The sequence below is a fragment of the Procambarus clarkii genome, chromosome 63 (assembly GCF_040958095.1).
Source record: "Procambarus clarkii isolate CNS0578487 chromosome 63, FALCON_Pclarkii_2.0, whole genome shotgun sequence".
In the NCBI taxonomy this organism is placed as follows: domain Eukaryota; kingdom Metazoa; phylum Arthropoda; class Malacostraca; order Decapoda; family Cambaridae; genus Procambarus; species Procambarus clarkii.
Window position 1 is genome coordinate 3,836,428 of NC_091212.1, and position 72,089 is coordinate 3,908,516.

Here is a 72,089-nt window from a genome sequence, read left to right on the forward strand (position 1 = left end):
AGAACATTATATACCACATATGTCAGACCAATCCTGGAGTATGCGGCTCCAGCATGGCGTCCATATCTAGTCAAGCATAAGACTAAACTGGAAAAGGTTCAAAGGTTTGCCACCAGACTAGTACCCGAGCGGAGTGGTATGAGCTACGAGGAGAGACTACGAGAATTAAACCTCACTTCGTTGGAAGACAGAAGAGTTAGGGAGGACATGATCACCACATTCAAGATTCTCAAGGGAATCGATAGGGTTGATAAAGACCGGTTATTTAACACTAGGGGCACAAGCACTAGGGGACACAAGTGGAAACTGATTGCCCAAATGAGCCACAGAGATATTAGAAAGAACTTTTTTAGTGTCAGAGTGGTTGACAAATGGAATGCATTAGGAAGTAATGTGGTGGAGGCTGACTCCATACACAGTTTCAAGTGTAGATATGATAGAGCCCAATAGTCTCAGGAACCTGTACACCTGATGATTGACGGTTGAGAGGCGAGACCAAAGAGCTAGAGCTCAACCTCCGCAAGCACAACTAGGTGAGTACAACTAGGTGAGTACACACACACACACACACACACAAAGAGGTGTGTGAAGAACTCAACAAGAGATTCCAGGAGGTCTTCACAACAGAACAAGGTGAGGTCACTGCGCTAGGAGAAAGGGAAGTAAACCAGGCGGCCTGTCGGAAAATCCGACACCATTTAATATCATACAGACAGATAATAGTTGCTGTATTGTATAAACAAGTTACCCATAGAAAATGTAACTGTAGTGGAATTTTCGTCTATAGAAAACGGGATATCATTACCACACACTATTATATATTCACCACCTATTATGGTGGGAATTATTCTTAAATACATTAGTCTTTGGACTTTACCATCATAAAAACATCTCATATAAATTAACTTAATTATCAATATTAAAATAGAGTAAATGTGACCCTTCTATCACTTTCTGTCATCTGGACAATGTTGGCCAGTAGCGTCAGGGTGAGGGAGGGACAGCCATTGTTTATACTAAGACCAGAGGCTCACGGGAGCAAATACGGCTCCTGTTAATTTTACTTGGACGAAGTGTTATGGAAACCAAAGGTGTACCATCATCAACACGCTGTCAACAAATTCAAGTTAAGTGTTCTACCGAAACCCATTTATCTATCATTAGTGGCCATTAATGTCATTGGATAGGGTGATCCGGTTAGAGCATAAGATCGCCTCATACTAAAGGTAATTAAGCCAGGTCTTCATTGTTCCATGTACAGTGTTTTCTCTGATATAGCTTGTCATATATTAGGATTCTGGCTTTATAGCTAGCGCCCTTTTGACAGGTCAAGACGAGGAAGCATGCTTTGTGCATCAGTTACCAGGGTGATGGAAGCTACCTCAAAGAGGGAAAATGTGGTGTCTACATCCTGGTTATACCTGGTGGACTAAGGCCTGCTGTACAAATAAGATAAGGAACCTCTTCAATGTATGTAGTCTAATACTGTAGTTTGATTGGCTGCATATATATAAATTTAATAAACCCCCCCTAATGTGTAGAGGATCGATTTGTGAGATTATGAGATTATTGCAGAAATACAGTCCACTTATCATTATACAAATTGCTATCGAAGTATATAAATTAACGTAAATATAAATTCTATATAAATTCATATAAATTAAAGAAATATAAATATCACAGGTCGGTTCCCACACGGCCTTGGAAGGGTTCAAAATTATGAGAGAGGAGATCAAGAGACACCTGCTGGATCTGAGACACCTGCTGGATCTGGATGTTAGAAAGGCTGTTGGTCCAGACGGGATCTCGCCATGGGTACTGAAAGAGTGTGCAGAGGCACTTTGCTTGCCACTCTTCATAGTGTATAGTACGTCACTGGAGATGGGAGATCTACCAGAAATACGGAAGATGGCGAATGTGGTTCCAATATTCAAAAAGGGCGACAGGCAAGAGGCACTGAACTACAGGCCAGTGTCCTTGACTTGTATACCATGCATGGTGATGGAGAAGATCGTGAGAAAAAACCCTGTGTCACATCTCGAGAGAAGGGACTGCGTGACAAATTGCCAACATGGGTTCAGGGAGTTTAGGGGGGGCCTCGTAGCCTGGTGGATAGCACGCAGGACTCGTAATTCTGCGGCGCGGGTTCGATTCCTGCACGAGGCAGAAACAAATGTGCAAAGTTTCTTTCACCCTGAATGCCCCTGTTACCTAGCAGCAAATAGGTACCTGGGAGTTAGTCAGCTGTCACGGGCTGCTTCCTGGGGGTGGAGGCCTGGTCGAGGACCGGGCCGCGGGGACACTAAAGCCCCGAAATCATCTCAAGATAATCTCAAGAAGGGAGGGTAAATCTTGCCTGACTGGCTTAATAGAATTCTATGACAAGGTGACAAAGATTAAGCAAAAAGAGAGGGCTGGGAGTACTGCATTTTGTCGGGTTGTCGGAAAGCCTTTGACACAGTACCGCATAAGAGGCTGGTACATAAGCTGGAGGGACAGGCAGGTGTAGCTGGTAAGGTGCTCCAGTGGATAAGGGAATACCTAAGCAATTGGAAGCAGAGAGTTACGGTGAGGGGTGAGACCTCCGATTAGCGTGAAGTCACCAGTGGAGTCCCACAGGGCTCTGTACTCTGTCCTATCTTGTTTCTGATGTATGTAAATGATCTCCCGGAGGGTATAGATTCATTTCTCTCAATTTTTGCGGACGATGCCAAAATTATGAGAAGGATTAAGACAGAAGATTACTGTTTGAGGCTTCAAGAAGACCTAGACAAGCTGAAGGAATGGTCGAATAAATGGTTGTTAGAGTTTAACCTAACCAAATGTAATGTAATGAAGATAAGTGTAGGTACCAGGAGGCCAGATACAAGGTATCATCTGTGAGAGGAAATTCTTCAGGAGTAAGAGAAAGAAAAAGACTTGGGGTTGATATCATGCCAGACCTGTCTCCTGCAGCCCATATCAAGAGTATAACATCAGCGGCATATGCCAGGGTGGCCAACATACGAACGGCATTCAGAAACTTGTGTAAAAAATCATTCAGAACTTTGTATACCACATATGTCAGGCCAATTCTGGAGTATGCGGCTCCAGCATGGAGTCCATATCTAGTCAAGGATAAGACTAAACTGGAAAAGATTCAAAGGTTTGCCACCAGACTAGTACCCGAGCTGAGAGGTATGAGCTACGAGGAGAGACTACGGGAATTAAACCTCACTTCGCTGGAAGACAGAAGTGTTAGGGGGGACATGATCACCACATTCAAGATCCTGAAGGGAATTGATAGGGTAGATAAAGACAGGCTATTTAACACAAGGGGCACACGCACAAGGGGTCAGAGGTGGAAACTGAGTGCCCAAATGAGCCACAGAGATATTAGAAAGAACTTTTTTAATATCAGAGTGGTTGACAAATGGAATGCATTAGGAAGTGATGTGGTGGAGGCTGACTCCATACACAGTTTCAAGTGTAGATATGATAGAGCCCAATAGGCTCAGGAATCTGTACACCTGTTGATTGACGGTTAAGAGGCGGGACCATAGAGCCAGAGCTCAACCCCCGCAAACACAACTAGGTGAGTACAACTGGGTGAGTACACACACAGGGAGAACAAGGAACCGCATGGAGGCGAGGATACATAGAGAGCCAAACTACTGGAGGTGGTGACTAGCAACTTCTTAACCCAGCATGTCAGAGAACCCACAAGGATGAGAGGAAATGATGAACCCGCGAGACTCGACCTGGTCTTCACCCTGAACGACTCCGACATAAAAGAAATCGGTTTTGAGGCTCCAGTAGGAATGAGCGACCACAGTGTATTGGTGTTTGAGTACCTGATTGAAGAAGGGTTATTGAACTCAAGGAGGGATACCGAAACCAAAAGGTTAGCATACCGAAAGGGAAACTATGAGGAGGTAAGAAAATTTCTAACAGAAATAGCATGGGACATGGAAGAAAATGCAGAATAGAACCAGTGAAGAACAGAGGTGCCATGGGCACAATCAGAGAACACCGTATGAACATCAGATTTCCACGGTTGTTCAACGTCCTACCAGCGAGCATCAGAAATATTACAGGAACAACCGTGAACATCTTCAAGAGGAAACTAGATTGTTTCCTTCAAGGAGTTCCGGATCAACCGGGCTGTGGTGGGTATGTAGGCCTGCGGGCCACTCCGAGCAACAGCCTGGTGGACCAAACTCTCACAAAGTCAAGTCTGGCCCCGGGCCGGGCTTGGGGAGTAGAAGAACTCTAGAACCCCATCAACCAGGTATCAACCTGGTATGGGAAACAGAGCTCAGGGGAAAGACGGTTCAAGATATGATGGACTACATCACGCAGAAGTGCAAGGACGCAGCAAACAAGTTTGTCCCAGTTCAAAAGGAAAACAGTGAAATGGAGATTAGAAACCCATGGTTTAATCAGAGATGTAGGCTAGCTAAGCAGCAAAGTAAAAGGGCGTGGAGAAACTATAGGAATAACAGGACACTGGAGAGCAGAGAAAGATACCAGAATGCCCAGAATGCCAGGAATGAATATGTCAGGATGAGAAGAGAGGCAGAAAGACAATACGAATATGACATCGCAAGCAAGGCAAAGACTCAGCCTAAATGGTTGCATAGCCACATCAGGAGAAAAACAGCAATAAAGGAACAGGTTATGAAATTAAGGATAGGGGCAGAAGGATTCACTACAAACGACAAGGAAGTGTGTCAGGAACTGAATAAGAAATTCCAGGAGGTCTTCCCCTTAGAGCAAGGAGAAATTCCAGAGATAAGAGAGGGAATAGCTAACCAGGAACCACTGGAAGAGTTTGAGATTACCAGCGGGGAAGTAAGGAAGTGTTTAATAGAGTTGGATGTGACAAAGACTATAGGCCCAGAAGGAATCTCCCCTTGGATACTAAACGAAGGAGCAGAAGAACTGTGCCTACCACTCTCCATAGTGTATAACAAATCACTGGCAACAGGGGAACTGCCAGAAATTTGGAAAGCAGGTAACATAGTCCCGATATACAAGAAAGGGGATAGACATGAGGCATTACAGGCCGGTGTCCCTAACCTGCATACCATGCAAGCTGATGGAGAAGATTGTGCGAATAAAGCTAGTGGAGCATCTGGAGCGAAAGAACTTTGTAACACAGCATCAACATGTGTTCAGGGATGGCAGGTCCTGCCTCACGCGGTTACTTGAATTCTACGACCAGGCAACAAAAATAAGGCAAGAAAGAGAAGGGTGGGCAGACTGCATATTTTTGGATTGTCAGAAAGCCTTTGATACAGTGCCACACAAGAGGCTTGTGAAAAAGCTGGAGATGCAGGCTGGAGTGAAAGGGAAGGTACTCCATTGGATAAAGGAGTACCTAAGCAACAGGAAACCAATGAGTCAGTGTGAGGGGTGAGATCTCAGATTGGCGAGACGTTACGAGTGGACTCCCGCAGGGGTCAGTCCTTGGACCTATACTGTTTCTGATGTATGTAAATGATCTCCCAGAGGGTATAGAATCGTTTCTCTCAATGTTTGCCGATGATGCAAAAATTATGAGGAGGAGGCTACAAGATGACCGAGACAGACTGAGAGAATGGTCCAACAAATGGCTGTTGAAGTTCAACCCGAGTAAATGCAAAGTAATGAAACTAGGCAGTGGAAACAGGAGGCCAGATACAGGATACAGAATAGGAGATTAAGTACTTAATGAAACGGACAGAGAGAAAGATCTAGGAGTTGATATCACACCAAACTTGTCACTTGAATCCCACATAAAAAGAAAAACGTCTGCGGCATATGCGAGGCTGGCTTAACATCAGAACAGCATTCAGGAACCTGTGTAAGGAATCATTCAGAATCTTGTGCACCACATATGGAAGACCAATGCTGGAGTATGCGGCCCCAGCATGGAGCCGCATACTAAGGACAGAGTGTATCGTGATCCGGCCTGTACTCCTCTTGACATACCAGAAAATATTCTAAGGAAACTACTCCAAGCTTGTACTAAAGAGGCACCCTTCTTGAGCCCGGATGGGCACATGTATAAGCAAGTAGATGGGGTCGCCATGGGTTCTCCCCTAGGTGTCTTATTTGCGAACTTCTACATGGGTACCATCGAACAAAAGGTCTTAGTCGACATGAACTTGAAACTGGTCATATACTGCAGGGACGTTGATGACATTTTTACGCAGGTACCTGATGTCAGATATCTGCAGGAGCTGAAGGAGGCCTTTGAGCGGAATTCTGTGTTGCGTTTCACTTACGAGATGGAGAAGGATGGGAAGCTGCCCTTTCTAAATGTAACAGTCTTGGAAAGGAGCGGAGGTTTCCACACTGAAGTCTACACTAAGGAAACAAACATAGGAATGTGCCTCAATGCCAACAGTGACTACCCAGACAGGTACAAGAGGAGTGTCGTTAACGCTTATGTCGACCGTGCTCTCAGCCACAGCTCAGGATGGAAGCAAGTCGATGAAGAACTCTCTAGGGTAAGGTAGGTCCTAGTCAACAACGGCTTCTCCAATGGTTTCGTTGAAGACATCATAAGAAGGAAGGTAAAATGCCATGCAACCTCTGAAGAGACAACTAACACAACACCTGTACCCCCTATTAGACTATTTTACAGGAACTTCTTTTCAACAGCTCATAAAACGGAGGAAAGGGTCCTGAAAGATATTGTTAATAGAAACGTTATCCCTACAGACAAAAATCAGAAGATATAATTGACGATCTACTATAAAACCAAGAAAACGGCCAACCTACTCATGAGAAACTCTCCAGACACAAAGCAGAACGCTTTAAAAGAGACCAATGTCGTCTATGCCTTCAAATGCCCACTTGGGGACTGTAAGCCTCAAAGAATTCAGTATATAGGCAAGACAACAACATCTCTTTCCAGGCGATTAACGATGCATAAGCAACAGGGCTCCATTAAGGAACATATAATCTCTTCCCACAACCAGACCATCACCAGAGAAGTCTTAACAAAAAACACAGAAATCATCGATAGATACAGCGATAGCAGGTTGCTAGATATCTGCGAGGCACTGCACATTAAGAAGTCGACACCAGCAATCAACAGCCAATTAATGCACATCTATATTCTACCCATTTCAAGACTCCGGACCAATGTAGAAGCATCAAGAAATATGGGCCAATAGGCCCTTTGCAGTTACTTCCATTCTTCCCTTTAACTTACAAAATATTATACCCATTGTTTCGTGTTCTGTCTTGTGTTGAAAGTTTGTTTTCACCTCATCCAAAACTGTTGTAACATATCACCTCACCCAAATGCAGGTATAAAATCGAAGATGTTTAAACTCTGTTTAAATCTCATCAACAGAGTATGGGTGACAAGAACCCGACCACTTTCTTGGAATAGTGCAATTATAGTTCCCATTCCAAAACCTAAAGACCCAGGAAATCCAAGACCCATCTCATTAACAAGCTGTCTGGCCAAAACTGTAGAAAGAATGGCCCTTAATCGAATTGAATGGAAAGCCAATCAATTACACCAAAATATATTTGCTTACAGAAAAGGTGTTGGAACCACAGAATGCCTTACCTCCCTCCTGGATAAAATCAATGACAAACCTGGCATCCTTATTTTTCTAGACCTTAAAAAAGCCTTCGAGTTAGCTAGTGCTCCAGCTACACTGTGCTGCCTTGTGGATAAGGAAATCAAAGGACACGCTCTTTCTTTTGCCCAAGGAAGCCTGCTTAACCGAGAAGCTAAAGTCAAATTCCAAGGAAAAACATCGACCTCAAAGAGGCTGGAAAATGGAACTCCGCAGGGAGGAATACTAAGCCCCTTCCTCTTCAACTGTCTCATGGAACAATTATGAAGCTCAAGCTACCAAAAGCCAAACTTCTTAACTATGCAGACGACTTTGTGGTCATCATCAATGGCAAAGGTGCAAGGAACTATGCACAAAAATGCCTAGATATTATCAGCAGGGAAGCGGAACGCATAGCAATGAAAATAAACAGCAATAAAACAAAAGCAATTGCCGTTAAAATGAGAACTCAAGACATCAGACTGGCAATACAAGGACAGGAAATTGAGTGGGTTACCTCTTTTCAATACCTAGGAGTCATAATAGACAACCAGTTGAAATTCACTCAAGAAATTGAATATCTACGGCAACGCTGTAAAGCCTGAAACTCAGCTTTGGGCTCTCTGACCAGTCTTAGAGAGGGTGCATCTCTACCAGTACTCAAAATGTACTACGTTCAAGCAGTTAGGTCACTCATCGACTATGCTGCTCTTGCTCTTACATCCCTCAGTGATAACCAATGGGAGAAACTGGAAGTGTCTCAAAATGATGCTCTGAGAACAATGCTGGGAGCACCTATATGGACGCGTAGAGAGAACCTTAGAATGGAAACAAATTTACCAGCATTAGAAAACAGGATGAAACAAAGGATAGCCACCATAATAGGAAAACTTACTGGAACAACCGCCAGACTGTCAATCAAAGACAGCATACAGAGATCCTTTCAGAAAAACCTACAGTATAGAACAAGCTCACGGATGGATAATGTGGTCAAGATTTTAGAGAAAATGGACATGAAATGGAACATTAAAAACAAAAGGGAAGACAGACCATATCAACACTTTCGACAGCCTCCTCCATGGGAAGAATCGAATCTAAAGATAATCATTGAAAGATTACTAGTTAAAAAATCAGCATGTGACCTGCAGAGGCTCAAGGAAGTAATAGAGCAACAAATGGAAACTATCTCTAGACCCACAACGACTCACATCTTCACAGACAGATCAGTTCATCAAGAAAAAGGTTCTGCTGGGGCAGCAGTTTACACTACCAACCATGAAGCTTACTGGAGCATGAATAGTGGGTGCTCAACATTACAAACAGAATTATATGCCCTGAAGGAGGCAATAAACTATACAATTGAGAATAATTTACATGATGTCATCATTCATACAGACTCTAAATCTTCGCTCCAGGCATTGTTATCCAGTCAGCACAGAGATAATATACAACTCCTCACAGAAATTCAACATATAGGAAAAGATGCCCATAATCGAGGGCTGTCAATCACCCTAAATTGGATACCAAGTCACATTGGCATAGATGGTAATGAAAAGGCAGACTCACTAGCAAAAACTGCCACTGCTCTACCTGTTGTACAGGTTCAAGTACCTCCAAGTTTCTCACAGATAAAGGAGCAAATCAAGAAGAAAATATTCTCAACTATCAAAAGTTGCCACAGAGCCAAAGTAGCGGAAGGAAGATCCACTGCGATATGGTACGAACAAGCCACTGGTTACTCCTCTTTCAAGCCTGGCAAAAAAATATCCAGAGACATTGCAGTAGCCATACACAGACTCAGACTTGGTTACAAATGCTGCGGGAGGTAATGAACCCAATAGTTAAAGAGTGTCACATCTGTGAAACTGAAGCAGAGGCGCCACTATTGCACTACTTACTGGAATGTGAAGCTACTGAACCCCTGCGCATCAAACTCAACATTAATCCAACGACAGCAGCTGCATTAGATGCACATTCCACCGCGACTACAATGATTAGAAAAGCTGTTGAGGAATGGGACTCATTAGTGAGCATTCTGCATCTACATCCGCCACCAAGATAATGTTAACAAAAAAAGATTAAAACCAGTGCACTAAAACAGAAGCGATAATTAAGCAGGGGAAAAAGGAGAAGTCCACTCCTCCATTTTAAACTTAGACCCAAATATCACAGGAAAAAGGTTATTATGTAAAACCAAACTCAATTACGGGCTCACCATAGCCCATGCTACATGGACACTTCGTCCTGAGTAGCTAAATCTTTAACAACAACAACAACAACAAACTCTGTTCAGTTATAGTTGTGTGTGTAAACTAAAGTCTTTGAAAATGTAATAAGTTTTACGAAACGCGCTCAAGTGTCGCATCAGACTAGAAAAAAAATGAATTTTGGAGAATTGATTTTTCAGTTACCATCAACAGTGAAAAAAATATAAGAAACATTGAGAAAATTCGTGTTAGAATTATTAATCTTACTTTTTCGGCCATATTTAATAATATATATATATAAATAAATAAATAAATATATATATATATATATATATATATATATATATATATATATATATATAAATATATATATATATATATATATATAAATATATATATATAAATATATATATATAAATATATATATATATATATATATATATAAATATATATATATATATATATATATATATATATATAAATATATATATATATATATATATATATATATATATATATATATATATATATATATATATATATATATATATATATATATATATATATATATATATATATATATATATATATATATATATTATTAAATATGACCGAAAAAGTAAGATTAATAATTCTAACACAAATTTTCTCAATCTTTCGTACATTACGCTTCACTGTTGGAGGTAAATAAAAAATCACTTCTCCAAAATTCATTTTTATTTCTAGTCTGACGCGACACGGGCGCGTTTCGTAAAACTTATTACATTTTCAAAGACTTCACAAATACACAACTGATTAGAACTTACGTATCTCTGATTTTATATCTACATTTGAGTGAGGTGGGAGGGGTGATGTGGCATTAACACAAGACAGAACAAGAGGGGATATTAATAGGGTATTAAAAGTATCAACACAAGACAGAACAGAAACAATGGGTATTGAATAGAAGTGTTTGTAGAAAGCCTATTGGTCCATATTTCTTGATGCTTCTATATTGGAGCGGAGTCTTGAGGTGGGTAGAATATAGTTGTGCAATAATTGGCTGTTGATTGCTGGTGTTGACTTCTTGATGTGTAGTGCCTCGCAAACGTCAAGCCGCCTGCTATCGCTGTATCTATCGATGATTTCTGTGTTGTTTACTAGGATTTCTCTGGCGATGGTTTGGTTATGGGAAGAGATTATATGTTCCTTAATGGAGCCCTGTTGCTTATGCATCGTTAAACGCCTAGAAAGAGATGTTGTTGTCTTGCCTATATACTGGGTTTTTTGGAGCTTACAGTCCCCAAGTGGGCATTTGAAGGCATAGACGACGTTAGTCTCTTTTAAAGCGTTCTGTTTTGTGTCTGGAGAGTTTCTCATGAGTAGGCTGGCCGTTTTTCTGGTTTTATAGTAAATCGTCAGTTGTATCCTCTGATTTTTGTCTGTAGGGATAACGTTTCTATTAACAATATCTTTCAGGACCCTTTCCTCCGTTTTATGAGCTGTGGAAAAGAAGTACCTCTTGTACCTGCCCTGACAGGTACAAGAGGAGTGTTGTTAACGCATACGTCGACCGTGCTCTCAGCCACAGCTCAGAATGGAAGCAAGTCGACGAAGAACTCTGTAGGGTAAGGCAGGTCCTAGTCAATAACGGCTTCTCCAATGGTTTCATCGAAGACATCATAAGAAGGAAAGTGAAAAGCCATGCAACCTCTGAAGAGACAACTAACACAACACCTATACCCCCTATTAGACTATTTTACAGGAACTTCTTTTCCACAGCTCATAAAACGGAGGAAAGGGTCCTGAAAGATATTGTTAATAGAAACGTTATCCCTACAGACAAAAATCAGAGGATACAACTGACGATTTACTATAAAACCAGAAAAACGGCCAGCCTACTCATGAGAAACTCTCCAGACACAAAACAGAACGCTTTAAAAGAGACTAACGTCGTCTATGCCTTCAAATGCCCACTTGGGGACTGTAAGCTCCAAAAAACCCAGTATATAGGCAAGACAACAACATCTCTTTCTAGGCGTTTAACGATGCATAAGCAATAGGGCTCCATTAAGGAACATATAATCTCTTCCCATAACCAAACCATCGCCAGAGAAATCCTAGTAAACAACACAGAAATCATCGATAGATACAGCGATAGCAGGCGGCTTGACGTTTGCGAGGCACTACACATCAAGAAGTCAACACCAGCAATCAACAGCCAATTATTGCACAACTATATTCTACCCACCTCAAGACTCCGCTCCAATATAGAAGCATCAAGAAATATGGACCAATAGGCTTTCTACAAACACTTCTATTCAATATCCATTGTTTCTGTTCTGTCTTGTGTTGATACTTTTAATACCCTATTAATATCCCCTCTTGTTCTGTCTTGTGTTAATGCCACATCACCCCTCCCACCTCACTCAAATGTAGATATAAAATCAGAGATACGTAAGTTCTAATCAGTTGTGTATTTGTGAAGTCTTTGAAAATGTAATAAGTTTTACGAAACGCGCCCGTGTCGCGTCAGACTAGAAATAAAAATGAATTTTGGAGAATTGATTTTTGATTTACCTCCAACAGTGAAGCGTAATGTACGAAACATTGAGAAAATTCGTGTTAGAATTATTAATCTTACTTTTTCGGTCATATTTAATAATATATGTCTACAGGAAAGACTGCTACCAAAATATACTAATATATATATATATATAAATATATATATATATACATATATATATATATATATATTTATATATATATATATATATATATATATACATATATATATATATATATATATATATATAAATATATATATATATATATATATATATATATATATATATAAAAATATATATATATATATATATATATATATATATATATATATATATATATATATATATATATATATATATATTATTAAATATGACCGAAAAAGTAAGATTAATAATTCTAACACAAATTTTCTCAATCTTTCGTACATTACGCTTCACTGTTGGAGGTAAATCAAAAATCACTTCTCCAAAATTCATTTTTATTTCTAGTCTGACGCGACACGGGCGCGTTTCGTTAAACTTACTACATTTTCAAAGACTTCACAAATACACAACTGATTAGAACTTACGTATCTCTGATTTTATATCTACATTTGAGTGAGGTGGGAGGGGTGATGTGGCATTAACACAAGACAGAACAAGAGGGGATATTAATAGGGTATTAAAAGTATCAACACAAGACAGAACAGAAACAATGGGTATTGAATAGAAGTGTTTGTAGAAAGCCTATTGGTCCATATTTCTTGATGCTTCTATATTGGAGCGGAGTCTTGAGGTGGGTAGAATATAGTTGTGCAATAATTGGCTGTTGATTGCTGGTGTTGACTTCTTGATGTGTAGTGCCTCGCAAACGTCAAGCCGCCTGCTATCGCTGTATCTATCGATGATTTCTGTGTTGTTTACTAGGATTTCTCTGGCGATGGTTTGGTTATGGGAAGAGATTATATGTTCCTTAATGGAGCCCTGTTGCTTATGCATCGTTAAACGCCTAGAAAGAGATGTTGTTGTCTTGCCTATATACTGGGTTTTTTGGAGCTTACAGTCCCCAAGTGGGCATTTGAAGGCATAGACGACGTTAGTCTCTTTTAAAGCGTTCTGTTTTGTGTCTGGAGAGTTTCTCATGAGTAGGCTGGCCGTTTTTCTGGTTTTATAGTAAATCGTCAGTTGTATCCTCTGATTTTTGTCTGTAGGGATAACGTTTCTATTAACAATATCTTTCAGGACCCTTTCCTCCGTTTTATGAGCTGTGGAAAAGAAGTACCTCTTGTACCTGCCCTGACAGGTACAAGAGGAGTGTTGTTAACGCATACGTCGACCGTGCTCTCAGCCACAGCTCAGAATGGAAGCAAGTCGACGAAGAACTCTGTAGGGTAAGGCAGGTCCTAGTCAATAACGGCTTCTCCAATGGTTTCATCGAAGACATCATAAGAAGGAAAGTGAAAAGCCATGCAACCTCTGAAGAGACAACTAACACAACACCTATACCCCCTATTAGACTATTTTACAGGAACTTCTTTTCCACAGCTCATAAAACGGAGGAAAGGGTCCTGAAAGATATTGTTAATAGAAACGTTATCCCTACAGACAAAAATCAGAGGATACAACTGACGATTTACTATAAAACCAGAAAAACGGCCAGCCTACTCATGAGAAACTCTCCAGACACAAAACAGAACGCTTTAAAAGAGACTAACGTCGTCTATGCCTTCAAATGCCCACTTGGGGACTGTAAGCTCCAAAAAACCCAGTATATAGGCAAGACAACAACATCTCTTTCTAGGCGTTTAACGATGCATAAGCAATAGGGCTCCATTAAGGAACATATAATCTCTTCCCATAACCAAACCATCGCCAGAGAAATCCTAGTAAACAACACAGAAATCATCGATAGATACAGCGATAGCAGGCGGCTTGACGTTTGCGAGGCACTACACATCAAGAAGTCAACACCAGCAATCAACAGCCAATTATTGCACAACTATATTCTACCCACCTCAAGACTCCGCTCCAATATAGAAGCATCAAGAAATATGGACCAATAGGCTTTCTACAAACACTTCTATTCAATACCCATTGTTTCTGTTCTGTCTTGTGTTGATACTTTTAATACCCTATTAATATCCCCTCTTGTTCTGTCTTGTGTTAATGCCACATCACCCCTCCCACCTCACTCAAATGTAGATATAAAATCAGAGATACGTAAGTTCTAATCAGTTGTGTATTTGTGAAGTCTTTGAAAATGTAATAAGTTTTACGAAACGCGCCCGTGTCGCGTCAGACTAGAAATAAAAATGAATTTTGGAGAATTGATTTTTGATTTACCTCCAACAGTGAAGCGTAATGTGCGAAAGATTGAGAAAATTCGTGTTAGAATTATTAATCTTACTTTTTCGGTCATATTTAATAATATATGTCTACAGGAAAGACTGCTACCAAAATATACTAATATATATATATATATAAATATATATATATATATACATATATATATATATATATATATATATATATATATATACATATATATATATATATATGTATATATATATATATATATATATATATATATATATATATATATATATATATATATATATATATATATATATATATATATATATATATATATATATGCAACAATGATCCCAAAAACACTGATCCAAGTATGCAGAATAACCACATATGAACATATGAAAAATAGAAAATGCTTAACGCGTTTTCGGCTAATTCGCCTTCATCAGAGCAAAGTCAGAGACTTTGCTCTGATGAAGGCGAATTAGCCGAAAACGCGTTACGCATTTTCTATTTTTCATATGTGGTTATTCTGCATATATATATATATATATATATATATATATATATATATATATATATATATATATATATATATATATATATATATATATATATATATATATATATATATATATATATATATATATATATATATATATATATATATATATATAAATATTGTGACGATAATCTCTTTCAAGAGAGATTGAGCCTGCTTTTCCCTACATAAAGTTGCTTATATACATACAACAATAAGATGCTTCCTTCAAGATACGTCTACCAGTAGCACAAAACGTTTTGACCAGGAGGCAAACGTCCACCCTACTCCACACTCCCTCCATGCTGGCTCGCCACCATCATCAACCAGCAAACTACCATTCCCAGCCTGCCTGCTTCTGATTGGTGACCCGCCGACTGCACACCTGCACCTCTGCACCTCAGCGCCCTCTACTTGGTCGATGTCTGGGCTTGAACATTGAATATCTTGTGCTCTCAAGCTGTGAACAACTAACTCATATACGCTCTGTCTATCAGGTGGATGTTTCTCAGCTAGCGCTTTATTCTCAGCGCCTGCTTATTTCATTTTGTCTTTATATTACAGAGTAATGTCATCCCTGTTCTTAATTTTTATGTTATATTTTTTGACTTGTTTGTTTGCACTGTACATAGCCAAGGAATTGTCTTTGTTTTTATTTTGCTTTCAGTTTAATTAAAATTTCATTGTTCATACTATGTGTTTTGCGTGTATTCCCTTACTTTACCACAGACAACAGCCAAGCAGTCGATCATTTTTTTCTTTAATGTGATAGGCATTGACACCAGTCATTAGGAAGACTGCCGAACATCTACACTCCTTCATTTTCCGGTCACATTAAATGGGGCCTGTTCTAGGAGCCTCACTCAGGTACTAGTACTAGAACACCAATTTGTGGTAAGTGTACTTGGCTTTGCTACAGTTGCTTTTCAATATTTTCATTAATTTTAATATTTATATGGTGCTGTGTGTATTGTGCATTCCGAGAGTAGCATATGGTGAGTGTTGGATAATTTTGGATTACGTGGTGACTGTAGGCCGCAGTCATTCTCTTAATTGGTCATCCCTCCCTCCGTGTTATTACTCGTGTTTTCCACATTTTGTCCCTAGGATATTTCTCAATCTCAGACAGATCATCATTGTGGTACCCTGGTACTTTGATTTGTCTTCGGGTCAAAGCACCCTATCTTCTGCAATCCGACCGAAGGAGGATAAGAGGGCCATAGTTCCTCTAGCACGGACTAAGTTGCTGAGTTGGGACCTCAACAGCAGTTCTCGTCACCAGTTGACACTCGCACCCTTACACGTTGGTCAGAGATGATGATATTTACTTAGGTAGGGAATTAGCTTTCTTTTTTCAGAGCACAAAGTTCGCTAATTCTGTAAGTATCATATTTCATTTAGTGGGAAAACCTTTGCTTATGTCCTATAGAGACTCGGCAAGGTATGCCTACATTCTTGGACTACCTTATTCACTTTTGGAACAATTAAATGTTTCATTTGTTTTAGAAACTATCAGTTTCATTTATTTAGTAAGGTTTTCTTGTCCTTATTCTCTTACTTTGAGTACCAGGTACAAGATTTCCTGCGATTTTGATTGACTAATCATTTATCATACTAAAATTAATGTAAATTGTTAAATATTAAATTCCACAGGATAGTTACCAGTTGGCACGTCATCTTGTTACTGACATTTACCATATCACAAAAATATTCGTTGTACATTTATTTGCTATTTTTCACCATGTTTCGTCTCCAAGCTTTCCGTAACGATCCAGCAGGTGAAATAGGGAACTTAATTCGTGCCAAGAACACCGAATTACAAACTCTTGCACACGAGTATCAACTAGATGTTCCCCATGGAGCCAACAAAAATGACTTGCATAATTTAATATTGGATCACCTCTTAGATGAAGGGAAGATTGACTCTGAAACTCACGAAAATTATTCTATTGCAGATAGACATGCTCTGGCAACCATGAAGTTGAAGCTCGAACTTGCAAAACTCGAGCGGGAACAAAGGAAGGAAGAGGTTGCCCTAAGGAAAGAAGAACAAGAACGCGAGGCGGCCCTGGCGAAAGAAGCTCTACAACGAAAAGAACGAGAGGCTGCCCTAAGGAAAGAAGAACAAGAACGCGAGGCGGCCCTGGTGAAAGAAGCTCTACAACGAAAAGAACAAGAGGCTGCCCTGAGGAAAGAAGAAAGGGAACGTGAGGCTGCCCTACTCCGTGAGCGTGAGTGAGAGCAGTTCGAAGCAAGAAAATGTGACCTGGAGATACAACGTGTTCACAGTAAACAGCTAGCTGATAGTATGCTCGAATATCGTTGACAAGAACTCGCTTTGGAAACTACACGCCACACTCAGCGTCAACAAGCTACCGCTAGTCTTCCCGTAAGTTTCAGTGTCTCCCATGCAAGTAAGTTAATGCCACCATTCGTTGAGACAGAGATCGATGTATTTTTCACCACTTTTGAGATCTTAGCTAAAAAACTTAGCTGGCCTGCAGATCAATGGTCTACCCTTCTCAGAGTGCATCTCACAGGTAGAGCTGCGGTTACTCTCAGTACCTTAGCGTCTGAGAATGACAACCAGACTTTGAAGCAAGCAGTTCTGGACGCCTACCTTCTCTCCACCGAAAGCTACAGACGAAAATTCCGTGATTATCTAAAGGCAAGTACCACCACCTTTCTAGAATTTGCCAATACAAAGAAAAGATATTTCATGAAATGGCTGGAAGCAGCACAAGTCTCTACATTTTCAGAACTCGTAAACCTCATGCTAGTTGAGGAATTCTTGAGACGTGTTCCCCCTTCCGTCTGTTTATATTTAGCAGACAAAGAATAAACCGACTACATCAGATGTGCGAAGTCAGCTAACACCAACAGCCTCATCCATCGGCTTACACCAGAACCACCTTCCAGTAAGACATCTTGGTATAGTTATGATAGAGTGAGTGCCGATCAAGCGAGCTCTCAATTGTATTATAAGTATTGCAAACTCTATGGACATACCATAGATAAATGTGGGAAGGCTCAATACAAAGGCAATGAAACTACTAAACCCAAACCGACTCCTCCTAAGTCCGGTAAGCCTGTAATGAATGTTGGTGTTCCTGTTAATGATCTTTCTCTCTTCAGCAAACACCTGTATCCTGGAACTGTCTCTACCAACGGTACAGATTCGGAGGGACGTTTCAAATTGAAGATCTTGAGGGACACAGCGGCTCTTCAGTCCATAATATTGAAATCAGTTGTGCCTAACATCACCTACACCGAGGAAACCGTCCTTATCACTGACCTCACTGCTACCACTCCGTATCCACTCGCCAGAGTCCACCTGGATTGTCCTTTCGTGACCGGAGAAGTCCAAGTCGCCATCAGGGAAAAGCCTTTTCCCATGCCTGGAGTGCAACTTCTCCTGGGTAACGACTTGGCAGAAGATCTGCAACCGTTCAACCTGATCATCATGGACAAACCCCAGGTGTGTAACTCTGTAGTAGACAATCCAATCTTTAAGTATTTTTCAGCAGAGGTCCAAGAAAGTGATGAAGTTTCTCCTCCAGTTTTGGTGACCACCCGTGCACAAGCCGCACGACCGCAACCAGGTGACTCTACTGCAACCGCTTCTCCTCAAGACCCTCAGAATCTACCACCGAATCTTACTAGTTTGGAGTTCCGTAAGTTAAAGAGGGAGGATCCTTCATTAACACCATTATTCTTCCAGGCTGAGACTCAACCTGACAGTATCCCTGGGTTCTTCCTAGAGAATCAGTTGCTCTACCGCAGGTACAGACCCAGTAAGCTGAAGGAGAACGACGATTGGGCAAATGCCGAACAACTAGTGGTTCCTACCAGCCTACGGCCCGATATTCTACACCTGGTCCACGGAGCACTTTTTCACTATGGTTTTAACAAAACCTACCACGGAATCAGACAAGACTACTACTTCCAAGGTATGGTTAAAGACGTCAAAAGTTACGTGCAACAGTGTCATACATGTCAGATGGCATGTAAACCTAACATCTCTATTCCTAAGGCACCGTTGAATCCTATCCCAGTGCCTGCGGAACCTTTCCACAGACTCATCATAGACTGTGTTGGTCCTTTACCCCGGACCAGTTCTGGCAACGCCTATATACTAACCATCCTGTGTCCTACCACCAGATTCCTCATAGCAGTTCCAGTAAAGAACATTACGGCTGCTACTGTGGTGAAACAACTATTGAAGATCTTCACCCAGTATGGATTTCCAAGAGAGGTTCAAAGTGACTGTGGCATCAACTTCACCAGTGATCTCTTCAAGAAGACACTGGAAGAGTTCAACATCACACAGGTATTGTCCAGCCCCTATCATCCTGCTTCACAGGGTTCTCTTGAACATCGTCATCAGACTATTAAAGCACTCCTAAAGAAAATTTGCAATGAAACCTTAAAAGACTGGGATAAACAACTTGGCCTCATCATGTGCATTTTCAGAAGCCTCCCCAATGAGTCTCTAGGAGTATCTCTTTATGAGATGCTCTACGGACGTAAGTGCCGTACTCCTCTCAAAGCTTTTAAAGACTCTCTACGTAACGCCACCTTCAGTGACCCTCAGAATGTGCCCCAGTTTCTTCAAAACTTAAAACACATTCTAGAGAGAGTACGTAAATTTGTTAATGTCAATCTATTGAAAGCTCAGGAGAGGATGAAGACTCAATTTGACCAAAGCAGCAAATTAAGGAAATTTAAACCACGAGACTTCGTGTTGGCATACTTTCCTATCCCAGGTTCTCCATTGCAAAACAAGTTTTCAGGACCTTTCCGCATCAAGGAGTGCCGAAACAACCACAACTACGTTCTTGAGACTCCAGATAGGCGGCGGAAGACCCAGTTGTGCCACGTCAACCTCCTGAAGCAGTATCAAGGTACTCCCCCCCCCCCTGTATTGGTATCATTATCCACATTTAAAGGTCCATACCTCCACAGTGAGACCTTCCCTGCTTCTCCTCCCGAAAGCACTAACACTGAGTCAGTGCCTTCCAACTCGAAAATCCTAACTGATCTTCATACCTATTTACAGGACAGTAATAGTGCTCCTCTCATCAGAAGCTTCAAGGAACATCAGAAGTTGTTCAGCGATGATCCACAGGAGTGTAAAGTGGTTCAGCACGACATCCAACTACTCCCTGACACCCGGCCGATTCGTCAACCTTTATACCGAATCAGCCCGAGCAAAAAGGAAGTCATGCGTGCTGAAGTACAGTACCTCCTGGATCATGGGCTGGCCACCCCTTGTGAGTCCCCTTGGGCCTCACCCTGCATCTTGGTGCTGAAACCGCACGGTAAAGTGAGGTTGTGTACCAATTATTGGAAATTGAATCTTGTGACTGTCAAGGATGCGTACCCATTACCTAGAATAGATGACATCCTTGACGCCATTGGTAATGCTCGGTATTTGTCCAAGCTAGACTTACTCAAAGGATACTACCAAGTATGTTTGACAGAGCGAGCTAAGGAAATATCTCCCTTCACCACTCCTTTTTGGCCTTTACAGATATGAACGCCTTCCATTTGGACTATGTAATGCCCCGGCCACCTTCCAGCAAGCTGTCAACCGCGTCACCCATGGCTTAGATAACACCTACGCCTACTTGGATGATATCGTTGTCGCAACTAACACCTGGGACGAACATCTGCTCCAACTGCAACGATTGCTTGCCAAGCTCCTGACAGCCGGCCTTACCATCAATTTGGGCAAGTCCACCTTTGCAAAAGGTAAAGTGCGTTATCTTGGTCACGTGATAGGGAGTGGCAGCCTAGCTCCGTTAAACGTACACACTCAAGCCATCCAGCATTACCCACAGCCTACCACCAGGATGCAGCTCCTGCGCTTCCTTGGTCTTGCCTCCTACTACCGTACGTTTGTGAAGAATTTTAGTACGGTAGCGACACCATTGATCACTTTAACCAGCCCCAAGCAACGGTATCATTGGACTATTCAGCAAACCATTGCTTTTGAACAACTTAAATCTCTGCTCTGTTCTAATCCCATTCTCGCCTCTCCAGATATCACGAAGCCTTTCATCCTCCATGTCGACGCCAGTGGTACCGGCATCGGGGGCGTCCTGATGCAACAACGAGGCGAGGAGGTACTACCTGCTAGCTACTACAGCTACAAGTTAAAACCACACCAGAAGAATTACAGCACTATCGAAAAGGAGCTACTTTCCATCGTCCTGAATTTACAGCACTTTGCATCGTACCTATAAGGTAATCGGTATACCACCATCTACTCGGACCACAATACCCTACGCTTCTTGCAGCAAGCCCAATTCAACAATCAACGACTTCTACGATAGGCTTTATATCTGCAGAATTTCAACCTGGAGATTTTCTACATCAAGGGTTCTGACGACATCATAGCAGATGCCTTCTCCAGAGTCTATGAGGTAGAGGCAGCTCCACCTACCACTACACCACCTGAAGACGTAACTTCACCTGTAAGCGCAGGTTCGGGGGAGAGTTGTGACAATAATCTCTTTCAAGACAGATTGAGCCTGCTCTTCCCTACATAAAGTTACTTACACATATACAAGAATAAGATGCTACCTTCAAGATATGTCTACCAGTAGCACAAAACGTTTTGACCAGGAGGCAAAACGTACCCTAAACCCCCACTCCACACTCCCTCCGTGCCGGCTCGCCCGTCGTCAACCGGCAAACTACCATTCCAGCCTGCCTGCTTGTGATTGGTGACCCGCCGTCTGCACACCTTCACCTCTGCACCTCAGTGCCCTCTACCTAAGTCGATGTCTGGGCTTGAACCAGCCGTTGAAGTCAGAACATCCTTGTGCTGTCAAGCTGTGACCAACCAACTGATACATTGTCCAGTTTATTGGTGGAGGTTCCCAGCTAGCGCTATATTCTCAGCACCTGTTTATGTCATTTTGTCTTTATATTATTTCTAGAGTAATTTATCCCTGTTCTTAATTTTTATGACTTGTTTGTTTGCACTGTACATAGCCAAGGGATTGTCTTTGTTTTTAAATTTGCTTTCCAGTTAGTTAAAGTTTCATTGTTCATACTATGTGTTTTGCGTGTCTTCCCTTACTCTACCACAGACAACAGCCAAGCAGTCTCTTTTTTTTTTTGTAAATGTGACAGGCATTGACACCAGCCATTAGGAGGACTGCCGAACATCTACACTCCTACACTTTCCCGTCACATGATATATATAGGGGACCCATAGCCTCGGAGAAGAAAATAAAAAGTATTCAGAGAAGACCTTGTGGATTCTCACTGAACACTAATATTATCTTCTCCTACCACCCCCCAATTCTTTTGTATGTACTTATATATATTTGTTTTATTTGAACTTTGTTACAATAAAGGAGTTACATATAGGGTACAATTATGGTTATCATAAGTTGTCGAGTTCCTCCAGCTCCTCAGATGGCGGGCAGGAACCCTGAATGCAGTGTGCATTTCCCCTCTGTATTGCAACGCTGAGGCACTGGAAAAGAAAGCTGGTAGTTCTAGAGTCCCTTGTTGTTTCAATGAGCTTAAAACCCAGTTCCTTCAAAAAACTGGTAGCACTTTTACCCTAGGCGCGGGGTGTATCAGAAGCAATGGGGACAAAACTGTAGTGGTGATCCAGTTCTCTGTACCTACGGGATTTAGCTGCTTCCCTGTGGGTGGCAGCGCCACCTGGTTGTGCAACACTGAGGTCAATGTAGGTGTTAGCCAAGGTTAATATGCACGTGTAGTCCCATACCAACTGCTTGCCGTTCTTCCAGGGGTTCATTGTGATACCATCGGGGCGACCAATAAGAGCATCAGAGTTACGGGGCATTAGGTAACGGGGCTTTCTTTCAGCTGGGCATCCAGATGTGGTGAGGCTGCTCTTGATGATGTCGTTAACTTCACTGTGCCTCGAGTGCCATCCCCCTGTGCTTTGGCAGAGTAGGCCATGGTGGCCGTACCTGTCGGCCACCACCTCGCCGCAAAAACATCTATATCTGGTGTGGATTGGGGCAGCAAGGCGGAGGGCCACAGAAATTCGGAGGGCGTGAGGTGTGAGACGTGTGCCAGTTGCCGACATTGGGGTTGCTAACAGGAAATCCCTTGCATGTAGGGCTGCTACTGCTGTGAGGCGAGCAATGTCGTGTTGTGTTGTTGCAGCACCCAGACACTCTGCAGCAACTTGGTCTACAATGGGGCCATCCCAGCTGGATTGCTTATGGGCTTTCGGGGATGGTGGTTGAAGTGATGGGCCTGCACGAGAGGCCCACTCTGTGGCACAGCGTGTAAAATTGGGATTATGTACACCTGCCAGGTGATGTAAGTGGGCAGGTAGAATTTCCTTCACAAGGTCGTCGGAAGCCGATATGGAGGACAGGAAGGCTGGAACAGCGATTTGCGTTGCTGTTCGAACTCCGAGGCCCCCAAGTCTTACAGGAAGAGAGGCTTGTTTCCACTGTAGGTCATCAAGAGAGAGGTTAAGGGCTTTTTCTAGCATTGATTTCAGTAACCGGTCATACTCAGCTAGTTTTTGGCTACTGTAAGATGGTGAACACCTCAGAAAGTAGGTTAACCTGGGGAGAGACAGACATCTGGTGATGAGGTAGAGTGCATCATGAGCATCAATATCCTCAATCCTCCCATCCATCCTCTTAAGGTCGGCGATTTTTTTATCAAGGACCTCATCGATGGCTTTCAACCCCAGGAGAGCTCCTAGGAGTGTGCTGTCTTCCGGTTTAATTTTATGGATATTTGGCAGACGACCGTCTATTCTCTCTACGATGCCCTGGTTGGAACATATTATTTCAAATTTAGAAGTCAAATTTAGAAATCATGGTATCCTAGCTAGTTCCCAAGACTCCCTCCTGGATGACATCAGAAAAATCCAGGAGCAAGATGCAGTTCAGAGTGAGGCCTAAAACTGCACGTTGCTCCTGGATTTTTCTGATGTCATCCAGGAGGGAGTCTAGGGAACCAGCTAGGATACAATGATCCAAGATCCAGATGTTAAGCTCGCTGGACAGGACAGGATATATATATATATATATATATATATATATATATATATATATATATATATATATATATATATATATATATATATATATATATATATATATATATATATATATATATATATATATATATATATATATATATATATATATATATATATATATATATATATATATATGTGGTACCTAGTAGCCAGAATGCACTTCTCGGCCTACTATGCAAGGCCCGATTTGCCTAGTAAGCCACGTTTTCCTAATGTAATATATTTTCTCTAATTTTTTTCTTATGAAATGATAAAGCTACCCATTTCATTATGTATGAAGACAATTTTTGTTTATGGGAGTTAAAATTAACGTAGATATATGACCGAACCTAACCAACCCTACCTAACCTAACCTAACCTATCTTTATAGGTTAGGTTAGGTTAGGTAGCCGAAAAAGTTAGGTTAGGTTAGGTTAGGTAGGTTAGATAGTTGAAAAACAATTAATTCATGAAAACTTGGCTTATTAGGCAAATTGGGCCTTGTATAGTAGGCTGAGAAGTGCGTTCCAGCAACTAGGTACGACATATATATATATATATATATATATATATAATATATATATAATATATATATATATATATATATATATATATATATATATATATATATATATATATATATATATATATATATATATATATATATATATATGTCGTACCTAGTAGCCAGAACGTACTTCTCAGCCTACTATGCATGGCCCGATTTGCCTAATAAGCCAAGTTTTCCTGAATTAATATATTTTCTCAAATTTTTTTCTTATGAAATGATAAAGCTACCCATTTCATTATGTATGAGGTTAATTTTTTTTTATTGGAGTTAAAATTAACGTAGATATATGACCGAACTTAACCAACCCTACCTAACCTAACCTAACCTATCTTTATAGGTTAGGTTAGGTTAGGTAACCAGAAAAGTTAGGTTAGGTTAGGTTAGATAAGGTAGGTTAGGTAGTCGAAAAACAACTAATTCATGAAAACTTGGCTTATTAGGCAAATCGGGCCTTGCATAGTAGGCTGAGAAGTGCGTTCTGGCTACTAGGTACGACATATATATATATATATATATGTCGTACCTAATAGCCAGAACGCACTTCTCAGCCTACTATTCAAGGCCCGATTTGCCTAATAAGCCAAGTTTTCATGAATTAATGTTTTTTCGTCTACCTAACCTACCTAACCTAACCTAACCTAGCTTTTTTTGGCTACCTAACCTAACCTTACCTATAAATATAGGTTAGGTTAGGTTAGGTAGGGTTGGTTAGGTTCGGTCATATATCTACGTTAATTTTAACTCCAATAAAAAAAAATTGACCTCATACATAGAGAAAAGGGTTGCTTTATCATTTCATAAGAAAAAAATTATAGTAAATATATTAATTCAGGAAAACTTGGCTTATTAGGCAAATCGGGCCTTGAATAGTAGGCCGAGAAGTGAGTTCTGGCTACTAGGTACGACATATATATATATATATATATATATATATATATATATATATATATATATATATATATATATATATATGTCGTACCTAGTAGCCAGAACGCCCTTCTGAGCCTACTATGCAAGGCCCGATTTGCCTAATAAGCCAAGTTTTCCTGAATTAATATATTTTCTCTAATTTTTTTCTTATGAAGTGATGAAGCTACCCATTTCATAATGTATGAGGTCAATTTTTTTTATTATAGTTATAATTAACGTAGATATATGACCGAACCTAACCAACCCTACCTAACCTAACCTAACCTATCTTTATAGGTTAGGTTGGGTTAGGTAGCAGAAAAAGTTAGGTTAGGTTAGGTTAGGTAGGTTAGGTGGTCGAAAAACAATTAATTCATGAAAACTTGGCTTATTAGGCAAATCGGGCCTTGCATAGTAGGCTGAGAAGTGCGTTCTGGCTACTAGGTACGACATATATATATATATATATATATATATATATATATATATATATATATATATATATATATATATATATATATATATATGTCGTACCTAGTAGCCAGAACGCACTTTTTGGCCTACTATTCAAGGCCCGATTTGCCTAATAAGCCAAGTTTTCCTGAATTAATATATTTTCTCTAATTTTTTTCTTATGAAATGATAAATCTTCCCTTTTCATTATGTATGAGGTCAATTTTTCTTTATTGCAGTTAAAATTAACGTAGATATATGACCGAACCTAACCAACCTTACCTAACCTAACCTAACCTATCTTTATAGGTTAGGTTAGGTTAGGTAGCTGAAAACGTTAGGTTAGGTTAGGTTAGGTAGGTTAGGTAGTTGAAAAACAATTAATTCATGAAAACTTGGCTTATTAGGCAAATCGGGCCTTTCTTAGTAGGCTGAAAAGTGCGTTCTGGCTACTAGGTACGACATATATATATATATATATATATATATATATATATATATATATATATATATATATATATATATATATATATATGTCGTACCTAGTAGCCAGAACTCACTTCTCAGCCTACTATGCAAGGCCCGATTTGCCTAATAAGCCAAGTTTTCATGAATTAATGTTTTTTCGTCTACCTAACCTACCTAACCTAACCTAACCTAGCTTTTTTTGGCTACCTAACCTAACCTTACCTATATATATAGGTTAGGTTAGGTTAGGTAGGGTTGGTTAGGTTCGGTCATATATCTACGTTAATTTTAACTCCAATAAAAAAAATTGACCTCATACATAGTGAAAAGGGTAGCTTTATCATTTCATAAGAAAAAAATTATAGTAAATATATTAATTCAGGAAAACTTGGCTTATTAGGCAAATCGGGCCTTGAATAGTAGGCTGAGAAGTGAGTTCTGGCTACTAAGTACGACATATATATATATATATATATATATATATATATATATATATATATATATTTATATACATATATATATTTATATACATATATATAAATATATATATACATATATATATATATATATATATATATATATATATATATATTTATATAAATATATATATATATATTTATATATATATATATATATATATATATATATATATATATATATATATATATTATATATATATATATATGTATATATATATATATATATATATATATATATATATATATATATATATATATATATATATATATATATATATATATATATATTGTGACGGTAAAACGTTGGTGTTCGGCTGTTTCAAAAGCTAGGGGCAGGGCCTCGTCACATGACAAAAAAAAGAGAAAAGTTGGTCCTTTCGTCTGTGGTAAGGTAATGGGAAGACACACAAAATACAAAGTATATAAACAATGAAATTTTAATTACTCTAGAAAACAAGACATGAATAAAGGTAATCTCATAAAAATATGCAGGACAAGTCAACAAACAAAATAACATGAATAATCACTGGCAAATGAGAAGTTACGCTAAGACAAGTAAGTTACAGTGATAGCAAAATAAAATATGAGTGCTGGAATACTGGCTTCGAGCTGCCACCTCCCTTAGTACACGAAAGCCAAGGCTTAGTCTACCAGCGAGAGATGTCAACTGCATGGAGCACTGAGATATTCTGACGAGACTGGCGCACTGCAGCCCAGACTTCGACTTGTGGTGGCGGCGGAGGGCAGGGGCGACGAGACACCAGCCAATCAGCAACAGTCAGGCAGAGGATGAGCAGTTAGCTGGTTACGGCGGTGGCCAGGTGTGCTGGGTACGATTTGCTCTCTGGGCAAAACGTTTGGCGATACTTGGTGAACGTATCTTGTATATAGTATCTTGTATTTTGACATAATTATGTAGGGAAGAGCAGGCTCAATCTCTCTTGAAAGAGATTATCGTCACAACTCTCCCCCGAAGCCTGCGGTTCTGGAAGAAGTTACGTCTGCATGTGGTGGAGTAATAATTGGAGTTGCTTCTACTTCATAGACTCTGGAGAGGGCGTCGGCTATGATGTTGTCAGAACCCTTGATATAGCGGATCTCCAGGTTGTAATCTTGCAGATATAAAGCCCATCGTAGAAGACGCTGGTTATTGAATTGGGCTTGATGTAAGAAGCGGAGAGGATTGTGGTCTGAGAAGATGGTGGTAGACCTGGCACCTTGTAGGTATGGAGCAAATTACTGGAGATTCAGGGCGATAGAGAGTAGCTCCTTTTCAATAGTGCTGTAGTTCTTCTGGTGGGGTTTCAACTTGTAGCTGTAGTAGCTGACAGGTAGAACCTCCTCGCCTCGTTGCTGCATCAGGACACCACCGATGCCGGTACCACTGGCGTCGACATGAAGGACGAAAGGCTTGGTGATATTTGCATGTGATATATTGAAACTGACGGGAAGATTGGCGGTAGCTTGCTGGCGTTGAGCGAGGTGTGACGTTTCCAACGCGAATTCTCGTTGACGACATTCTATAGCCAGAGTTGCTTGTTGTGTGTCATGTTCGTGTTGCATCTCCAATTGGCGTTGTTTTGTTTCACGCTGTATTCGTTCCCGCTCACGGAGTATTGCAATCTCACGTTCTTGTTCTTCCTTTCGTATGGCAGCAGCTTCCCTTTGCTGCTCGCGGGCTTCTCTGTGCTGCTCGCGTTCGATCTTGGCCAGCTCTAGTTTGAGTTTCATCGTTGTCAAATCAGTTTTATTTGCAATAAAGTAAGTTTCGTGAGTTTCAGAGTCTATCTTACCTTCCTCTAAGAGATGATCCAGTAACAGGTTATGTATTTCATTTTTGTTGGCTTGGTAGGGAACTTCTAGTTTATACTCATGTGCAAGAGTTTGTAATTCAGTCCTCTTGGCACGACTTAAAGTCCCTATTTCACCTGCTGGATCTGTACGGAAAGCTTGGAGACAAAACATGGTGAAATTTGCAAATAAATGTACAACGAATATACTGTTGTGATATAGTGAATGTCAGAAACAGGACAACGTGGCAACTGGTACCTATCCTGTGGAATCGTTAACAATTAATGTTAATTTCAAGATGATAAATGATTAATAAATCAAGGTCGCAGGAAATCTTTTACCCAGTACTCATGTAAGAGGATAAGGGCAAGAAAATCCTACTAAACAAGCGAAACTGAGTTTCTAAAACAAATGAAACAGTTAATTGCCTCAAAAGTAAAATTGGTAGTCCATGAATGTAGGCATACCTTGCCGAGTCTCTATAGGACATAAGCAAGTTTTTCCCACTGAAATTAATATGATACTTACAGAATTAGCGAACTTTTGTGCTCTGAAAAAGAAGGCTAATTCCCTACCAATGTAAATATCGTCATCTCTGACCGACGTGTAGGGGTGCGAGGTGTCAACTGGTGACAAGAACTGCTGCTGAGGTCCCAATTCAGCAACTAAAGTTCGTGCGAGAGGAACTATGGCCCTCTTTATCCTCCTACTGTCAGATTGCAGAAGATTAGGTGCACTTGACCCGGGGACAGACCACAGTACCAGGGTACCAATATGATGATCTGCCGAAAATATGAGAAATATCCTAGGGACAAAAGATGGTAAACACGAGTAATAACACGGAGGAAGAGATGACCAATTAAGAGAATGACTGAGGCCTACAGTCACCACGTAATCCAAAGTTGTCTCACCTTCACCATATGCTACTCTCGGAATGCACAATACACACAGCACCATATGAAAATAAAATTGAATATGAAAAATAATGAAAAGCTACGTTACCAAAGCCAAATATGCTTACCATAAATTTACTACTTGGCACCAGTACCTGAGTGAAGCTCCTAGGACAGGCCCCCACGTTATGTGACGGTAAAGCGTTGGTGTTCGGTTGTTTGAAAAGCTAGGGGCAGGGCCTCGTCACATGACAAAAAAAAAGAGAAAAGTTGGTCCTTACGTCTGTAGTAAGGTAATGGGAAGACACACAAAACACAAAGTATATAAACAATGAAATTTTAATTACTCTAGAAAACAAGACATGAATAAAGGTAATCTCATAAAAATATGCAGGACAAGTCAACAAACAAAATAACATGAATAATCACTGGCAAATGAAAAGTTACGCTAAGACAAGTAAGTTACAGTGATAGCAAAATAAAATATGAGTGCTGGAATACTGGCTTCGAGCTGCCACCTCCCTTAGTACACGAAAGCCAAGGCTTAGTCTACCAGCGAGAGATGTCAACTGCATGGAGCACTGAGATATTCTGACGAGACTGGCGCACTGCAGCCCAGACGTCGACTTGTGGTGGTGGCGGAGGGCAGGCATGACGAGACACCAGCCAATCAGCAACAGTCAGGCAGAGGATGAGCAGTTAGCTGGTTACGGCGGTGGCCAGGTGTGCTGGGTACGATTTGCTCTCTGGGCAAAATCTTTGGCGATAGTTGGTGAGCGTATCTTGTATATAGTATCTTGTATTTTGACGTAATTATGTAGGGAAGAGCAGGCTCAATCTCTCTTGAAAGATATTATCGTCACAATATATATATATATATATATATATATATATATATATATATATATATATATATATATGTCGTACCTAGTAGCCAGAACTCACTTCTGAGCCTACTATGCAAGGCCCGTTTTGCCTAATAAGCCAAGTTTTCATGAATTAATTGCTTTTCGACTACCTAACCTACCTAACCTAACCTAACCTAACTTTTTTGGCTACCTAACCTAACCTAACCTATAAATATAGGTTAGGTTAGGTTAGGTAGGGTTGGTTAGGTTCGGTCATATATCTACGTTAATTTTAACTCCAATAAAAAAAAATTGACCTCTTACATAATGAAATGGGTTGCTTTATCATTTCATAAGAAAAATATTAGAGAAAATATATTAATTCATGAAAACTTGGCTTATTAGGCAAATCGGGCCTTGCATTGTAGGCTGAAAAGTGAGTTCTGGCTACTAGGTACGACATATATATATATATATATATATATATATATATATATATATATATATATATATATATATATATATATATATATATATATATATATATATATATTGTGACGGTAACGCGTTGGTGTTCGGCTGTTTAAGGCTAGGGGTATGGCCTCGTCACATAGTTATAAAAAAAAATAGAAAAACTGGAACTTCGTCTGTGGTAAGGTAAGGAGAAGACACACAAAACACAAGTAAACTTTAACAATGAAATTTTAATTACGTTAAATAAATCAAAACATGAAAATAATGCACAAACAAATTCTTATAATAAAATCAATCAATCAAAATAATAAGAATACTTAAATGACACAATGAAAAGTTACGTTAAGGCAAAATAACAAGAAGTGCAACACAAAGGTAAGTGGGAGGTGCTGGAATATTGGCTTAAAGCCACCACCTCTCTCAGTACACGCTAACGTCTAGCTGGGAGGAGTGCTGGCTACGAAAGCACTGAACATTCTGAGGACTGATGTTGGGGCGACCCCAGACATCAGGTAGTATTGGGGGGGGGGGCGAGGCAGGTGCAGCCAGACCGGCGACCAATCAGCGGAGCTGTAGCGATCAACGGGTAGTTTGGTGGTTGGAGTTCGAACAGGTGGCTGGCTGAATACGTTTCTGCTCACCCTGGCAAGCCTTGCTGGTGTTGTTGTCGTTGTTGGACATTTCTTCCATAGTCTTTTTATATAATTGTGAAGACGTAATTATGGAGGGAAGAGCAGGCTCAATCTCTTGAAGGAGATTATCGTCACAACTCTCCCCCGAAGCCTGCGGTTCTGGAAGAAGTACGTCGTTATGTGGTGGAGTAATGGATGGAGTCGCTTCTACTTCATAAACTCTGGAGAGGGCATCGGCTATGGTGTTGTCAGAACCCTTGATATAGCGGATCTCCAGGTTGAAGTCTTGTAAATACAGAGCCCATCGTAGAAGACGCTGGTTGGTGAATTGGGCTTGATGTAGGAAGCGGAGAGGGTTGTGGTCTGAGAAGATGGTGGTAGACCTGGCGCCTTGTAGGTACGGAGCGAAGTGTTGGAGGTTCAGGACGATGGATAGTAGCTCCTTTTCAATAGTGCTGTAGTTCCTCTGGTGTGGTTTCAGTTTGTAGCTGTAGTAGCTGACAGGTAGAACCTCCTCGCCTCGTAGTTGCATCAGGACACCACCAACGCCGGTACCACTGGCGTCGACATGAAGGACGAAAGGCTTGGTGATATCTGGAGAGGCGAGAATGGGGTTAGAACAGAGGAGGAATTTGAGTTGTTCGAAAGCAACGGTTTGCTGCATGGTCCAATTATACCGTTGCTTGGGACTGGTTAATAGAATTAGAGGTGTGGCGACTGTACTGAAATTCCTCACAAACCTACGGTAGTAAGAGGCAAGACCAAGGAAGCGCAGGAGCTGCTTCCTGGTGGTAGGCTGTGGATACTGTAGGATGGCTTGAGTGTGTGAGTCTAACGGAGCTATGCTGCCACTCCCAATAACATGACCCAGATAACGCACTTTACCTTTCGCGAAAGTGGACTTGCCCAGGTTGATGGTGAGGCCGGCTGTCAGGAGCTTGGAGAACAGACGTCGCAGCTGGAGCAGATGTTCACTCCAGGAGTTGGAGGCTACGACGATATCGTCCAGGTAGGCGTATGTGTTATCCAAGCCCTGGATGACACGGTTGACAGCTCTTTGAAAGGTGGCCGGGGCATTACATAGTCCGAAAGGAAGGCGTTCATATCTGAAAAGTCCAAAAGGAGTGATGAAGGCAGATATCTCTTTAGCGCGCTCCGTTAGACACACTTGATAGTACCCCTTAAGCAAGTCCACTTGGGACAAGTACTGGGCACTACCAATGGCATCAAGGATGTCATCTATCCTTGGCAAGGGGTAAGCATCCTTGACAGTGACAGAGTTCAGTTTTCGATAGTCAGTGCACAACCGCACCTTACCTTGGGGTTTGGGCACCAAGATACAAGGTGAGGCCCAGGGGGACTCACAAGGTGTAGCCAGTCCATGGTCCAAGAGGTACTGCACCTCAGCACGCATGACTTCCTTCTTGCTCGGGCTGATTCGGTAGAAGGGTTGACGAATCGGCCGGGTGTCGGGGAGCAGTTGGATGTCGTGCTGGGTAACATTACACTCTTGGGGATCATCTCTGAACAACTCTTGATGTTCTCTGAAGATCTTGACGAGAGGTGCACTATGATTATCCTGAAAGTATTTGGGAAGATCATTAAGGATTTCGGAATTGGAAAGCGCTGACTCCTTGTCAGTGCTTTCGGGAGGAGAAGCTGGGAAGGTCTCACTGTGGATGTAGGGTTCTGTGAATGTGGAATAGTTAGTCAAGACAGTGGGAGGAGTACCATTATATTGCTTCAGGAGGTTGACGTGGCACAGCTGGGTCTTCCGCCGCCTATCTGGAGTCTCTATCACATAATTATTATTATTCCTGCACTCTTTGACGCAGTAGGGTCCTGAAAATCTGTTTTGTAAAGGTGAACCTGGGATAGGGAAATAAGCAAGGACGAAGTCTCCCGGCTTGAATTTTCTTACTTTGCTGGTCTGGTCGTAATGAGTCTTCATTCTCACCTGGGCTTTCAATAGATTATCATGGGCAAAGCGGTGGACTCTCTCTAGAATGTGCTGAAGGTTTTGAAGAAACTGGGGCACATTCTGATGCTCACTGAAGGTGGCATCTCTGAGAGAGTCTTTGAAAGCCTTAAGGGGAGTACGGCACTTACGGCCGTAGAGCATCTCATAAGGAGATACTCCTAGGGACTCATTGGGGAGACTTCTGAAAATACACATTATTAGGTCAATCTGCTTATCCCAATCCTTCGAGGTTTCACTACAAAACTTTTTCAAGAGTGCTTTGATGGTCTGATGACTACGTTCAAGAGAACCCTGTGAAGCAGGATGATAGGGGCTGGACAATACCTGTTTGATGTTGAACTCCTCCAGTGTCCTTTTGAAGAGATCACTGGTGAAGTTGGTGCCACAGTCACTTTGAATCTCCCTGGGAAATCCGTATTGAGTGAAGATCTTCAATAGATGTTTGATAACCGTAGCAGCCGTGATGTTCTTCACTGGAACTGCTATGGGAAATCTGGTGGTAGGACACAGGATGGTTAGGATGTAGGCGTTACCTGAACTGGTCCGAGGTAAAGGACCAACACAGTCTATTATGAGTCTGTGGAAAGGTTCCGCAGGCACCTGTATGGGAATCAGTGGTGCTCTGGGAATGGAGACGTTCGGTTTGCCTGCCATCTGACATGTATGACACTGTTTTACGTACTGTTTGACGTTGTTTACCATACCTGGCCAGTAGTAGTCTTGACGAATCCCATGGTAAGTCTTGTTGAAGCCGTAGTGGGAGAATGCTCCGTGGGCCAGGTGTAGAATAGTGGGCCGCAGGCTGGTGGGAATCACAAGTTGTTCGGTGTTGGCCCAATCGTCCTCCTCCTTCAGTTTACTGGGTCTATATCTGCGGTAGAGCAAGTCGTTCTCTAGGAAGAACCCAGGAATACTGTCGGGTTGAGTCTCAGCCTGGAAAAACAATGGTGTTAAAGTAAGATCTTCCCTCTGCAACTTACGGAACTCCAACTTGGTCAGATGCGGGGGTAGTTTCTGAGGGTCTTGAGGGACAGCGGTAGCAGTAGAGTCAGCTGGCTGTGGACGTGCGGCTTGTGCACGGGTGGTCACGAGAACCGGAGGAGAAACTTCACTCTCTTGAACCTCTGCTGGAACATACTCAAGAATAGGGTTACTTGGCACAGAGTTACACACCTGGGGTTTGTCCATGACGATCAGGTTGGTCGGTTGCAGGTCTTCTGCCAAGTCGTTGCCTAGGAGAAGTTGCACTCCAGGCATGGGAAAAGGCTTTTCCCTGACGGCGACTTGGACTTCCCCGTTCACGTAGGGACAATCCAGGTGGACTCTGGCGAGAGGGTATGGAGTGGTAGCAGTGAGGTCAGTGATGAAGACTGTTTCCCCGGTGTAGACTATGTTGGGCACAGCCGACTTCAAGATGATCGATTGTAGAGCCGCTGTGTCCCTCAAGATCTTCAATTTGAAACGTCCCTCCGGATTTGAACCGTTGGCAGAGACAGTTCCAGTATACAGGTGGTTACTGAAAAGAGAAAGATCATTAACATCAACACCAACATTCATCACAGGCTTACCGGACTTAGGAGGAGTTGGTTTGGGTCGTTGTTGGTCAGTGGTTCCCTTGTATTGAGACTTACCACACTTGTCTATGGTATGTCCATAGAGTCTACAATACTTGCAGTACAGTTGTGAACCAGCTTGATCGGGGCTCACCTTCTCGTAACTGTACCACGACTTCTTACTGGAGGATGGTTCAGGTGTCAGCCGGTGGATGAGGCTGTAAGTGTCAGCCGACTTAGCACACTTCAGGTAGTCGGTTTCTTCTTTATCTGCTAAGTAGAGGCGGACAGGAGGCGGCACACGTCTCAAGAATTCTTCAACAAGCATCAGGTTGACGAGTTCTGTAAAAGTAGAGACATGTGCTGCTTCCAGCCATTTCATGAAATACCTCCGTTTCGTGTTAGCAAACTCGAGGAAGGTAGTGGTACTTGCCTTCAGGTGGTCACGGAATTTCCTTCTATAACTTTCAGTAGAGAGGAGGTAGGCGTCCAACACTGCTTGTTTCAGAGTGTAGTAGTCATTCTCAGACGCCAAAGTACTGAGTGTGACTGCAGCTCTACCTGTAAGATGGACTCTGAGAAGTGTGGCCCATTGGTCGACAGGCCAACTGAGTTGATTAGCAAGGGTTTCAAAGGTGGTGAAAAAAACATCAACTTCTGCTTCTACAAAGGATGGCATTAACTTACTTGCATGTGATATATTAAAACTGACGGGAAGATTGGCAGTAGCTTGCTGGCGTTGAGCGAGGTGTGAAGTTTCCAACGTGTATTCCCGTTGACGACACTCAAGAGCCAGAGTCGCTTGTTGCTTGTCATGTTCACGTTGCATTTCCAACTCGCGTTGTTTGGTTTCAAGCCGTACGCGTTCCCGCTCCTGGAGTAAGGCAATCTCACGTTCTTGTTCTTCTCTCCGTATGGTAGCTGCTTCTCTTTGCTGCTCACGTTCAATCTTAGCCAGCTCTAGTTTAAGTTTCAGCGTTGCCAAATCAGTTTTATCTGCAATATAGTAAGTTTCATGAGTTTCAGAGTCTATCTTACCTTGCTCTAAATAGTAATCCAGCAACAGGTTGTGTAGGTCATTTTTGTTGGCTTGGTAGGGAACTTCTAGTTGATACTCATGTGCAAGAGTTTGTAATTCAGTCCTCTTGGCACGACTTAAAGTCCCTATTTCACCTGCTGGATTTGCACGGAAAGTTTGGAGACGAAACATGGTGAAATTAGCAAATAAAGGTACACGAATGTTCAATAATGAAATGTCAGAAACAGGACAACGTGGCAACTGGTACCTATCCTGTGTGATCTTTAACAATTAACGTTAAGTGAAAGATATTAAATGATTAAATTAAATCAAGGGCGCAGGAAATCTTGTACCCGGTACTCATGTAAGAGAATAAGGGCAAGAAAATCCTACTAACAAATGAAACAAAAGTTTCGAAAACAACTGAAACAGTTAAATGCTTCAAAAGTAAAATTGGTAGTCCAAGGATGTAGGCATACCTTGCCAAGTCTCTATAGGACATAAAGCAAGTTTTTCCTACTGAATTTAATATGATACTTACAGAATTAGCGAACTTTTGTGCTCTGAAAAAATAAGCTAATTCCCTACCGTTGTATGTATCATCATCTCTGACTGACGTGTAGGGGTGCGAGGTGTCAACTGGTGACGAGAACTGCTGCTGAGGTCCCAATTCAGCAACTAAAGTTCGAGCTAGAGGAACTATGGCCCTCTTTGTCCTCCTACAGTCAGATTGCAGAAGATTGGGTACTCTTGACCCGGGGCAGACCACAGTACCAGGGTACCAATATGATGATCTGTCAGAATGAGAAATATTCAAGGGACATAGATGGTAAACACGAGTAATAACACGGAGGGAGAGATGACCAATTAAGAGTATGACTGCGGCCTACAGTCACCACGTAATCCAAAGTTGTCTCACCTTCACTATATGTTACTCTCGTAATGCACAATACACCGCACCTTATAAAAAATGAAATTGAATGAAAAATTAGTAAAGCTACGTTAACAAAGTTAAATACGCTTACCATAAATTACCACTTGGCACCAGTACCTGAGTGAAGCTCCTAGGACAGGCCCCCATATAACTTGTGACGGTAACGCGTTGGTGTTCGGCTGTTTAAGGCTAGGGGTATGGCCTCGTCACATAGTTATAAAAAAAAATAGAAAAACTGGAACTTCGTCTGTGGTAAGGTAAGGAGAAGACACACAAAACACAAGTAAACTTTAACAATGAAATTTTAATTACGTTAAATAAATCAAAACATGAAAATAATGCACAAACAAATTCTTATAATAAAATCAATCAATCAAAATAATAAGAATACTTAAATGACACAATGAAAAGTTACGTTAAGGCAAAATAACAAGAAGTGCAACACAAAGGTAAGTGGGAGGTGCTGGAATATTGGCTTAAAGCCACCACCTCTCTCAGTACACGCTAACGTCTAGCTGGGAGGAGTGCTGGCTACGAAAGCACTGAACATTCTGAGGACTGATGTTGGGGCGACCCCAGACATCAGGTAGTATTGGGGGGGGGGGCGAGGCAGGTGCAGCCAGACCGGCGACCAATCAGCGGAGCTGTAGCGATCAACGGGTAGTTTGGTGGTTGGAGTTCGAACAGGTGGCTGGCTGAATACGTTTCTGCTCACCCTGGCAAGCCTTGCTGGTGTTGTTGTCGTTGTTGGACATTTCTTCCATAGTCTTTTTATATAATTGTGAAGACGTAATTATGGAGGGAAGAGCAGGCTCAATCTCTTGAAGGAGATTATCGTCACAATATATATATATATATATATATATATATATTCAAAGACTTTAGTTCACAAATACACAACTGAATAGAACTTACGCATCTCCGATTTTATATCTACATTTTGAGTGAGGTGGAAGGGGTGATATGGCATTAACACAAGACAGAACAAGAGGTGGTATTAATAGGGTATTAATTTCATCAACACAAGACAGAACAAGAGGTGGCATTAATAGGGTATTAATTTCATCAACACAAGACAGAACACGAAACAATGGGTATTGAATAGAAGTGTTTGTAGAAAGCCTATTGGTCCATATTTCTTGATGCTTCTATATTGGAGCGGAGTCTTGAGGTGGGTAGAATATAGTTGTGCAATAATTGGCTGTTGATTGCTGGTGTTGACTTCTTGATGTGTAGTGCCTCGCAAACGTCAAGTGTAGTGTTATCGCTGTATCTATCGATGATTTCTGTGTTGTTTACTAGGATTTCTCTGGCGATGGTTTGGTTGTGGGAAGAGATTATATGTTCCTTAATGGAGCCCTGTTGCTTATGCATCGTTAAACGCCTAGAAAGAGATGTTGTTGTCTTGCCTATATACTGGGTTTTTTGGAGCTTACAGTCCCCAAGAGGGCATTTGAAGGCATAGACGACGTTAGTCTCTTTTAAAGCGTTCTGTTTTGTGTCTGGAGAGTTTCTCATGAGTAGGCTGGACGTTTTTATGGTTTTATAGTAAATCGTCAGTTGTATCCTCTGATTTTTGTCTGTAGGGATAACGTTTCTATTAACAATATCTTTCAGGACCCTTTCCTCCGTTTTATGAGCTGTGGAAAAGAAGTTCCTGTAAAATAGTCTAATAGGGGGTATAGGTGTTGTGTTAGTTGTCTCTTCAGAGGTTGCATGGCTTTTCACTTTCCTTCTTATGATTTCCTTCTTCTTCTTCCATCATAAGAAGGAAAGTGAAAAGCCATGCAATCTCTGAAGAGACAACTAACACAACACCTATACCCCCTATTAGACTATTTTACAGGAACTTCTTTTCCACAGCTCATAAAACGGAGGAAAGGGTCTTGAAAGATATTGTTAATAGAAACCTTATCCCTACAGACAAAAATCAGAGGATACAACTGACGATTTACTATAAAACCAGAAAAACGGCCTGCCTACTCATGAGAAACTCTCCAGACACAAAACAGAACGCTTTAAAAGAGACTAACGTCGTCTATGCCTTCAAATGCCCTCTTGGGGACTGTAAGCTAAAAAAAAAACAAGTATATAGGCAAGACAACAACATCTCTTTCTAGGCGTTTAACGATGCATAAGCAACAGGGCTCCATTAAGGAACATATAATCTCTTCCCACAACCAAACCATCGCCAGAGAAATCCTAGTAAACAACACAGAAATCATCGATAGATACAGCGATAGCAGTCGGCTTGACGTTTGCGAGGCACTACACATCAAGAAGTCAACACCAGCAATCAACAGCCAATTATTGCACAACTATATTCTACCCACCTCAAGACTCCGCTCCAATATAGAAGCATCAAGAAATATGGACCAATAGGCTTTCTACAAACACTTCTATTCAATACCCATTGTTTCGTGTTCTGTCTTGTGTTGATGAAATTAATACCCTATTAATGCCACCTCTTGTTCTGTCTTGTGTTGATGAAATTAATACCCTATTAATACCACCTCTTGTTCTGTCTTGTGTTAATGCCATATCACCCCTTCCACCTCACTCAAAATGTAGATATAAAATCGGAGATGTGTAAGTTCTATTCAGTTGAGTATTTGTGAACTAAAGTCTTTGAAAATGTAATAAGTTTTACGAAACGCGCTCGTGTCGCGTCTGACTAGAAATAAAAATGAATTTTGGAGAATTGATTTTTGATTTACCTCCAACAGTGAAAAGAAATGTTCGAAAGATTGAGAAAATTCGTGTTAGAATTATTAATCTTATTTTTTCGGTCATATTTAATAATATGTGTCTACAGGAAAGACTGCCACCAAAATATATAAATATATATATATATATATATATATATATATATATATATATATATATATATATATATATATATATATATATATATATATATATATATATATATATATATAAATATATATATATATATATATATATATATATATATATATATATATATATATATATAAATATATATATATATATATATATATATATATATATATATATATATATATATATATATATATATATATATATATATATATATATATATATATATATATATATATATATATATATTCACTGTTCACCAACGTACCTGTGGACGAGACAATCGGGATGATAGCCGACAGAGTGTATCGTGACCCAGCCTGTACTCCTCTTGACATACCAGAAAATATTCTAAGGAAACTACTCCAAGCTTGTACTAAAGAGGCACCCTTCTTGAGCCCGGATGGGCACATGTATAAGCAAGTAGATGGGGTCGCCCTGGGTTCTCCCCTAGGTGTCCTGTTTGCAAACTTCTACATAGGTACCATCGAGCAAAAAGTCTTAGTCGAAATGAACTTGAAACCGGCCATATACTGCAGGTATGTTGACGACCTTTTTACACAGGTACCTGATGTTAGACATCTGCAGGAGCTGAAGGAGGCATTTGAGCAGAGTTCCGTGTTGCGTTTCACTTACGAGATGGAAAAGGATGGGAAGCTGCCCTTTCTAGCTGTAACATTTATGGAAAAGACCGGAGGTTTCCACACTGCAGTCTACACTAAGGAAACGAACATAGGAATGTGCCTAAATGCCAACAGCGACTGCCCAGACAGGTACAAGAGGAATGTTGTTAACGCTTATGTCGACCGTTCTCTCAGCCACAGCTCAGAATGGAAGCAAGTCGACGAAGAACTCATTAGGGTAAGGCAGGTCCTAGTCAACAACGGCTTCTCCAATGGTTTCGTCGAAGACATCATAAGAAGGAAAGTGAAACGCCATGCAACCTCTGAAGAGACAACCAACACAACACCTATACCCCCTATTAGACTATTTTACTGGAACTTCTTTTCCACAGCTCATAAAACGGAGGAAAGGGTCCTGAAAGATATTGTTAATAGAAACGTTATCCCTACAGACAAAAATCAGAGGATACAACTGACGATTTACTATAAAACCAGAAAAACGGCCAGCCTACTCATGAGAAACTCTCCAGACACAAAGCAGAACGCTTTAAAAGAGACCAACGTCGTCTATGCCTTCAAATGCCCTCTTGGGGACTGTAAGCTCCAAAAAAACCAGTATGCTCTCTTGGGTATACATACAAGACAACATCATCTCTTTCTAGGCGTTTAACGATGCATAAGCAACAGGGCTCCATTAAGGAACATATAATCTCTTCCCACAACCAAACCATCGCCAGAGAAATCCTAGTAAACAACACAGAAATCATCGATAGATACAGCGATAGCAGGCGGCTTGACGTCTGCGAGGCTCTACACATCAAGAAGTCAACACCAGCAATCAACAGCCAATTAATGCACAACTATATTCTACCCACCTCAAGACTCTGCTCCAATATAGAAGCATCAAGAAATATGGACCAATAGGTTTTCTACAAATCACTTCCATTCAATAGCCATTGTTTCGTGTTCTGTCTTGTGTTTGAATTTAATACCCATTCAATACCCATTGTTGAAAATTTTTTTTCACCTCATCCACCTCACCCAAATGTAGATATAAAATCGAAGATGTGTAAGCTCTATTCACTCTCAGTTGTGTGTTTGTAAACTAAAGTCTTTGAAAATGTAATAAGTTTTACGAAACGCGCTCAAGTGTCGCATCAGACTAGAAATAAAAATGAATTTTGGAGAATCGATCTTTGAATTACCATCAACAGTGAAAAGAAACGTAAGAAAGATCGAGAAAATTCGTGTTAGAATTATTAATCTTACTTTTTCGGTCATATTTAATAATATATATATATATATATATATATATATATATATATATATATATATATATATATATATATATATATTGTTATATAATATATATATATATATATATATATATATATTTAATAATATATATATATATATATATATATATATATATATATATATATATATATATATATATATATATATATATATTGTTGGGGTTTATCGGTGAGCAACCGTAATCAGCACTTATCCTGGCGAGGTCGCCAATGTTGGGGTTTACTCTACTCTCGGGTGAGCAACAGATATATTCAAGGTCACTCACCGTAGCCCTGCGGGTCTTCACTCTATCCTCGCGGCGCCACTGTATGCCAGGAGAGTATCCCAGTCAAACCCAACCGGCCTCTGATTGAGAAGGAGTGGGAACACAACTCCTTCACTTAACTGTTATGTGCCCGCCCCAACAATAGGGCTCTACTATTAACCACAAGGTCGCCAACTGGTGTTTTCCGGTGTCCAGTAACACGTCAGTGGATCTGTTGAGTTGTGGTAACCGTGGCAAGGACACTCTCAATAGATTAGAATATCAGGCAGGTATTTACTTCTATCACTCTCTGCTCTCAGGTATTATATAGCCACAAGATAAATGGAGGGGATGATATAAACACAGATGTATTTTGTATTTTACTTAAAACTCATTCAAAGATGTCACAAGGTCATATCAATAAACAATCAGCTGATCCAGGCGGGAGTCGTTCGTTCCCACGTATAATATACACTCGCTAAGTCGGCAACACTCCCCCTCTCGTCACTGTCAAAATCAGCTGGGCGCCTTCCCCCGCGCAAATGTTTATTGCTTGTTTCTCTGGCGTCACGCGCGCTGTTTCTTTAAGTTCTCAAAATCACTAGAAATCCGAACACTCGATATTTGCGACAATAGCACGTATTACTTCGCTACACTATTCTCGGACTCAAATAATCTTTTCTATAATAAATGCGACAATAATTCACTGTAATGGTATTTCACACTGCCCTTCATTTATTGATAACTTATGAAGTATTTAACACTGGAGTTCTCAGTATTTCCTTTCGTGGGCGATAACACAATTAATCACTGCACACACGAATGATTATTCAATGCACGAACATAGACATATATAATATAGATAAATCAGACATCAATAAATGGTAATAAAATAGTTACTGGGCACATAGCCAAACTTCCAAATGCTGGCATAATATTATATATATTTTCTCACTATATGACTCAATTAAAGTCTCATGAAAGACATTCTCAACACAGTAAATTCGTCAATTAATCCGGGTGCCTGTACACACCAATAATGAACATAAATATCATAAGTACTCTTGATAGTACTACTCTGCACACTGGTGCCTTACTGTGACATAGGTGAGCCTTGCTCACGACATACAAAATCCTCAGGCTAAATAATATAGCCGAATACTATAGCTGACTAATGGGGAATTAGGGAGGGAAACTAGAACCACCTACTTCCACCTATCCTCCGATGAGAGTTGAGTTGTAGCTCCTGGTCCTGGCTCCTGCCTCGTGTCGGGAACGCCCCCACACACACGTTGTCGTGTCCTCCAGGAACTCAATCAATGTCCCACTGTAAGCGCGTCGTCTCCGTGCCTTATCCCTGCAGGTCCGTGCTCCTCCTTGACTTCTTGTAGGGTTGGAGTCGGTCTCCCGGCCGTCGACTTCTCCCAGCCACGGCTGCCCGCCTACTTCTCGGCTGCAGTCGTTCGGGTTCCCAAATAGTCCTCTTCTTCCTCTGCTACCCAGTGGCTCTGTTCAGCCACTACGCCATCACGAATGGGTGAACTGCCTCAGACGTCGCATACGTCACTACACAGACTTCACTTCTTCTTGCACAGTACCTGTCCTGGAGCACTTGTTGCTCAATATCCGTCGATTCCCTCTCTGGTTCAACACATGAACGAAGGAAGACCTCACAGAGTACTGGCAGACTTCAGGTAACGCGTAAAATCCACGGGAGCGGGAAACAACTGTCAAACTGACAGGACCAATCTTCGCACATCCAACCTCCTTGACGTGTCGTGTCTGACTGCTTCCCTCACGGAGGATTGGTTCAGCAACTACGTCATCACAGTGGAGCTGACAGCCGTCGCATACGTCGCTGCCTAGACTCCACTCTTGCACAACACCTGTTCCTGGAGCACTTGTTGCTCAATATCCCGTCAATTCCTTCTTCGGTTCAACACATGAACGAAGGAAGACCCCACAGGTGTTGGCAGACCACGGGTGATGCGTAAATCCTCTGGAGTCGGGGTAAATTGTCCAACTGACAGGACCCCCCAGCGCACGTCCGACCTCCTTGATGTGCTGTCTTAGACTGATGGCGCCAGAGCGGCGCGCTGACCGGACCCCCCTTCCTTCGTGACGTCACATTCGCCACGGGAGGTTTTCATTGGCTCCCCGTGCCACATTGCTGTCGGTGATCAATCCGGTGTCACTAACGTCACACAGTTTTGGCGGGGAAACAGGAGAGCCAGCGCCATCTTGGCTTCCTAAAGGGCCTAAACCACAGGCCAAAATATTATTGTTTCACAAATTTCTCGGCACTCCGAGAACACTCCACTCTCCCACATATATCAAATTGATGCCTGCGACGTAGAGAACGCTTGGGTAAAGTGGACATGACTCTTACTGCAGGCATGGGAGAAATATAAGGGGGGGGGGAACACCGTCACATACCCCTCCCCTTAAAATAAGAGTCATGTCTGGTTAGTGCATACAGGACAGGGCATCCGCAACCACGTTGTCTTCCCATCGGATGAGTTTAATTTCCAACCAGTATTCCTGCCGCAAATGCGAAACGCTCCTTACGTATCCGTTGACCGTTCTCACGGTCACTCCTGATGTCCATTGTTCCTTCAGCATGGACAGAGGACCTTGCCCCCCCTGTCCATACACCAGCTGGAAGGATGAGAAACCTAACGATTCCACCACTGTGTTATGCATGGCAAACAACGCAGGACATACTGTTTCATCACACTCAGTTTCCTGCTCTGTGCAGAACACTCTCATCAGCATGCCGTCCTGTACGTAACAATGAGTGGCCCACTCAGGACCAACACGTCCTCCACTGGCCTCATGAATCAATTCGGGGAATTCTATCTGCTGCAGCTCTTCGAGACGAGTGCGGTCCACCTCTAGAGAACTGGTGAGGGTCACCTGCACCTCACCATCCGGGCTGCCTTCGCCCTCTACTCGTTCTCCTGGTCCCACGAAGAGGTGATCGATTTCCAGACTGTCGGACATCTCCTCGTCAGCCCTATCAGATCCACACCCTCCATGTCCTTCGCACTGCCTCGGCATCACAGCACAAACCGGGAACGCCGCCGTGGCGATTCCTTTCTCGTCCCCACAGGCGTCTAACACTCCGCCTGTCTCCTCATAGTGCTCTATGCACTCCTCGCCTTTCGCGAGATTCGGGAGGACATATCCTCCACATGCGTCATTTCCCAAGATGACTTGTGCCTCCATCTTGGGCATCGATGCACAGACCCCTACCACTAGGGTCTGGCAGCCATAATCAGAATTCAGAGTTACCTGGTGTAGGGGCATCCTCACTGGGCCTCCCACAGTGGTCACACTTGCCATCCCCACACTGGTACTCTCGTAACCCTCGGGGAACAGGGTTTCACTCACCAGGGTAAAATCTGCCCCAGTGTCTCTTAATATTTTCACCGGGATGGGGTCTGCGTCCCCCATCCTTACGGTTCCCTGACACACGAATGGGTGAACTCTCTTCTCCCCACTCAGTACGGGTTCATCCCGCACCCACTCGGACATCTGGTCCTCGACTCTCAAAAAAGCAACGTTCCCTCGCTGCTCAGGGTGTCTGCATTCCCGCGCGACGTGTCCGAATATTCCGCAGTTGTAGCAGCGGACCCTTCTTCGGTGTATCTTCTTCGCGCCACTCATCGACTCCTCGGTTTCGGCAACAACTCTTGAGCTCTCAGCTTGGGACTTCTCTACCGGCTCCACAGCAGTCTTTGAGCCTCTCCTGTCTCCACTTGAGAGATGGGACTCAGGAGAACTCGCTCCTGTCCTCCATCCGTCCGTCCTTCTATATCTTCTACCATATCTAGAGCGCATTTGCGGTCGGTGCCGTCCCTCATGGTATGGTCGCAGGGCTTCTTCCAGCATGTCGGCTCTGTCGGCTGCGGCTCTCAGGTCCTTTATGTCCGCCTCCTTTACTCTCACCCTGATCTCAGGAGAGAGCACGGACATAAACTTTTCCATAACCATTAGCCCTTTGACCTCTTCAACCGACCTCGCTCCTTCAGAGTCCAGCCACTTAAGGAACTTCCTCTCCATGTCCCTCGCCGTCTCCGCATAAGATTTTCCTGGCGACCGGGTACATCCCTAAACCTCTTCCTGTAACATTCCGGCGTGAGCTTGAAAGAATGGAGCACAGCTCTTTTTTCCGCATCGTAGTTGGTGCATTCTTGGAAGTCGAGCATATTGTAGGCTTCACGAGCTTCACCTGTGAGCCTCCCTTGAACTAGCTCCGCCCACTCCGCCCTCGGCCACTTCTTCAAGGTAGCGATCCTCTCGAAGTGGTCGAAGAAACCTTCAGCTTCATTTGGTATAAAGATCGGCAGATCTCGCTCCCTCGCTCGGCGGTCTTCCTGTTGCGGCGGAGCAGGTGCACCTAGTCCTAGTTCAGCTCGCTTCAGCTCCACATCCTTGTTGGCTTCTATCTCCTGCTGTCTCATCCTAGCTTCTCGCTTGTGTTCTTCCCTGTGTAGCTGTGCTTCTCGCTCTTGTTCTTCCCTGCGCAGCTGTGCTTCTCGCTCCTCACGCCTCAGCTGTGCTTCTCGCTCTTCACGCTTCAACTGTGCTTCTGCTTCTCGCTCTTCTTTGCGCTGCTGTGCCTCTCGCTCCTCACGCCTCAGCTGTGCTTCTGCTTCTCGCTCTTCTTTGCGCTGCTGTGCCTCTCGCTCCTCACGCCTCAGCTGTGCTTCTGCTTCTCGCTCTTCACGCTTCAGCTGTGCTTCCAGCTGCAGCTTCATTATCTCCAGCTTAACGCTGTGCCTGCTGCCGCTGGATCCCCTGCTGCTCCCATTAATGCTCAGGTGTTCTCCCACACTGGCAGGTGTCTGTGGTCGTTCCTCCCCCAAAGCTTCGTCTCGTGCCCTGAGTTGTGCCATTATCTCCAGTCTTCTTTCTCCCACTCTGGGAGATCTCAGCATTATTCCAAAATGGTCTGCTATTGCCTGTAACTGTGCCTTGGTGCACTCCTCCAGCACCTGTTCATCTCTAGTGTCAATAAACCGTGTTACTTTATCATCCTCCATCTTGTGCTATGAGTGATAACCTGCCCCTGATATCTAATACCACTGCCAACTACCACAACTGCAACCTTTACTTCGATCTTGATCCTGGCAAGGTCGCCAATGTTGGGGTCCACTCGGTGAGCAACCGTAATCAACACTTATCCTGGCGAGGTCGCCAATGTTGGGGTTTACTCTACTCTCGGGTGAGCAACAGATATATTCAAGGTCACTCACCGTAGCCCTGCGGGTCTTCACTCTATCCTCGCGGCGCCACTGTATGCCAGGAGAGTATCCCAGTCAAACCCAACCGGCCTCTGATTGAGAAGGAGTGGGAACACAACTCCTTCACTTAACTGTTATGTGCCCGCCCCAACAATAGGGCTCTACTATTAACCACAAGGTCGCCAACTGGTGTTTTCCGGTGTCCAGTAACACGTCAGTGGATCTGTTGAGTTGTGGTAACCGTGGCAAGGACACTCTCAATAGATTAGAATATCAGGCAGGTATTTACTTCTATCACTCTCTGCTCTCAGGTATTATATAGCCACAAGATAAATGGAGGGGATGATATAAACACAGATGTATTTTGTATTTTACTTAAAACTCATTCAAAGATGTCACAAGGTCATATCAATAAACAATCAGCTGATCCAGGCGGGAGTCGTTCGTTCCCACATATAATATACACTCGCTAAGTCGGCAACACTCCCCCTCTCGTCACTGTCAAAATCAGCTGGGCGCCTTCCCCCGCGCAAATGTTTATTGCTTGTTTCTCTGGCGTCACGCGCGCTGTTTCTTTCAGTTCTCAAAATCACTAGAAAACCGAACACTCGATATTTGCGACAATAGCACGTATTACTTCGCTACACTATTCTCGGGCTCAAACAATCTTTTCTATAATAAATGCGACAATAATTCACTGTAATGGTATTTCACACTGCCCTTCATTTAATGATAACTTATGAAGTATTTCCCAGCAAACAATTTTAGGTTGCCACAACATATCTGGAAAGTATTTGAAAGTATTGGAAACGTTTGTTTTATCGTATCAGATACGATATTGTGTGTGGACTTAAATAGGTTTCCAAAACTTATAACCAAGACATATGTATCTAACACTAATTTGAGATGTTGTGGCAACTTTACACTCCTAACATGAGTCATTCATAATCCATTCATACACCAATATGAATCTCTTATGAAAGGTTTGAGCCAATAATCTGAACCCTTTTCACATCTTTGTGTTTAAAGTTAAATTTCTTGAAATTAAATTATATTTTATATTATATTATTTTTATTATATTTTATATTATATTATTATTTTCAATTTAAATATTAAAACCAATTTAAGGGTAAAAAAAATCTAATAATTTATATTTCTTTTATTATTTACTAACAATTATAATTATTTACTAACGGAGAGAGGGGAGGCTGTACGGCGGAGAGTGGCGGCTGTGGCGGACAGTGACGGCGGTGGCGGATAGTGGAGGCGGGCGGACAGTGGCGGCGGGCGGACAGTGGCGGCGGTGGCGGATAGTGGCAGCGGGCGGACAGTGGCGGCGGTGGCGGATAGTGGCGGCGGGCGGACAGTGGCGGCGGGCGGACAGTGGCGGCGGTGGCGGATAGTGGCGGCTGTGGCGGATAGTGGCGGCGGGCGGACCGTGGCGGCTTTGGCGGCGGTGGTGGACAGTGGCGGCGGGCGGACAGTGGCGGCGGCGGGCGGACAGTGGCGGCGGCGAGCGGACAGTGGCGGCGGCGGGCGGACAGTGGCAGCGGCGGGCGAACAGTGGCGGCGGCGGGCGGACAGTGGTGGCGGCGGGCGGACAGTGGTGGCGGCGGGCGGACAGTGGAGGCGGCGGGCGGACAGTGGTGGCGGCGGGCGGACAGTGGTGGCGGCGGGCGGACAGTGGTGGCGGCGAGCGGACAGTGGTGGCGGCGGGCGGACAGTGGTGGCGGCGGGCGGACAGTGGTGGCGGTGGCAGACAGTGGTGGCGGTGGCAGACAGTGATGGCGGTGGCGGACAGTGGTGGCGGTGGCGGATAGTAGCAGCGGGCGGGCAGTGGCGGCGGGCGGACAGTGGCGGCGGTGGCGGATAGTAGCGGCGGGCGGACAGTGGCGTCGGGCGGACAGTGGCGGCGGTGGCGGATAGTGGCGGCGGGCGGACAGTGGCGGGGGGCGGACAGTGGCGGCAGTGGCGGATAGTGGCGGCGGGCGGACAGTGGCGGCGGGCGGACAGGGCAGCGGCGGGCGGACAGTGGCGGCGGGCGGACAGTGGCGGCGGGAGGACAGTGGCGGCGGTGGCGGATAGTGGCGGTGGGCGGACAGTGGCGGCGGGCGGACAGTGGCGGCGGGCGGACAGTGGCGGATAGTGGCGGCGGGCGGACCGTGGCGGCGGTGGTGGACAGTGGCGGCGGGCGGACAGTGGCGGCGGCGGGCGGACAGTGGCGGCGGCGGGCGGACAGTGGCGGCGGCGGGCGGGCAGTGGCGGCGGCGGGCGGACAGTGGCGGCGGCGGGCGGACAGTGGTGGCGGCGGGCGGACAGTGGTGGCGGCGGGCGGACAGTGGAGGCGGCGGGCGGACAGTGGTGGCGGCGGGCGGACAGTGGTGGCGGCGGGCGGACAGTGGTGGCGGCGGGCGGACAGTGGTGGCGGCGGGCGGACGGTGGTGGCGGTGGCAGACAGTGGTGGCGGTGGCAGACAGTGGTGGCGGTGGCGGACAGTGGTGGCGGTGGCGGATAGTGGCAGCGGGCGGACAGTGGCGGCGGGTTTCCTTCTTCTTCTTCCATCATAAGAAGGAAAGTGAAAAGCCATGCAATCTCTGAAGAGACAACTAACACAACACCTATACCCCCTATTAGACTATTTTACAGGAACTTCTTTTCCACAGCTCATAAAACGGAGGAAAGGGTCTTGAAAGATATTGTTAATAGAAACCTTATCCCTACAGACAAAAATCAGAGGATACAACTGACGATTTACTATAAAACCAGAAAAACGGCCTGCCTACTCATGAGAAACTCTCCAGACACAAAACAGAACGCTTTAAAAGAGACTAACGTCGTCTATGCCTTCAAATGCCCTCTTGGGGACTGTAAGCTACAAAAAAGCCCAGTATATAGGCAAGACAACAACATCTCTTTCTAGGCGTTTAACGATGCATAAGCAACAGGGCTCCATTAAGGAACATATTATCTCTTCCCACAACCAAACCATCGCCAGAGAAATCCTAGTAAACAACACAGAAATCATCGATAGATACAGCGATAGCAGTCGGCTTGACATTTGCGAGGCACTACACATCAAGAAGTCAACACCAGCAATCAACAGCCAATTATTGCACAACTATATTCTACCCACCTCAAGACTCCGCTCCAATATAGAAGCATCAAGAAATATGGACCAATAGGCTTTCTACAAACACTTCTATTCAATACCCATTGTTTCGTGTTCTGTCTTGTGTTGATGAAATTAATATCCTATTAATGCCACCTCTTGTTCTGTCTTGTGTTGATGAAATTAATACCCTATTAATACCACCTCTTGTTCTGTCTTGTGTTAATGCCATATCACCCCTTCCACCTCACTCAAAATGTAGATATAAAATCGGAGATGTGTAAGTTCTATTCAGTTGAGTATTTGTGAACTAAAGTCTTTGAAAATGTAATAAGTTTTACGAAACGCGCTCGTGTCGCGTCTGACTAGAAATAAAAATGAATTTTGGAGAATTGATATTTGATTTACCTCCAACAGTGAAAAGAAATGTTCGAAAGATTGAGAAAATTCGTGTTAGAATTATTAATCTTACTTTTTCGGTCATATTTAATAATATATGTCTACAGGAAAGACTGCTACCAAAATATATAAATATATATATATATATATATATATATATATATATATATATATATATATATATATATTCACTGTTCACCAACGTACCTGTGGACGAGACAATCGGGATGATAGCCGACAGAGTGTATCGTGACCCAGCCTGTACTCCTCTTGACATACCAGAAAATATTCTAAGGAAACTACTCCAAGCTTGTACTAAAGAGGCACCCTTCTTGAGCCCGGATGGGCACATGTATAAGCAAGTAGATGGGGTCGCCCTGGGTTCTCCCCTAGGTGTCCTGTTTGCAAACTTCTACATAGGTACCATCGAGCAAAAAGTCTTAGTCGAAATGAACTTGAAACCGGCCATATACTGCAGGTATGTTGACGACCTTTTTACACAGGTACCTGATGTCAGACATCTGCAGGAGCTGAAGGAGGCATTTGAGCAGAGTTCCGTGTTGCGTTTCACTTACGAGATGGAAAAGGATGGGAAGCTGCCCTTTCTAGCTGTAACAGTTATGGAAAAGACCGGAGGTTTCCACACTGCAGTCTACACTAAGGAAACGAACATAGGAATGTGCCTAAATGCCAACAGCGACTGCCCTGACAGGTACAAGAGGAGTGTTGTTAACGCATACGTCGACCGTGCTCTCAGCCACAGCTCAGAATGGAAGCAAGTCGACGAAGAACTATGTAGGGTAAGGCAGGTCCTAGTCAATAACGGCTTCTCCAATGGTTTCATCGAAGACATCATAAGAAGGAAAGTGAAAAGCCATGCAACCTCCGAAGAGACAACTAACACAACACCTATACCCCCTATTAGACTATTTTACAGGAACTTCTTTTCCACAGCTCATAAAACAGAGGAAAGGGTCCTGAAAGATATTGTTAATAGAAACGTCATCCCTACAGACAAAAATCAGAGGATACAACTGACGATTTACTATAAAACCAGAAAAACGGCCAGCCTACTCATGAGAAACTCTCCAGACACAAAACAGAACGCTTTAAAAGAGACTAACGTCGTCTATGCCTTCAAATGCCCACTTGGGGACTGTAAGCTCCAAAAAACCCAGTATATAGGCAAGACAACAACATCTCTTTCTAGGCGTTTAACGATGCATAAACAACAAGGCTCCATTAAGGAACATATAATCTCTTCCCATAACCAAACCATCGCCAGAGAAATCCTAGTAAACAACACAGAAATCATCGATAGATACAGCGATAGCAGGCGGCTTGACGTTTGCGAGGCACTACACATCAAGAAGTCAACACCAGCAATCAACAGCCAATTATTGCACAACTATATTCTACCCACCTCAAGACTCCGCTCCAATATAGAAGCATCAAGAAATATGGACCAATAGGCTTTCTACAAACACTTCTATTCAATACCCATTGTTTCTGTTCTGTCTTGTGTTGATACTTTTAATACCCTATTAATATCCTCTAGTGTTCTGTCTTGTGTTAATGCCACATCACCCTTCCCACCTCACTCAAATGTAATGCCACATCACCCTTCCCACCTCACTCAAATGTAGATATAAAATCAGGGAAACGCAAGTTCTAATCAGTTGTGTATTTGTGAAGTCTTTGAAAATGTAATAAGTTTTACGAAACGCGCCCGTGTCGCGTCAGACTAGAAATAAAAATGAATTTTGGAGAAGTGATTTTTGATTTACCTCCAACAGTGAAGCGTAATGTACGAAAGATTGAGAAAATTTGTGTTAGAATTATTAATCTTACTTTTTCGGTCATATTTAATAATATATATATATATATATATATATATATATATATATATATATATATATATATATATATATATATATATATATATATATATATATATATATATATATATATATATATATATATATATATATATATTGGTGTATACTGGCAGCAGGTTTTCTTTCAAACATGTTTCATTGAATATGACCGCATATTCTGTATTTATTATTTTCTGGTTTAGGGCTTCTATCCCTCTAACTATTTTCTTAGCATCAGGGCTTAATTGGAATAGAAGTTCTCCAAAACTCATTTTCGTACTTTTAAGGTGAAGAAAAGAAGTGATTTACTATAGAGTGTATTACACTTATTTGTATAATTTGCACGACGTTTCGAACCTCCATGGTTCATTCTCAAGTGAACAATCTTACAATACTAGTTGATTTTATACCCGCATTAGGTCAGGTGATAATACAATGAAGGTGAAAAACACGGGGGGATACATAAGGGATAAACATAGGGGCTGCAGAAGGCTTATTGGCCCATACGAGGCATCTCCTATCTAAACACAAAGATTAATCCAGTGTAATTGGCCTGTTATGTTGGACATTGTCTTCTGTGTTGGCATCGATATGTTCTTGTCTTGTCCTTACTCTCATGGTGGGTAGAGTAAATAGTTCCGTGATTTGGGTGTTCATGGTAGGTCGCTCTATTCTTATGTGAATTGCCTCAAGAATTTGTAATCTTCTTGAATCTTGGGTTTTGTCTATTATGCAAGTATTCTTGTTCAACATTTCTCTTGTTAGAGTAATGTCATGGGCTTGTCTCATGTGATTCCTAGGGGCACCAGATTGAAGATGGCATGTCAAACGCCTCGTCAGCTTGGTCGACGTCATACCTATGTACTTACATTGAAGGTTACATCCTTCGTGGGGGCAAGTGTACATGTATACAACGCTTGACTGCTGTAGAGGGTTCTCCGTCGGCTTCGGGCTGTTTTTGATAAGGAGTTCGGAAGTCTTCTTGGTTTTGTAGAATATTATCAGGTTTATGTTTTGGTTAGGAGTAGTGCTTTTTACTCCTTTACGGATTATTTCTTTCATTATTCTTTCCTCTTTTATATGTTCACTGTGCATGGTTGATTTGTAATATAATTTTATTGGGGGTGTTGTGGTTTCTGTTCTAGGTTCTGAATTATACCAACGGTCCAAGTGTCTTCTTATAGCAGCGTTTATTTCCGCGTTGCTATATCCGTTGTTCACCAATACCTGAGTTACTCTTTCAAACTCTCTACTCACGTTGCTCCATTCAGAGCAGTGGGTAAGCGCTCGACGAATATAAGCATTGAGAACACTGGCTTTGTATCTTTGGGGGCACTCACTTCTACCGTTCAGGCATAATCCTATGTTGGTGGGCTTGGTATATACGTTGGTGCTTAAAGAGGTTCCTGTTTTTGTTATTAGTACATCCAAGAATGGCAGACTGTTATTTTCACTATTTTCATGTTTAAATCGGAGTACTGACTCTCTCTCTAGGTGTCTTTTTAGGTCAATTAGTTCATCTGAGTCTTTTACTATTACGAATATGTCATCTACATAACGGCAGTATACAGTTGGTTTTTGTCTGCTACTGAAGACCCTATCTTCGATGGTTCCCATATAAAAATTAGCAAATAAAACTCCTAAGGGGGAGCCCATTGCTACTCCGTCTATCTGTAAATACATGTCTCCTTGTGGACTGATGAAAGGGGCTTCCTTTGTACATGCTTCGAGAAGACTTTTCAAGTGTGGCTCAGGTATGTCTAATTTGGGGGTGCTCTCGTCTCTGTATACTCTGTCCAGTATCATTCCTATGGTTGTGTCGACTGGGACGTTGGTAAAAAGGGATTCAACGTCCAGGGAAGCAATGATTCCATCGGGCTGGGTAGATTTGAACAATTCTAGGAAATCTGCTGATGATTGTAGACTAAACTTACTTGGAGTGTATGGAGTTAGGAGTTCATTGAGTTTTTTTTTTTTTGCCAGGTGATAAGTTGGGGTTGGTATTTGGCTGATTATAGGGCGTAGTGGGTTACCTGGTTTATGCGTCTTAACATTGCCGTAGGCATATCCTAAGCCATAGTCGCCTTGAAGTTTATTGAAATGCACACTACCTTTCTTTGCGTTGATTGCTGTAATTGTTTTGTTTACTTTCCGCTTAAGGTCTTCTACGGGGTTCCTCGTGATTCGTTGAAATTTGGAGTCGTCACTTAGGATGTCGCTAATTTTGTTCATGTATTCATGGGTAGGAATCAATACATATGCTGCTGTTTTGTCGGCTTTTCTTATTGTTACGTCTTTCAGATTTTTTAGTTGTTTCGCTGCTTCTTTGAGTCGTGGGGTTAAGATTGAAGATGAATGTGTTCCTCGTTTTTTCCCTGCTTCTGCAAGTAGTTCAGCTTGAAGTGTGTCCGTGGTGATGACTTTTTTGTTGTCTTCTAGCTTATGGATATCGTCCAGAAGCATTTCGATTTCCAGGCGTTTTTGATGCATCCAGAAAATAATAAATACAGAATATGCGGTCATATTCAATGAAACATGTTTGAAAGAAAACCTGCTGCCAGTATACACCAATATAAACCCACATGACCCAGCAGTCCGCAATACAGAGTTTACCTATAGGTATAGGCAAGAGCTCATTCGGCATCAACTAAACAAGAAGAAGGAAGCCCTCCAAACCTTTATAGAGCAGGCGGAGCTTCTGTTAAACAAATGGACCCAGTACGACATCCCTATCCAACTCAAGCAAACCATCAACAGTGAACTATTTAACCTGAAACAACAACATAAAACTCTTGTAGAAACAAAGACACTCCGTAAGTTAACATCCCTAAACGGTGGACAGCTAAAAATCCCTCGTCCTAAAGATGGCTACTTTAACCTGACTTCTTATGATCTTACCCAGGACCAACGAGACCTCTTAAATCTTGGTCTAAATTGTCAATTCTTATCTAAACCAAAGATGCATCAAAAACGCCTGGAAATCGAAATGCTTCTGGACGATATCCATAAGCTAGAAGACAACAAAAAAGTCATCACCACGGACACACTTCAAGCTGAACTACTTGCAGAAGCAGGGAAAAAACGAGGAACATATTCATCTACAATCTTAACCCCACGACTCAAAGAAGCAGCGAAACAACTAAAAAATCTGAAAGACGTAACAATAAGAAAAGCCGACAAAAAAGCAGCATATGTATTGATTCCTACCCATGAATACATGAATAAAATTAGCGACATCCTAAGTGACGACTCCAAATTTCAACGAATCACGAGGAACCCCGTAGAAGACCTTAAGCGGAAAGTAAACAAAACAATTACAGCAATCAACGCAAAGAAAGGTAGTGTGCATTTCAATAAACTTCAAGGCGACTATGGCTTAGGATATGCCTACGGCAATGTTAAGACGCATAAACCAGGTAACCCACTACGCCCTATAATCAGCCAAATACCAACCCCAACTTATCACCTGGCAAAAAAAAAAACTCAATGAACTCCTAACTCCATACACTCCAAGTAAGTTTAGTCTACAATCATCAGCAGATTTCCTAGAATTGTTCAAATCTACCCAGCCGATGGAATCATTGCTTCCCTGGACGTTGAATCCCTTTTTACCAACGTCCCAGTCGACACAACCATAGGAATGATACTGGACAGAGTATACAGAGACGAGAGCACCCCCAAATTAGACATACCTGAGCCACACTTGAAAAGTCTTCTCGAAGCATGTACAAAGGAAGCCCCTTTCATCAGTCCACAAGGAGACATGTATTTACAGATAGACGGAGTAGCAATGGGCTCCCCCTTAGGAGTTTTATTTGCTAATTTTTATATGGGAACCATCGAAGATAGGGTCTTCAGTAGCAGACAAAAACCAACTGTATACTGCCGTTATGTAGATGACATATTCGTAATAGTAAAAGACTCAGATGAACTAATTGACCTAAAAAGACACCTAGAGAGAGAGTCAGTACTCCGATTTACACATGAAAATAGTGAAAATAACAGTCTGCCATTCTTGGATGTACTAATAACAAAAACAGGAACCTCTTTAAGCACCAACGTATATACCAAGCCCACCAACATAGGATTATGCCTGAACGGTAGAAGTGAGTGCCCCCAAAGATACAAAGCCAGTGTTCTCAATGCTTATATTCGTCGAGCGCTTACCCACTGCTCTGAATGGAGCAACGTGAGTAGAGAGTTTGAAAGAGTAACTCAGGTATTGGTGAACAACGGATATAGCAACGCGGAAATAAACGCTGCTATAAGAAGACACTTGGACCGTTGGTATAATTCAGAACCTAGAACAGAAACCACAACACCCCCAATAAAATTATATTACAAATCAACCATGCACAGTGAACATATAAAAGAGGAAAGAATAATGAAAGAAATAATCCGTAAAGGAGTAAAAAGCACTACTCCTAACCAAAACATAAACCTGATAATATTCTACAAAACCAAGAAGACTTCCGAACTCCTTATCAAAAACAGCCCGAAGCCGACGGAGAACCCTCTACAGCAGTCAAGCGTTGTATACATGTACACTTGCCCCCACGAAGGATGTAACCTTCAATGTAAGTACATAGGTATGACGTCGACCAAGCTGACGAGGCGTTTGACATGCCATCTTCAATCTGGTGCCCCTAGGAATCACATGAGACAAGCCCATGACATTACTCTAACAAGAGAAATGTTGAACAAGAATACTTGCATAATAGACAAAACCCAAGATTCAAGAAGATTACAAATTCTTGAGGCAATTCACATAAGAATAGAGCGACCTACCATGAACACCCAAATCACGGAACTATTTACTCTACCCACCATGAGAGTAAGGACAAGACAAGAACATATCGATGCCAACACAGAAGACAATGTCCAACATAACAGGCCAATTACACTGGATTAATCTTTGTGTTTAGATAGGAGATGCCTCGTATGGGCCAATAAGCCTTCTGCAGCCCCTATGTTTATCCCTTATGTATCCCCCCGTGTTTTTCACCTTCATTGTTTTATCACCTGACCTAATGCGGGTATAAAGTCAACTAGTATTGTAAGATTGTTCACTTGAGAATGAACCATGGAGGTTCGAAACGTCGTGCAAATTATACAAATAAGTGTAATACACTCTATAGTAAATCACTTCTTTTCTTCACCTTAAAAGTACGAAAATGAGTTTTGGAGAACTTCTATTCCAATTAAGCCCTGATGCTAAGAAAATAGTTAGAGGGATAGAAGCCCTAAACCAGAAAATAATAAATACAGAATATGCGGTCATATTCAATGAAATATATATATATATATATATATATATATATATATATATATATATATATATATATATATATATATATATATATATATATATATATATATATATATATATATATATATATATATATATATACATATATATATATATATATATATATATATATATATATATATATATATATATATATATATATATATATATATATATATATATATATATATACATATATATATATATATATATATATATATATATATATATATATATATATATATATATATATATATATATATGTATATATATATATATATATATATATATATATATATATATATATATATATATATATATATATATATATATATATATATATTAGTATATTTTGGTAGCAGTCTTTCCTGTAGACATATATTATTAAATATGACCGAAAAAGTAAGATTAATAATTCTAACACGAATTTTCTCAATCTTTCGTACATTACGCTTCACTGTTGGAGGTAAATCAAAAATCACTTCTCCAAAATTCATTTTTATTTCTAGTCTGACGCGACACGGGCGCGTTTCGTAAAACTTATTACATTTTCAAAGACTTCACAAATACACAACTGATTAGAGCTTGCGTTTCCCTGATTTTATATCTACATTTGAGTGAGGTGGGAAGGGTGATGTGGCATTAACACAAGACAGAACACTAGGGGATATTAATAGGGTATTAAAAGTATCAACACAAGACAGAACAGAAACAATGGGTATTGAATAGAAGTGTTTGTAGAAAGCCTATTGGTCCATATTTCTTGATGCTTCTATATTGGAGCGGAGTCTTGAGGTGGGTAGAATATAGTTGTGCAATAATTGGCTGTTGATTGCTGGTGTTGACTTCTTGATGTGTAGTGCCTCGCAAACGTCAAGCCGCCTGCTATCGCTGTATCTATCGATGATTTCTGTGTTGTTTACTAGGATTTCTCTGGCGATGGTTTGGTTATGGGAAGAGATTATATGTTCCTTAATGGAGCCCTGTTGTTTATGCATCGTTAAACGCCTAGAAAGAGATGTTGTTGTCTTGCCTATATACTGGGTTTTTTGGAGCTTACAGTCCCCAAGTGGGCATTTGAAGGCATAGACGACGTTAGTCTCTTTTAAAGCGTTCTGTTTTGTGTCTGGAGAGTTTCTCATGAGTAGGCTGGCCGTTTTTCTGGTTTTATAGTAAATCGTCAGTTGTATCCTCTGATTTTTGTCTGTAGGGATGACGTTTCTATTAACAATATCTTTCAGGACCCTTTCCTCTGTTTTATGAGCTGTGGAAAAGAAGTTCCTGTAAAATAGTCTAATAGGGGGTATAGGTGTTGTGTTAGTTGTCTCTTTGGAGGTTGCATGGCTTTTCACTTTCCTTCTTATGATGTCTTCGATGAAACCATTGGAGAAGCCGTTATTGACTAGGACCTGCCTTACCCTACAGAGTTCTTCGTCGACTTGCTTCCATTCTGAGCTGTGGCTGAGAGCACGGTCGACGTATGCGTTAACAACACTCCTCTTGTACCTGTCAGGGCAGTCGCTGTTGGCATTTAGGCACATTCCTATGTTTGTTTCCTTTGTGTAGACTGCAGTGTGGAAACCTCCGCCCTTTTCCATGACTGTTACATCTAGAAAAGGCAGCTTCCCATCCTTTTCCGTCTCGTAAGTGAAACGCAGCACGGAACTCTGCTCAAATGCCTCCTTCAGCTCCTGCAGATGTCTGACATCAGGTACCTGTGTAAAAATGTCGTCAACATACCTGCAGTATATGGCCGGTTTCAAGTTCATGTCGACTAAGACTTTTTGCTCGATGGTACCCATGTAGAAGTTTGCAAACAGGACACCTAGGGGAGAACCCATGGCGACCCCATCTACTTGCTTATACATGTGCCCATCCGGGCTCAAGAAGGGTGCCTCTTTAGTACAAGCTTGGAGTAGTTTCCTCAGAATACTTTCTGGCATGTCAAGAGGAGTACAGGCTGGATCACGATACACTCTGTCGGCTATCATTCCGATTGTCTCGTCCACAGGTACGTTGGTAAACAGCGATTCTACGTCCAACGAGGCTCTTATCCCTGTGGCCCGTGCGCCCCGCAGTAAGTCCACAAATTCCTTTGGAGACTTCAGGCTGAAGGCGCAAGGAACATAAGGAGTCAGCAGGCCGTTGAGTCGCTTCGCCAGTCTGTACGTGGGTGTGGGTATCTGGCTAATGATTGGCCGAAGTGGGTTTCCAGGCTTGTGCGTCTTGACATTTCCATTCGCATATCCAGGTTTATATTCCCCAATGATCTTTGGCAGGTGGAGTCCGGATTTCTTGGCGTTCACAGTTTCGATCAGTTTGTTGACCTTTGCTTTTAATTCGGCTGTAGTGTCCTTCGTTACCCTTTGGAACTTTGTTTGGTCAGAGAGTATGATGTTCATTTTCGCCAGATATTCGTCTTTTTTAAGAATGACATATATTGGCGACTTGTCACCTCTCCTGACAACTATCTCCTTGTTCTCACGAAGGCTTTTAGCTGCCGCTTTAAGCTCGGGGGACAGTATGGTGCTTCTGTAGTTGCCTCGATTCTTTCCTCCTTCTGCAATAAGTTCTGCTTGTAAGGTATCTTTGGTAGTGACCTTCTTTTGTGTCTCGAGGTCGAATATGTCGTCCAACAGAATTTCCAACTCTACTTTCCGGGCCATTTCACTCGGTCTGGACATAACATGACAGTTTATGCCCAGATTTAGGAGAGTGACTTGGTCCTCAGTGAGGTTAATTCCTGCAAGGTTCAGGAAGCCATCTCTTGGTCGTGGAATTGCCACAGGTCCTCCATATAATGTTGTTAGTTTCTTGATAATCCTTGTTTCAGTGCTGAGGTGATGTTGGTCTGTGAGGATGTCGAGGTGTTGTTCAATGCGGGTACGGATACTATGGTCGATGTTGCTATTTCTCCACTCGTTTGTAGCATGAAGTAGTTGCGTTTTGTTGTCTTTGATTTCATTCTCTGCCTTGTATATCTGATCACGAATCAGATCCTGGCGATATTTTATCGTGAAGGCTTGATTCCTTGCTGCTGGGTCGTGCACTTTAACATTAGTATATTTTGGTAGCAGTCTTTCCTGTAGACATATATTATTAAATATGACCGAAAAAGTAAGATTAATAATTCTAACACGAATTTTCTCAATCTTTCGTACATTACGCTTCACTGTTGGAGGTAAATCAAAAATCACTTCTCCAAAATTCATTTATATTTCTAGTCTGACGCGACACGGGCGCGTTTCGTAAACTTATTACATTTTCAAAGACTTCACAAATACACAACTGATTAGAGCTTGCGTTTCCCTGATTTTATATCTACATATGAGTGAGGTGGGAAGGGTGATGTGGCATTACATTTGAGTGAGGTGGGAAGGGTGATGTGGCATTAACACAATACAGAACACTAGGGGATATTATATGTATGTAGATACATATAACCCTTTTCACATCTTTGTGTTTAAAGTTAAATTTCTTGAAATTAAATTATATTTTATATTATATTATTTTTATTATATTTTATATTATATTATTATTTTCAATTTAATATTAAAACCAATTTAAGGGTAAAAAAAATCTAATAATTTATATTTCTTTTATTATTTACTAACAATTATAATTATTTACTAACGGAGAGAGGGGAGGCTGTACGGCGGAGAGTGGCGGCTGTGGCGGAGAGTGGCGGCGGTGGCGGATAGTGGCGGCGGGCGGACAGTGGCGGCGGGCGGACAGTGGCGGCGGTGGCGGATAGTGGCAGCGGGCGGACAGTGGCGGCGGTGGCGGATAGTGGCGGCGGGCGGACAGTGGCGGCGGGCGGACAGTGGCGGCGGTGGCGGATAGTGGCGGATAGTGGCGGCGGGCGGACCGTGGCGGCTTTGGCGGCGGTGGTGGACAGTGGCGGCGGGCGGACAGTGGCGGCGGCGGGCGGACAGTGGCGGCGGCGGGCGGACAGTGGCGGCGGTGGGCGAACAGTGGCGGCGGCGGGCGGACAGTGGTGGCGGCAGGCGGACAGTGGAGGCGGCGGGCGTACAGTGGTGGCGGCGGGCGGACAGTGGTGGCGGCAGGCGGACAGTGGTGGCGGCGAGCGGACAGTGGTGGCGGCGGGCGGACAGTGGTGGCGGCGGGCGGACAGTGGTGGCGGTGGCAGACAGTGGTGGCGGTGGCAGACAGTGATGGCGGTGGCGGACAGTGGTAGCGGTGGCGGATAGTGGCAGCGGGCGGACAGTGGCGGCGGGCGGACAGTGGCGGCGGTGGCGGATAGTAGCGGCGGGCGGACAGTGGCGTCGGGCGGACAGTGGCGGCGGTGGCGGATAGTGGCGGCGGGCGGACAGGGCGGCGGCGGGCGGACAGTGGCGGCGGGCGGACAGTGGCGGCGGGAGGACAGTGGCGGCGGTGGCGGATAGTGGCGGTGGGCGGACAGTGGCGGCGGGCGGTCAGTGGCGGCGGGCGGACAGTGGCGGATAGTGGCGGCGGGCGGACCATGGCGGCGGTGGTGGACAGTGGCGGCGGGCGGACAGTGGCGGCGGCGGGCGGACAGTGGCGGCGGCGGGCGGACAGTGGCGGCGGCGGGCGGACAGTGGCGGCGGCGGGCAGACAGTGGTGGCGGCGGGCGAACAGTGGCGGCGGCGGGCGGACAGTGGTGGCGGCGGGCGGACAGTGGTGGTGGCGGGCGGACAGTGGAGGCGGCGGGCGGACAGTGGTGGCGGCGGGCGGACAGTGGTGGCGGCGGGCGGACAGTCGTGGCGGCGGGCGGACAGTGGTGGCGGCGGGCGGACGGTGGTGGCGGTGGCAGACAGTGGTGGCGGTGGCAGACAGTGGTGGCGGTGGCGGACAGTGGTGGCGGTGGCGGATAGTGGCAGCGGGCGGACAGTGGCGGCGGGCGGACAGTGGCGGCGGTGGCGGTGGGCGGACAGTGGCGTCGGGCGGACAGTGGCGGCGGTGGCGGATAGTGGCGGCGGGCGGACAGTGGCGGCGGGCGGACAGTGGCGGATGTGGCGGATAGTGGCGGCGGGCGGACAGTGGCGGCGGGCCGACAGGGCGGTGGCGGGCGGACAGTGGCGGCGGGCGGATAGTGGCGGCGGGCGGACAGTGGCGGCAGGCGGACAGTGGTGGATAGTGGCGGCGGGCGGACCGTGGCGGCTTTGGCGGCGGTGGTGGACAGTGGCGGCGGGCGGACAGTGGCGGCGGCGGGCGGACAGTGGCGGCGGCGGGCGGACAGTGGCGGCGGCGGGCGGACAGTGGCGGCGGCGGGCGGACAGTGGCGGCGGCGGGCGAACAGTGGCGGCGGCGGGCGGACAGTGGTGGCGGCGGGCGGACAGTGGAGGCGGCGGGCGGACAGTGGAGGCGGCGGGCGGACAGTGGTGGCGGCAGGCGGACAGTGGTGGCGGCGGGCGGACAGTGGTGGCGGCGGGCGGACAGTGGTGGCGGCGGGCGGACAGTGGCGGCGGGAGGACAGTGGCGGCGGTGGCGGATAGTGGCGGCGGGCGGACAGTGGCGGCGGGCGGACAGTGGCGGCGGGCGGACAGTGGCGGATAGTGGCGGCGGGCGGACCGTGTGCGGCTTTGGCGGCGGTGGTGGACAGTGGCGGCGGGCGGACAGTGGCGGCGGCGGGCGGACAGTGGCGGCGGCGGGCGGACAGTGGCGGCGGCGGGCGGACAGTGGCGGCGGCAGGCGAACAGTGGCGGCGGCGGGCGGACAGTGGTGGCGGCGGGCGGACAGTGGAGGCGGTGGCGGATAGTGGCGGCGGGCGGACAGTGGCGGCGGGCCGACAGGGCGGCGGCGGGCGGACAGTGGCGGCGGCGGGCGGACAGTGGCGGCGGCGGGCGAACAGTGGCGGCGGCGGGCGGACAGTGGTGGCGGCGGGCGGACAGTGGAGGCGGCGGGCGGACAGTGGAGGCGGCGGGCGGACAGTGGAGGCGGCGGGCGAACAGTGGAGGCGGCGGGCGGACAGTGGTGGCGGCAGGCGGACAGTAGTGGCGGCGGGCGGACAGTGGTGGCGGTGGCGGATAGTGGCAGCGGGCGGACAGTGGCGGCGGGCAGACAGTGGCGGCGGTGGCGGATAGTGGCGGTGGGCGGACAGTGGCGTCGGGCGGACAGTGGCGGCGGTGGCGGATAGTGGCGGCGGGCGGACAGTGGCGGCGGGCGGACAGTGGCGGATGTGGCGGATAGTGGCGGCGGGCGGACAGTGGCGGCGGGCCGACAGGGCGGTGGCGGGCGGACAGTGGCGGCGGGCGGATAGTGGCGGCGGGCGGACAGTGGCGGCGGGTGGACAGTGGTGGATAGTGGCGGCGGGCGGACCGTGGCGGCTTTGGCGGCGGTGGTGGACAGTGGCGGCGGGCGGACAGTGGCGGCGGCGGGCGGACAGTGGCGGCGGCGGGCGCACAGTGGCGGCGGCGGGCGGACAGTGGCGGCGGCGGGCGGACAGTGGCGGCGGCGGGCGAACAGTGGCGGCGGCGGGCGGACAGTGGTGGCGGCGGGCGGACAGTGGAGGCGGCGGGCGGATAGTGGAGGCGGCGGGCGGACAGTGGTGGCGGCAGGCGGACAGTGGTGGCGGCGGGCGGACAGTGGTGGCGGCGGGCGGACAGTGGTGGCGGCGGGCGGACAGTGGTGGCGTTGGCAGACAGTGGTGGCGGTGGCGGACAGTGGCGTCGGGCGGACAGTGTCGGCGGTGGCGGATAGTGGCGGCGGGCGGACAGTGGCGTCGGGCGGACAGTGGCGGCGGTGGCGGATAGTGGCGGCGGGCGGACAGTGGCGGCGGGCGGACAGTGGCGGCGGTGGCGGATAGTGGCGGCGGGCGGACAGTGGCGGCGGGCCGACAGGGCGGCGGCGGGCGGACAGTGGCGGCGGGCGGACAGTGGCGGCGGGCGGACAGTGGCGGCGGGCGGACAGTGGCGGCGGGAGGACATTGGCGGCGGTGGCGGATAGTGGCGGCGGGCGGACAGTGGCGGCGGGCGGACAGTGGCGGCGGGCGGACAGTGGCGGATAGTGGCGGCGGGCGGACCGTGTGCGGCTTTGGCGGCGGTGGTGGACAGTGGCGGCGGGCGGACAGTGGCGGCGGCGGGCGGACAGTGGCGGCGGCGGGCGGACAGTGGCGGCGGCGGGCGGACAGTGGCGGCGGCAGGCGAACAGTGGCGGCGGCGGGCGGACAGTGGTGGCGGCGGGCGGACAGTGGAGGCGGTGGCGGATAGTGGCGGCGGGCGGACAGTGGCGGCGGCCGACAGGGCGGCGGCGGGCGGACAGTGGCGGCGGGCGGACAGTGGCGGCGGGCGGACAGTGGCGGCGGGCGGACAGTGGCGGCGGGCGGACAGTGCGGCGGCGGGACAGTGGCGGATAGTGGCGGCGGGCGGACCGTGGCGGCTTTGGCGCCGGTGGTGGACAGTGGCGGCGGGCGGACAGTGGCGGCGGCGGGCGGACAGTGGCGGCGGCGGGCGGACAGTGGCGGCGGCGGGCGGACAGTGGCGGCGGCGGGCGGACAGTGGCGGCGGCGGGCGGACAGTGGCGGCGGCGGGCGAACAGTGGCGGCGGCGGGCGGACAGTGGTGGCGGCGGGCGGACAGTGGAGGCGGCGGGCGGACAGTGGAGGCGGCGGGCGGACAGTGGAGGCGGCGGGCGGACAGTGGAGGCGGCGGGCGGACAGTGGTGGCGGCAGGCGGACAGTGGTGGCGGCGGGCGGACAGTGGTGGCGGCGGGCGGACAGTGGTGGCGGCGGGCGGACAGTGGTGGCGGTGGCAGACAGTGGTGGCGGTGGCGGACAGTGGCGGCGGTGGCGGACACTGGCGGCTGTGTCTGGCGGTGGTGGCAGGCGGTGGCGGGTGGCGGCGTCTGTGACGAGCGGTGGCGGCTGGCGGTGGTGGGTGGTGGCGGCGGTGGTGGTGGGTGGTGGTGGTGACGGCGGCGGCTGGTGGTGGTGGGTGGTGGCGGCGGTGGTGGTGGGTGGTGGTGGCGGCGGCGGCTGGTGATGGTGGGTGGTGGCGGCGGGTGGTGGGAGGCGGCGGCGGCTGGTGGTGGTGGGTGGTGGCGGCGGGTTGTGGGTGGTGGCGGTTGTGGTGGGTGTTGGCGGGCGGTGGCGGGCGGTGGCGGGCGGTGGCGGGCGGTGGCGGGCGGTGGCGGGCGGCGGCGGCTGTGATGGGTGGTGACGATCGGCGGTGGGGGGGCTGGTGGCGGCTGGCGGTGGCGGCTTGCAGTGGCGACTGTGGCAACGGGCGGTGACGGCTGATAGCGGGCGGTGGGGGCGGCTGGTGGCAGTTGGTGGTGGCGGTGGTGGCGGCTGGTGGTGGCGGCTGGTGGTGGTGGCAGCTGGTGGCGGTGATGGTGGCTGGTGGTGGTGGCAGCTGGTGGCGGTGATAGCGGCTGGTGGTGGTGGTGGTGGTGATGGCGGCTGGTGGCGGGCGGTAGCAGGCGGTGGCGGCTTGTGGCGGCTGGTGGTGGCGGCGGCGGTGGTGGGTGGTGGTGGTGGTGGTGGGTGGTGGTGGCGGCTGTGGTGGGTGGTGGCGGTGGTGGCGGCGGCGGCTGTGGTGGGTGGTGGCGGCGGCGGCGGTGATGGGTGGTGGCGGCGGTGGTGGTGGGTGGTGGTGGCGGCGGCGGTGATGGGTGGTGGCGGCGGTGGTGGTGGGTGGTGGTGGCGGCGGCGGCTGGTGGTGGTGGGTGGTGGCGGCGGGTGGCGGTGGTGGGTGGCGGTGGCGGGTGGCGGTGGGTGGTGGCGGCGGGTGGTGAGTGGCGGTGGTGGGTGGCGGTGGCTGGTGGCGGGTGGCGGCTGGTGGTGGGTGGTGGTGGGTGGCGGCTGGTGGGTGGTGGCGGGTGGCGGCTGGTGGTGGGTGGCGGGTGGCGGAGGGTGGCGGCTGGTGGCGGCCAGCTGGGACACACCCTTCGCCACTGAAGGTCTGAGCACAACTAACTATGTCTCTCTCACCACCAGAACAGTGTTGCCAGCTCACGCTCTCAAAATGTTTCCTTCAAAGATTGTATATTATCTTTGAACAACAAGTTTGATTATCAAGGAAATAATGCATATATTATTGTCACATTAATACTGTGCAATATCTTATTACATTCCTGCTAAATAATTATAATTTGAAACAGGACAAAAAATCCAACATATATAAAAAAACCAACATTAGAGATCACGAGGCCTAGGCCTCGCCTGTGACCACACATCCTGCCTCCCTGGCCTGCTACCCTCTCACACCTCACACTCTTAACTCTCTCATAATCACTCTCACTCTCAATCACTCTTACGCACTATTACTCACTCTTACTCTCAATCACTCTTACACACTATTACTCACTCTTACTCTCAATCACTCTTACGCACTATTACTCACTCTTACTCTCAGTCATCCTTACTCACTCTCATACTCACTCTTACTCTGTCACTCTTACTCTCTGTCACTCTTACTCTCTGTCACTCTTACTCTCTGTCACTCTTACTCTCTGTCACTCTTACTCTCTGTCACTCTTACTCTGTCACTCTTACTCTCTGTCACTCTTACTCTCTGTCACTCTTACTCTCTGTCACTCTTACTCTGTCATTCTTACTCACTCTCAGTCACCCTTACCCATTCATACTCACTCTCTCACTCTTACTCTCATACTCTTACTCTCAATTACTCTTACTCTCAATCACTCTTACTCCCAATCACTCCTACTCCCAATCACTCCTACTCTCAATCACTCCTACTCTCATTCTTACTCTTACTCTTACTCCCAATCACTCTTACTCTCAATCACTCTTATTCTCATTCTTACTCTCACTCTTACTCTTACTCCCAATCACTCTTACTCCCAATCACTCTTACTCTCAATCACTCTTACTCTCAATCACTCTTACTCTCAATCACTCTTACTCTCATTCTTACTCTTACTCACTCTTACTCTCAATCACTCTTATTCTCATTCTTACTCCTACTCCCAATCACTCTTACTCCCAATCACTCTTACTCTCAATCACTCTTACTCCCAATCACTCTTACTCTCAATCACTCTTACTCTCAATCACTTTTACTCTCAATCACTCTTACTCTCAATCACTCTTACTCTAACTCTCAATCACTCTTACTCTCACTCTAACTCTCAATCACTCTTACGCACTATTACTCACTCTTTCTCTCAGTCATCCTTACTCACTCTCATACTCACTCTTACTTTGTCACTCTTACTCTCTGTCACGCTTACTCTCTGTCACTCTTACTCTCTGTCACTCTTACTCTCTGTCACTCTTACTCTCTGTCACTCTTACTCTGTCACTCTTACTCTCTGTCACTCTTACTCTCTGTCACTCTTACTCTCTATCACTCTTACTCTGTCATTCTTACTCTGTCACTCTTACTCACCCTCAGTCACCCTTACCCATTCATACTCACTCTCTCACTCTTACTCTCATACTCTTACTCTCAATTACTCTTACTCTCAATCACTCTTACTCCCAATCACTCCTACTCCCAATCACTCCTACTCTCAATCACTCCTACTCTCATTCTTACTCTTACTCTTACTCCCAATCACTCTTACTCTCAATCACTCTTATTCTCATTCTTACTCTTACTCTCACTCTTACTCTTACTCCCAATCACTCTTGCTCCCAATCACTCTTATTCTCAATCACTCTTACTCTCAATCACTCTTACTCTCAATCACTCTTACTCTCATTCTTACTCTTACTCACTCTTAATCTCAATCACTCTTATTCTCATTCTTACTCCTACTCTCACTCTAACTCCTACTCCCAATCACTCTTACTCCCAATCACTCTTACTCTCAATCACTCTTACTCCCAATCACTCTTACTCTCAATCACTCTTACTCTCAATCACTCTTACTCTCAATCACTTTTACTCTCAATCACTCTTACTCTCACTAACTCTCAATCACTCTTACTCTCACTCTAACTCTCAATCACTCTTACTCTCATACTCACCCTTACTCTCAATCACTTTACTCTCACTCTTACTCATTCTGTCACCCTTACTCTCACTCTTACTCACTCTGTCACTCTTACTCACTTTCAGTCACTCTTACTTATACTCACTCTTACTCACACTTACACACTCTCTGGCACTCTCACTCACCTTCAGTCACTCTTACTCACTCTTACCCACTCTCGCTCACTCTTACTCACTCTAGTTAATAAGAACACGCCAATATAAGACAACAAAACGTTTTCAGATTCTTTCTCACCACTTTCCAGCAACTTTTATAATTTATATAAATTATCTTAGGGAATAATACATAAATTATATATTTAAACATGATATTAGTGTTTAGTGGAATGCATAAGGAGTCAAATTGTGTTAAAAAGAGCGATTTTTAGAAAATTTGGAAAACTACTTTTTTCTGTTCATATTATAACTAAATGGATTTTAAAGGTTTCACTCAGCCAATATATATCATTCACAATTTATTAATGAATTTTACAAAAAAACACCATAAATTTTATATTTAAACATGTAAAAACTATTTGTTTTACATTTGGAAGAAAATAATTGTAGAAAAACAATTTATAATTAACCTTTGTGTTTGGATTTTTTGAGTAAAAGTTTCTCAAAGGCTCTCCTGCACCATTCTCAATGCAAATAATTCCCACACCTATGGGAAGAGATAGGCGAACGTTGTGTAGATGATTTGTGTTTGCTGGGTTAATACTGGAGTTCTCAGTATTTCCTTTCATGGGCGATAACACAATTAATCACTGCACACACGAATGATTATTCAATGCACGAACATAGACATATATAATATAGATAAATCAGACATCAATAAATGGTAATAAAATAGTTACTGGGCACATAGCCTAACTTCCAAATGCTGGCATAATATTATATATATTTTCTCACTATATGATTCAATTAAAGTCTCATGAAAGACATTCTCAACACAGTAAATTCGTCAATTAATCCGGGTGCCTGTACACACCAATAATGAACATAAATATCATAAGTACTCTTGATAGTACTACTCTGCACACTGGTGCCTTACTGTGACATAGGTGAGCCTTGCTCACGACATACAAAATCCTCAGGCTAAATAATATAGCCGAATACTATAGCTGACTAAAGGGGAATTGGGGAGGGAAACTAGAACCACCTACTTCCACCTATCCTCCGATGAGAGTTGAGTTGTAGCTCCTGGTCCTGGCTCCTGCCTCGTGTCGGGAACGCCCCCACACACACGTTGTCGTGTCCTCCAGGAACTCAATCAATGTCCCACCGTAAGCGCGTCGTCTCCGTGCCTTATCCCTGCAGGTCCGTGCTCCTCCTTGACTTCTTGTAGGGTTGGAGTCGGTCTCCCGGCCGTCGACTTCTCCCAGCCACGGCTGCCCGCCTACTTCTCGGCTGCAGTCGTTCGGGTTCCCAAATAGTTCTCTTCTTCCTCTGCTACCCAGTGGCTCTGTTCAGCCACTACGCCATCACGAATGGGTGAACTGCCTCAGACGTCGCATACATCACTACACAGACTTCACTTCTTCTTGCACAGTACCTGTCCTGGAGCACTTGTTGCTCAATATCCGTCGATTCCCTCTCTGGTTCAACACATGAACGAAGGAAGACCTCACAGAGTCCTGGCAGACTTCAGGTAACGCGTAAAATCCACGGGAGCGGGAAACAACTGTCAAACTGACAGGACCAATCTTCGCACGTCCAACCTCCTTGACGTGTCGTGTCTGACTGCTTCCCTCACGGAGGATTGGTTCAGCAACTACGTCATCACAGTGGAGCTGACAGCCGTCGCATACGTCGCTGCCTAGACTCCACTCTTGCACAACACCTGTTCCTGGAGCACTTGTTGCTCAATATCCCGTCAATTCCTTCTTCGGTTCAACACATGAACGAAGGAAGACCCCACAGGTGTTGGCAGACCACGGGTGATGCGTAAATCCTCTGGAGTCGGGGTAAATTGTCCAACTGACAGGACCCCCCAGCGCACGTCCGACCTCCTTGATGTGCTGTCTTAGACTGATGGCGCCAGAGCGGCGCGCTGACCGGACCCCCCTTCCTTCGTGACGTCACATTCGCCACGGGAGGTTTTCATTGGCTCCCCGTGCCACATTGCTGTCGGTGATCAATCCGGTGTCACTGACGTCACACAGTTTTGGCGGGGAAACAGGAGAGCCAGCGCCATCTTGGCTTCCTAAAGGGCCTAAACCACAGGCCAAAATATTATTGTTTCACAAATTTCTCGGCACTCCGAGAACACTCCACTCTCCCACATATATCAAATTGATGCCTGCGACGTAGAGAACGCTTGGGTAAAGTGGACATGACTCTTACTGCAGGCATGGGAGAAATATAAGGGGGGGGGGGGGAACACCGTCACATACCCCTCCCCTTAAAATAAGAGTCATGTCTGGTTAGTGCATACAGGACAGGGCATCCGCAACCACGTTGTCTTCCCATCGGATGAGTTTAATTTCCAACCAGTATTCCTGCCGCAAATGCGAAACGCTCCTTACGTATCCGTTGACCGTTCTCACGGTCACTCCTGATGTCCATTGTTCCTTCAGCATGGACAGAGGACCTTGCCCCCCCTGTCCATACACCAGCTGGAAGGATGAGAAACCTAACGATTCCACCACTGTGTTATGCATGGCAAACAACGCAGGACATACTGTTTCATCACACTCAGTTTCCTGCTCTGTGCAGAACACTCTCATCAGCATGCCGTCCTGTACGTAACAATGAGTGGCCCACTCAGGACCAACACGTCCTCCACTGGCCTCATGAATCAATTCGGGGAATTCTATCTGCTGCAGCTCTTCGAGACGAGTGCGGTCCACCTCTAGAGAACTGGTGAGGGTCACCTGCACCTCACCATCCGGGCTGCCTTCGCCCTCTACTCGTTCTCCTGGTCCCACGAAGAGGTGATCGATTTCCAGACTGTCGGACATCTCCTCGTCAGCCCTATCAGATCCACACCCTCCATGTCCTTCGCACTGCCT